The 72,089-nt window shown below is 40.7% G+C and overlaps 1 protein-coding gene across 1 annotated transcript; it reads right to left on the reverse strand.

Annotated features, from left to right (window-relative positions):
* Nucleotides 1–842: 842 nt before the first annotated feature.
* epha2b (eph receptor A2 b) lies at nucleotides 843–50,543 on the reverse strand. Its single transcript, XM_030137743.1, is given in 18 exon segments — nucleotides 843–1,430; nucleotides 1,433–1,491; nucleotides 3,904–4,059; nucleotides 8,045–8,238; nucleotides 8,325–8,474; nucleotides 9,163–9,372; nucleotides 10,819–10,880; nucleotides 10,962–11,147; nucleotides 11,847–11,972; nucleotides 12,058–12,113; nucleotides 13,592–13,694; nucleotides 13,785–13,941; nucleotides 15,433–15,566; nucleotides 18,099–18,455; nucleotides 25,041–25,196; nucleotides 44,351–44,999; nucleotides 48,594–48,673; nucleotides 50,408–50,543. Coding segments are annotated over 18 exon segments (2,967 nt in total). The 5' UTR covers nucleotides 50,493–50,543; the 3' UTR covers nucleotides 843–1,383.
* Nucleotides 50,544–72,089: the final 21,546 nt, after the last annotated feature.

Below are 72,089 nucleotides of genomic sequence, written 5' to 3' on the forward strand. Positions count from 1 at the left end.
CAGTATGCATGAAAGGGTTAAACTGGTCTTGTCCATCATCCTAACAGCAGAATGTTAGTCTGGCTCCTTTTGGTGCTGAACAAATTTGCTTTGCCAAAGGAAACTTCATAAAGTATATGAGGCTCCCCTGGATGTTCTACTGTCTTTCTTATGAGTTTTGTTGAACCACATTTTGATGCCGGACCTGACATGGGGGGGGGGGGGTTTGATTTGACTTGCTGTCATTCTATGACTTGGTTAGCCATCTTGAACAGTGATCCTGTCTGATCTGGACCTGATCTGGAACCTGAACTCATGTGTTTCAATCCTATTCTGATAAAATACACACAATACATTTTATGTACGACTGAACTCATTCAAGCGTTTACAAATATTAAGTTTTTGCACAACTACAGACTCATATGCACACAAATCTGTCTTCTGCACATGAATATTTGGACAGTTTCCTAACCCCATCATTTTGCCAGTTTCTCGCCTTTTCTTCGTTAACAGCTACAGATGTACTGCACTCAAATAAAAACATTCCACTTTGATTACAATTGTTTTAGTTCCACTTTTTTTTTTCTTCTATAATTCTGAGACAAACCAACCCCTGTGTGATTGTTGATCTAAGTGCTACATTAAAATGTTTTTTTGGTAACTGTCCAAACAGAAACAAAAACAAAAAAGTGAATATACACACACATACACACACACACACACACAGAGTACCTCATACATGTCCTCTCCGTTTTCATATAACATCAATTATATGATTATAGCTTAATTTCTGTGGAAGCCCAGCCAGTAACAACACCGAGTCCGTCTGTGTTTACACACCGAAGCAACGCTGGGTCTCTAACTTGGTTTTTTTTTTGGCCAGCTCAAGCTCATTTCAGCCTTCTCATCTGGTTGTGGCACTCTGTCTTCATTCAGTCCAACAGGAAATGGACCAAAGTGCCAATTAAAAGAGAGAGAGACGCCACTGTGACATCCACTGTGCAACCCGCTCGGGGTGCACTTTCAGAAAGCCATGACCCAGAACTGGCCTGAAGGTTGATTTGATGAAGCAGGAATGTGAAATAAAAGGTCAAACAAAGCAGTGATTGGTAACTGTACAGAAGATGTGGATAATAAAACGTAGATATCTAAGTATACAGAGGCTACATCTATTGACTCTATTGCTGTATATTGGTTCCATTCCCCTGTGGATACGATGAACAGATCCTAAATGTACAGTGAAGTCAGTCGGATTTCAGTCGGCTCTTCTTGTGGGGGGGCGCAGTGCTCCTGGTTGGGCCCGTTGGAAGCCGCCCCTGCAGTTCAGCTCCAAGCTCCGCTCAGAGTTCAAAGGGGCTTCTTCCTGCTTCAGTGCCTGGTTTTGGTTCCCCTCCGTGGACCGGATCACACTGCAAACACACTCAGGGTGCTGGTCTGGTCCTTTAGACCAGGATGCTGTAGGCGATTCTTTTCAAATGGCCGGGCAGCCTCACTCCGATGTTCTTGATGTCTCTGTGAAAGATAGGAACGACAGCGTATGAGAAGACCAGCAGCCTATGGGTGTGCACGTCTGGATCTGCCCCAAACCTTAGAACGTCCACAGGACTTTTTGAATGCTTTTTTATTCTTGTTTTACTGAGTCGGTTTTAAGCTTTTCTTTTATCTGCTGGTTTGGTTTACTCCACATCAAAAACAAAAACGGACTCCAGGGTCTGGTCAAGGTGTGACCGTAAACGACCTGACACACCTGCATAAGGTCAGAACTCAGGTCGGTCCTGAATGACCCCGCCCACCCTCTATGGTCTGAGTCCACGCTGCTTCAGTCACATCTAAGAGAAAAATGTCTCTGTTTGGAATGTCTGGGGTCGCCAGAAATTTGTGATATTAAAATGGGGTCATGAGCCACAAAAGGTTGTGAACCACTGCTTCAGGGTCTTTCACCGTTCCATAAATGTTCTCATGGATACAGTCCTCCGCCCCAGTGCCAACAGCTGGTGGATGTGGGCGTGTCCCCAGTTCCACATCTGTCTGCTGGTGTTGATATGTTTGTTTACTGTACACGGCCCACCCTCATTTTTAAATCTCCCCGGTGTGGGGGTCGAACACTCAATATGTCATCCAAACGCCCCACCTTGGTTGGAACCAGAGGTGTTCCTTTTCCACAGCGTTCCAGATCCTGGTTCCACCTTTATCAGAGCTCTGTTTCTACCTCCAGAGGAGTTCCAGAGGTGGAACCACATGATCCACCATTTCATTTCCACAGACGACGGAACAGAACAAAGGTGGAATATTCCAGAACAGAAGTGGAAAAGGGGCTGCTGAGTCATGTGATGCGATGCCAGCCTCCAGCTGACTCCGTTCACGTTGATTCAGCGGTGAAGGTTTCACCGTCCGCCAAAGGTTCCATTTAACTTCAACATTAAAGGATAATACTGGAGGGTTCTCTCTTCACAAGTGTTTTTTAAAGGCCCTGAAACCCAGCAGTCCAAAGTCAATGCCTTAATTACACAGCCTTAATTACTTAACGAGGATTCTCCCAGTTGACCATGAATCATTTGTCTGGCGAGCAGAGGGTGGGTTGTAAATAACTGCTGGTTTCTAAGAGTGCTACCAGATGGAAACATGAGGCCATGAAATCACACCATTTTCTATGAAAACTACTTCAAAAGGGTTCGTCCTGTTCCGTACAATCTGCTCATCTTCTAAAATCACAACCAGGATCCAAAGGGATCCACATTCAATGGTACGGGGGCTGGTCTTGTGGTTTGGAAAAGCTCCACCCCCTCGTTACTGCCCCTAACTGTACATTGACCACTTCTTTTCCCCAAAGGTTGGATTCTGCTATCTCACTAAATTGCCCCCCCCCCCCCCCCCCCCCCATTACCGACACACACAACACACACTTGGGTTTTGTTGGGGGGGGGGGGGGTGTGGTGGACGTTCAGGGGGTGCGTTGTGAACCCACCTCCTCCATCTGACTACAGTACAAACACACCACTCCAGACTTCAACTGTCCATGAACTTCAGCTGTAGAGTTGGATCCACTGGACGGACTGAGACTGAAGAGAAGAATGGAAGAGAAGACGCTGTGAGAGACAAAGGACTGCACTGAACCCGGAGGAAGAAAGAATAGAACAAAGAAAGAGGCGAAAGATGAAGACAAGAACTGAAAGAAGCCAAAGAAAGACGAAAGAAGAAAAGAAACGGAAGACAAGAAAGCAAAAGATAAAGAAAAAGACAAAAGAAATAAAGAAAAGATAAGAAAAGAAGAAAAGAACAGCCAGGTCCAGTCCCTGCACAGACCCCACTGTCTCCCACACATTCATCCACTCCTTCTCCTTCTTCTGTCCTCTGTGGACTTTTTCCTTCTCAGACATGTCTCAGGTTGGAGCTGACCTGCCTTGGTGGAGGTCTGCGCTCTGAGTGCTTTTCTAGTTTATGGTGTTTGAATGTGAACGACATCTGAAAGTGTTTTATGCAATGTTTAATAAAATATATAATTAAAATAAATTATACATTTTAAAAATAAATTATATTTATTTACAGGGGCACCGCTACCAATTATGGGCCCGATGAAAGCCTAACTGTTGTGGACCCTACAGACACTGACTATCTTCTCAATCTGTCGGACCTGGGGGTGGGGGGGTGGGGGAGGGTAGGAATGTATGTACGTGGGGTGACGATACTGTAAAAACAAAAACACCTCTCTAATCCAGCAGATCTTGTAACACAGTTTTCACTACTGCTTTATCCACTGGGCCCCCTCCACTGCTCTGTGGACCCCCACAAATACTGGGCCCCATGAATTTGTCCTGTTTACCCCCCCTTATTGGCGCCCCAGTTTATTTACCCTGTGTGTCATTTATTCATCCACTTATTTCCTTTCACGCTGACAGTAGGAGTGGTACTAAGTCGAACACTTACTCGTTCTTCATCTGCAGGACCTGGTCCATGGTGACCACACCGGCGTGGCTGAAGTTCTCGCTGTACTGGCTCATCTTGATGGACTCGAGCCACTCTGACACCGACCTGAAGGGAGACCCATCTGAGCCGCTGGTGCTGGGCAGGCGGATGGATACGCTACAGGGAACAAAAGTAGATCCAAATGACAATAATCAACAGACTTTCCCACAACAAAGGCAGAAGACTGAAGACTGTAATTACAGAGCAGGAAACTGGTTGGTAATAAAAACCAGTTGGTGCAGTCCGGGCTACAGACGATTAAGACACAAGCAGCACAGCCTTTTGTCCTTTCTCACCGGTTCGAGCTTTAATGCTCCTTCACAAAAGAAAAGGTACGCATTCATGTGCACAATCACACACAGCACAACGCTCGTGTTCCGGTGCCAAGAGTCTACACACTTTTCTGTCATTATCCTCCCAGGCAAGGTGTCAGTATGTCCCTCTAATGGCTTCAGCAGAACATCTTAAAGTTATTTACCCCCCCCCCCCCCCCCCCAATTACCTCTGCTCTTCTTTATTTTAAGGCGATAGAAAGGAGGCTGGCTCTGTTTAGACATTTTCTGAGGTTCAAGTCAGGGGCGTCAAACATGCAGTCAAATCCAGCGATGAAAGTGTAAAAATTACACTGAAGACATTAACAGTCAAGGGTGTAAATATAATTTTGGTTCAGGGTCACACATACAGACCAATGTGAGCTCAAGTAAAATAATAACAGAATAACCCATAAATAAGGATTACTACAGATTTTCTTCTTAAAAAATTAAGTGAAAAAATAACATTATATTATGAAAATATTTACATTTACAAAACAATCCTTTCACAACAAAATGCAAATAAATACATAAATAAACACAAATATGATCACCCTGAAATGTGCAATTGTACCAACATTCTGTCAGTTACTAAATGTTTTGTGTATTTGTTCCACTGTGATCTGTAAATTGTGTTAATAATAAACTGAGATGTAATTTTGTAGAAATTGTTCTTATTTTTGTTCCAAACTCCAAAATTCTAACAACATTCTTCCTGTTACCACATGTTTGTGTAACATTTTGTCCAATGTACATGTATAAATAATAAGTTGCGGCAGAATATCGTTAAAATTGCACAAATTTCTCTAATGAAATTTCATTTTTTCAGGTTATTCACATCAGTGGCGATTTCTCATAGACTGCAAGGGAAGCTCAGCTTCCCCTACAATTACGAAAATTAAATGGCTAAATATGTTCGGGTGTGTTGACATTTCATTGACTCCAAATGTGTTAGAACACGTTCATCTCACAGACGAGTTGGTTCAGAATCAGTTTTATCCCAAATCAGTGGACTGGATGTGTCACTTCTCCTCCCATTCCCGTGTCTCTGTTTTCTCATCCATCTCTGCTCAGTGCATTTGTCTGTAGACGCTCAGCGTCCATGCACTTCAATGGGACTGAGTGGAACTGGTTTTTTCATTGCCTCAAAACTGGATGGTAATTGGATAAATGCCACCATGTTGTCCCGCCCCCAGACACTCAGCGTCTCTGGGGATGAATGGAGCTGTGGGCGGAGCTCGGCCAGGCCAGATGCTGGGCTTCCACATGCTGATTGGAGGATCAGTCCAAAGGCTGAATGCCCTTTGATTGACAGCTGTTTTCAGATCTACTCCTTCACTGACACAGTTCAGTTTAATACCGTCACACATTCTGCTGTGAAATCAGAGAAACCACTACCATATTACTTGTTCATTTCTTGCACTGTAAATAAAACACACTCATTGTACTTCCTTGTTTCAATTTTACATAATTTCAACGTTTTCTTGTTTACTTGGTACGATAAGGTCACTGACCAATTCTGATGTCATTTGAATGTGCGTCATGTTAAGACCTCCAGCAGTGGCGAAATAACTTATTGGACAAAACTTTTATATGAAAAACTTGGTCACATGGGTGATTTATCATTTGTTGTATTTTGTAAAATATTCAATAAAATGTTACGCACGCTGACAACATAAAAAGATAAAAAGGGGTGGATATGACACGTGCACGGACGCTTGGAGGAGTGGGACGTCACATGCCGGGTTGGAAGTGATGCCAGAGCTGGAGACCCTGTAGAACTAAACTGGTGGATTTAACTCCTTTTTTGGATTAAAGTTTTTCCCCTTTCCACATGGATTACTGACTTCTGGGGAGCTGCTGGAGCCAGCGTGGGCTGAATCTGTGGTGGTGTTGTGCGGTGCTGTGAGTAGAGCCTGCGCCTACGCTGCTACTGCTCAGCTTTGACTGTTTGTGTGCGTGGACCTTAGGAACTGAGGGGGAGGAAAGGTGTTTGGGGGTTTGAGCTGTTTTATGTTAAATACCTTATGATAAATGTTTTGTGTTAAATGAGGTGTGTTGTAGAAACTTTATGTCGTTGTGGTGTATTCGTGGCATTTCGGGGTTAATTGTGGATGCGCTCAAGCGTGGGGTGTGTGTGGGAATTTCACTTGTGGAAATTAAAAGGCCAGTTCAGTGCCGAACGCAAACTTTTTCTGGTCTTTATCTCATTTTCCCCTGCTGATGGTTAATCCACCCGTGTCCTTAAAATGTGTTGGGTCACTTTAGAAAATAAGTGAACTGTTACACAGTGTGTAGTTCATGAGCTTCTGTGCTGCTTAGTTACTTTGTTGACTTTATTGATCCTCTAAGACAGGGGTGTCAAACTCATTTTAGTTCATTTCCACATACAGCCTATTATGATCTAAAGTGGGCCGGACCAGTAAAATTATATAAATAGCAGGATAGTAACTTTCAGGTGAAAAAAGTAAAATTCCGTAATGAAAATGTTTACATCTATGAATTGTACTTGAACATAACATGAAGAAATATGAACAACCCAAAAATTCATAAGTAATATAAGTGTAATGTTAACAATATTACGTCTTAGTTTATCATTTATACATGTGAATCACAACTTAGAGATCACAGTGGATCTACAAATTCACAAAACATTAAATAACAGGCAGAATATTATTAAAATTCCACATACTTCTCTTACGAGATTTCAGGTTATTCACTTTTTTTTTTTTAATAAAAGACTAGTCTGTAAATGTAAACATTTTTATGTAATTCAACTTTTTTTTACACTAAAACAATAAGAAAAAATTACAGTTTATTTCTAGGTTAATATGATAGTATTTTACTGGTCTAATCCACTTTAGATTGAATTGACCTAAAATTATTGTTAATATCTTCAGTGTCATTTTTGCTTTTCACAAATTCATCCCAAGGGCCAGACTGGACCCTTTGGGGGGGCAGATTTGGGCCCCGGGCCACATGTTTGACACCTGTGCTCTAAGGGGTCGCAGATTGGATGTGTGGATATGCTCTTATACATTCATGTTGAATTAGGGATGTAACGATATGAAAATTTCATATCACGGTTATTGTGACCAAAATTATCACTGTTATCATTATTATCGTGGTATTGTTGAAACGTGCTCAAAATGTTCAAAAAGTACGAATACACACACTGAAATAATTTAACCAAGTTGTATTTTGTAAAAAATAAATACAAAAATAAAATAATCGGCACAATGTACTTTCTGTTGCAGAAACATTCAAATATTAACATGTAAACATCAAACATACAAATGTGCATTAAAGATGGAATCATATAAACACTGTTTGACCATTTTACAGATAGTTTGAGTTGTTTTAGTTTCTTTTTCAGAGACAGAGACAGACAGACAGACAGACAGACAGATAGATAGATAGATAGTCTCTCTCTCTCTCTCTCTCTCTCTCTCTCTCTTTCAAAGTGCAGTAATCAAACACAGTTATCATGATAATTAGAATTTAAACGATAATACTAACCGTCGGGAATTTTACCGCGGTTTATCATTATACTGGTAATCGTTACATCCCTATGTTGAATATATATTCAGGAGACTGACATGAATTCAGAGCTTCATTTCTAATATGACGTTAAATAGTGAAACTGATTGAGTTTGACCATAGACTTTATATTGGCTGTGATGGAGGAGTGTGGGTTACAGCACTGCTTGTGTGAACTGCTTGCTGATAGTGGCAGAAACTGGAAAAATATGCATTTCAGGCCCTTAGTCTGGTAAGTAAATAAATCTTACCGTGGGTCGAAGTCTGCGATGGTCTTCAGGGAGTCTGGGCTCCGCAGCAGCTTGTCCAGAAGGCTGACGATGTCTCCGAAGCGTGGCCTCTTGGAGCGATCCTGGAGCCAGCACTGCAGCATCAGCTGGTAGACGGCCGAGGGACAGTCCATGGGGGCGGGCAGACGGAAGGCCTCGTTGATCGCCTTCATCACCTGAAATCAGCAAATCCCCTTCATAAGCACGTTCTCAATCGTCCACTGTTCTTTCCTGACGGTCTGCTGTTGCTCCCTCCTCTTACCTCATGGTTACTCATGTCCCAGTACGGTCTCTCACCAAAGGCCATGACTTCCCACATGACTATCCCAAAACTCCACACATCACTGGCTGAAGTGAACTTCCTGTACGCGATTGCTTCTGGAGCAGTCCAGCGAATGGGGATTTTACCCCCCTGTAGGAAGAAAAGGCTTCACGTTAGAGACACAAAAACAAACACAACTTGAGAGGATTTACGACTAGGGCTGCGTATTGGCAAGAATGAGGTGATACGATACAAATCACAATACTAGGATCATGATATGTCAGGATACTGTTAAAAAGGCAATTTTTTATTGGTTTTGTTTCTTTTTTAAAATGATTATTTCCTTGAAGAACTGAATTACACCAGAAATCTGCACAAATACTAAACACATTTTTATTGGATCCCAACAGGATCTAATGCTATATCACAAACTGTTCCTGTGTTCAAACTGAAATTCTGTTTATAGACATTATAGTTTAAGATCCGGTTTAAATGTTCATATTCTATTAGTTCAGAACTAACATCAGAACAGTATTTGAGTTCAATCCCAACAAAGAAACGAACATTATTTAATACAAGAGTGTTAAATAAGAATAAATAAAATATAAACAAAGAAGAAAAACAAAAAAACTAAAATGAACCTCCACCATATCTGCATCTGAATAAATACCTACAAATATCCATACAGTACTTTTTAATATTGATACAGTATTGTGAAATGAAATATCATGATATATTGCAGAACCAATATTTTCTTACAGCCCCCATGTCCCAAACTGTTTTTTGCAGTAACTGAAAATATTTGTTTAGCTTTCATCTAACAGGAACATGTACTCACACTAGTGGTGTACGTCCCCTCAGGATCGTCCTCAAGTACTCTGGACAGCCCGAAGTCGGACACTTTACACTCCAGGGTGTTGTTGACCAGGATGTTACGTGCGGCCAGATCACGATGGACGTAACTCATGTCAGAGAGATACTTCATACCTGCAGCGATACCACGGAGCATGCCCACCAGCTGGAAGGAGGAAAACTCTCCATCATGGTCCTGAAAGAGAAAACAGACACAGCTTAGTAAATCAGATCTGCCATTCGGAGTTTATCATGGGAGTTGTACTTTCACCACCACTGCTGATACGAAAAATCCATCTGATGTGACTGTTTCAGGGTTAAGTTTAAATCTGTGGCGCACCGATCCTGAAACTCAGGGCTGATACCAATATCAGTCCTTAAAATATTTACTACCCCGCCCCCAAAGGCGAGGCAAGGGGTACGGTTTTTGGTTTGGTCTGTTTCTTTGTATACTAATTGGGTTTGTAGACTGCTAGAGACCCAGAATAGATGTCATTAGATTGTGGGAAAGGTAGGTCAAAGTTCACATTTTTTTAGATTTTTTTTTAAATCTTCCCATTTTCTTATAATGGGTGAAATATGTGCAAGGGGCGGGGCTCGTTGTGTCTGGCACCACTTGTTTATGATGGGTTTTTTTTTATCTGTTTTCATGTTGTCATGTTAAGTAACAGTTTACATCACAGGGGTCAAACATGCGGCCCGGGGGCCAAATCCAGCCCCCCAAGGGGTTCAATTCGAAAAGCAAAAATGACACTGAAGATAGTAACAATAATTTTAGGTCAGTTCAATCTAAAGTGGCTCAGACCAGTAAAATACTATCATAATAACCTATGAATAATGAAAACTGTAAATTTTTCTCATTGTTTTAGTGTAAAAAAAAAAGTTAAATTACATAAAAATGCTAACATTTACAGACTAGCCTTTTATTTAAAAAAAATGTGAATAACCTGAAATTTCTTAAGAGAAGTATATGGAATTTTAATAATATTCTGCCTGTTATTAAATGTTTTGTGTATTTGTAGATCCACTGTGATCTGTAAGTTGTGATTCACATGTATAAATGATAAACTACAGCATAATATTGTTAACATTACACTTATTTTACTTACGAATTTTCAGGTTGTTCATATTTCTTCATGTTATGTTTGAGTAAAATTCACATTCATTTTCATTACGGAATTTTACTTTTTTTCACTCAAAAGTTATTATCCTACTATTTATATTATTTTACTGGTCTGGCCCTCTTTATATCATAAAAGGCTGTATGTGGAACTGAACTAAAATGAGTTTGACACCCCTGCTTTACATCACTGAATATGACTTAAATTACTGTTGATGATCAAAAAGGTGATTATTGGGCAATAATGATGTTCGACCAATGGAAAACCACATTTTTTAATGACATTATAGTGTTTCCATTTGATGAAATAGATGCAATTAATGTTCACGATCCAAATACTACATGTGTTTGTAAAGGAGGAAACAGAACAAAACAGGACTGAACTGGATTATTGAGCATAATGCAAGTACAGAAACACAAAAATGCTTTAAAAAAAAAAAAATGAAAAAAATAAAAACCTTAATTGCAGCCTTGAGTGACAGGAAAGTAATTTCTATGAGAATAAACCTGTACTGAACTTACCCTGAGGTACCGGTCCAGGGCACCGTTCTCCATGTATTCAGTGACAATCATGACGTGTTTGACTGCACACAAAAAGCAACAATTTGTACGTCATTCATTGCTAAACCCAGTGAGACAAACAGCAGCCAACAGAAGGTTCCTACATTTGGTGACCACGCCCTCCAGGCGGATGATGTTCTGATGGGTGAACTGGCCCATGATGGACGCCTCGCTCAGGAAGTCCTGCCTCTGTTTCTCAGTGTAGCCCGGCTTCAACGTCTTGATTGCCACCGCCAACTCCTTCCTTCCAGGCGCCTTCAGAATTCCCCGGTACACTTCACCGAACTCCCCTGAAAGACACATCAATGGCAAAGAGGAATTAGAAAACAGATATCAGATAGGTGTGCTTTTCATATGTCGGCTTGAGTTTCACGCCGCGAGGGGTTTGTTGTGCAGCCAAGCGAAAATAAGGAAGTATCTGCGGCTGTTTTGCCTCAGGCTCTACACAGAGGTGTGCTCAGGCTGCATATTGAGAAAGCCTGGGCTGTTTAATTGGTGGATGGCCTGTGGTGTGGGAGCATGGGAATCAGCTGTCACATGAGCACAAGCCTTGGGGGCACAGTCGTGGGAAATGGGCAGAGGGTGCACATTAAAAAAAAAAAAAAAACCTCCATGGGTTCAAAGAGTAAAGGTGGTCGCACTTGAATAAACGTATGTTGTGTGAAAGAGCTGTGTGTCTGTGAGTAGGTGCTCTGATATCCGTCCAAAATACTGCTTCTGCAACACTTTCTTTTGTGTAGTTGTTCATGTCAACTTAAGCCAAAACACATCTATCCTTCAGCCAAGAGTTGCCACATAATGAAATGTCTCAACTTGTTGTGTGAGAACTCAGCCAGATAGATGTCTAATCTCACTAAAGTAAGCACTGTCAATCAACCTGTAAAGCTGAAAATACACAATATAAACAGGGAATTTAAGGGATTGGAAAATCTTTCAACATGTCCGAGTTAAGCCGTGCAGAAGATCATTTCAGCAGCGCTGTCACTCACCGGCTCCAATGACTTTCTGTTTGGTTACGTGGCTGGGGTGGATTTCAGTGGCAAACTTGAGGACGGCTGTGTTGGGGTCTTCATACGTGTGAGGGTCCACGTAGGTCTTCAGAGGCTTCAATTGTTCTGCAAGAAACAGGGGAATGTGCTGTGTGTCAGCGCCAAACGAAAGAAAATTAAATAAAGTGGAGAGATGAAAGATGTTTGGTACCTGAGCTAGAGAAGTAGGTGTCCTCTGGTCCCTGTCTGCTGTGAGAGCCTCTTTTCCTGGAATGAAAGATAAAATTAGGGATGAACGATAAGTGTTTTTTTTTACAACCACTAACTTCCTGCTTCTCATAACCGATCCCAAACCCCAGTAGTTCCAATTCTTCCAGTTCTTTTCTTCTTCTTTCCAGTCAGTGTTAAACTCTGTTAATAGTCCAATAAACGCTTCTTCAGAAGCTAAAGCCTCTGTCTGCTTCAAATGGACAATAGACCGAGGGTTTTCAGTTCAGAATATTTATGTCAGACTGAATTTGGTGATGATCGACTGTCGCTGTTTTCACACATTCAGCTCTGTTCTGCTTTTTCTCTAGAATGTGTCCATAAGGAGAGGACGAGGCTGAACGAGGACAACAGCCATTCAACTGGGGTTAGGATTTTAGCAGAGGTGAAAGTGGGTGTGGCTACAGATGGCCACACCTACTTTGGTGCTGATTGGTCACTGTTCTGGGGCATTAAGCTACGATCAGCTGTTTGGACATTCAGCGTTTTCGAATGTCCCTGTTCTTCTGCTGCTGTCGGAACGAAACACATAAAACAACCATTGGATCTGGATCTTCCTCAGGGTCTTACAGCTGTACCCGAGTAAGGAACTGAAAAACAATGAATGTCTTCTTCTTCTTCTTCTTCTTCTTCTTCATGGTGGTTGCCATGGCAACAATGTGCACTGTGTACTGATGAAATACACCAAATCTAAGCAATTTATATTTAACAATATGGGCTGTATTTATCAGTGAAAACTTTAATTATCAGAATTATCTGGATGACGTCATTTTTTACAATATCGGACCGATAATTATCAGTGCTGACAGTTATTGTGCATCCCTACATTTAATATCCCACTTCCAAAGAACCCTCTGGCGTTTGTTTCTCTATTGTATCATTTGCTTGTACAAATATCAGCGGCACATAGAACCCTTTGTGAGTCGAGGCTTCAAGGCTTTCAAAAGGATGCCGGCGCTTCTGCAATGCATTTATTTAAAGAAAGCGGCCCTTTGATAAAAGCCGCCGATAGGCTGCGTTTTCCGAGCTGATTTAAAGAATGAAAACAGTCAAGCTGGCGGGTGGGCTAGTAAGGGGGGGGGGGTCAGACAGGCTAGAGTCTGCTACAGTACCGGCCTGGGTCACCTTAACAAAGGGCCTGTGGTCTGGAACAGAAACAGCCAAGCGCCTCTTATCACCAACAATGTCCCACTCTGGACCAATTTCCTTTCAAAGGCCCCAACACTCACTAGAACACGACCATTGAGTAATGACAAGGCGCATTCAACGCAAATTCTTCCCCTGTGAGTGCTGGCACACACATCCAGATAAAGAGAAAGTGAGAGTTGGCTAAAAGGAAAAGAGACAGAGAGAGGTGAGAAGAGAATGAATGCAAAGAGCATTTGGAGACCCACAAAGGAAACGCAGAAGAATGAGAGAGGAAGCCGGTGATGGAGGGTGGATTAACAGGACACAGACGCAGAGTGGGTGGGACTGACCGTCTGCGCAGGAACAGGACCACCACCACGATGAACAACATGGCCGCTCCTCCAACCGCCGCGCTGAAGATGACTGCGGTGTTACTGGAGGACAGACGATCTGCTGCAGACAAGACACGTTTAAAACAGTCAGACGTGGACGGACTGGACCTGTCAGAAATATTCATGCTTTCATTTCTGCTTTTCCAAGTACCATCAGCCGACGTTTCAAACTGTTCCTCTAGGCTGGAGCTCCCCCCCTGGGCCTGCACCCTGAACACGTAGGCAGTAGCTGGAGCCAGGTCCACGATCTGAACCGAGTTCTTCTCCAGGATGAGGACTGTGTAGGTTTTCATGTTTGGGTTATCGTCCTGAGAGGAAATTCAGTAACAGAATAAAGGTCACTGCATCTTCTTGGACATTTCAGTGGACTCCTGTATAGGGCTGTAAGAAAATATCGGTTCTACAACATATCGCAATATTTCATTTCACAATACTGTACTGATATTAAAAAGTACTGTATCGATATTTTTAGGTATTTATTCAAATGCGGATATTGTGGAGGTTCATTTTAGTTTTTTATTCATTATTATTTAACATTCTTTTATTAAATACTGTTAGTTCCTTTGTTGGGATCGAACTAAAATACTGTTCTGATGTTAGTTCTGAACTAATAGAATATGAACATTTGAACAGGATCTGAAACTGTAATGTCTGTAAAACAGAATTTCAGTTTGAACACAGGAGCATTTTGTGATATAGCATTAGATCCTGTTGTGATCAAATAAAAATATGTTTAGTATTTGTACATATTTCTGGTGTAATTCAATTCTTCCACGAAATAATCTTTAAAAAAAAGAAACAAAACCAATAAAAAATTGCCTTTGTAACAGTATTGTGATACATCGTGAAAATTATATCGTGGTCTTAGTATTGTGATTTGTATCGTATTGCCAGATTCTTGCCAATACGCAGCCTTACTCCTGTAGCTGTCATGTGGACTGGGGTGGGGGGTGGGGGTGTAAAAACCTACCCAGATGGAACTGCTGATTACTAACATTTAACTTAGACTGCGGTCAGACAACAGGTCTTAATGCACAAGTCAGATTTTTTGGTGAAATCTGATTTTTTTGTGTGTTGGTTCATATTCCACATTGAATGCAACTTCTATCAGTTTTGAGTCTAAACTGAATGTGACCCTGAAGTGACCTACATGCACAAAAGAGGTCCTGATGGAATACGTGACCACGCAGACACACACTGTGTTCACAGAAGTAACACTCCTGGGATGCAGAATTCTGACGTTTGTCGCATTTCAATGACGTAAAGGTCGGATAAATGCGACCTGGCCATTCAGACTGAAGTCACATTGAAAAATATCAGATTTAGGACCACATATGAAAGTGGTCTGGGTCAGATTTAGGACCACATATGAAAGTGGTCTGGGTCAGATTTAGGACCACATATGAAAGTGGTCCGGGTCAGATTTAAGACCACATATGAAAGTGGTCCGGGTCAGATTTAGGACCACATATGAAAGTGGTCCGGGTCAGATTTAGGACCACATATGAAAGTGGTCCGGGTCAGATTTAGGACCACATATGAAAGTGGTCCGGGTCAGATTTAGGACCACATATGAAAGTGGTCCGGGTCAGATTTAGGACCACATATGAAAGTGGTCTGGGTCAGATTAGTGCTGTTCAAACCGTCTTTAACAGATCAGATTCAGGTCACATATGGACACAAAAATCTGATTTGGGCCACATTTGCCTTCAATCTGAATGTAGTCTAACTCTTTTAAATCATATCAGTTTTTTTAAAATGAAAACCTCTTAACAGAGAATGAAATGGGTGTTCCTCACCTTCTTGCGGTACATGAGCTCGTAGCGGATCGGCGCGGGCTGGAACGGACGTGGTTTCGGGGACACGGCCCAGGAGATGGACAGACTGGTGGGGGTCCTCTCAACCAGCTGCATTGTTGTAATCTTAGGGGGATCTAAGGACAGACAGAACAAAGACTGTGAGAACAACATGGAAACATTTACTTCCCTTCAGAACGCACACTGTAAAAAGTGATTTTCAAGAAAGGGAAATGTACTTATTTTGGGGATATTTATTTGTGGGTTTTTTTTCTAGTTTTAAGTGCTGATAGAAGAAATATCTTGGCAGAGAAAGAATGTCACCCTTGTTTTTTGAACATATATCTTCCCTTTTCTAGGTCAGAATTTGCAGCTTATTTTGTGTCCAAATGATCTAGAAATGAGTTCAAATAATGTGCAACACCAGCAGCCAATGCTTTACCACATATGCAACCAATGTTTTCTCCTTATTTTAAGCAATAATCTGTCTTAGTTGAGCTGATCAATAAAGATGTTTGTTTGACATTGCTTTGTTTCTACAGACACTTTTACACAGAGATCCCAGAAAAAAGGTCAGATGTTGATCCCACTTTTTTTTTTTCCACCATTGACTGATTTCCACAGATAAGTCAAAGGAGGAACAGAGGTGAGACAGGCTGGACTTTTACACAGCGGACCTGCGTTCACCAATCAAAGGGGCGGGGATGAAACACAGCAAATAATGCAGGGGTGTCAAACCCATTTTAGTTCAGTTCCACATACAGCCTAATGTGATATAAAGTGGGCCGGACCAGTAAAATAATATCAATAATAGACTTCAATAATCAATAATAAACTTCTAAATAATGTCAATTCCAAAGTATTTTTTCTGTTTTTGAGCGAAAAAACTCAAATTCCGTAATAAAAATGTTTACATCTACAAACCATGCTTGAACAAAACATGAACAAATATGAAACTGAAAATTCTTAAGAAAAATAAGAGCAATTTTAACAATATTACACCTTAGTTTATCATTTATACATATGCATCACAACTTACAGATCACAGTGGGTCTACAAATACACAAAACATTTAATAACAGGCAGAATATTGTTAAAATTCCACATACTTCTTTTCAGAAATTTCAGGTTATTCACATTTTTTGCAAAAGGCTAGTCTGTAAGTGTAAACATTTTTGTGTAATTTTCCTTTTTTTTTACACTACAACATATAGAAAAATTTGTAGTTTTCATTATTTATAGGTTATTATGATAATATTTTACTGGTCTGATCCACTTGAGATTGAATTGACCTAAAATGATTCTAACATCCTTGATTGTTAATATCATCAGTATAAATTTTGCATTTCACAAATTCATCCCAGGGGCCAGACTGGACCCTTTGGAGGGCCGGATTTGGCCCCCGGGCCGCATCTTTGACACCTGTGGAATAGTGGGACGTATAACTTGCACGTCGAAAATACCCCGAGCATAGCGGTGTTGGCCCGTCTTTCACCGTTCCACAAATGTTCTCATGGACAGAGTCCTCCACCTGAAGAGCCAACAGCTGGTGGATGTGGGCGTGTCCCTGGTTCCACATCTGTCTGGTGGCGTTGATATGTTTGTTTACTGTGCACGGCCCACCCTCATTTTTAAATCCCCCCAGTGCAGGGGTCGCACACGCATCATCATCACCATCATCCAAACGTCCCACCTTGGTTGGAACCAGAGGTGTTCCTTTTCCACAGCGTTCCTGAATCCTGACTCCACCTTCATCAGGGCTCTGTTCTACCTCCAGAGGAGTTCCAGAGGTGGAACCACATGATCCACCATTTCATTTACACAGACGACGGAACAGAATAAAGGTGGAATATAAGAATTAATGACATTCTTGTGGTTCAAACATGTTCTATACATGAAATCATCTGGTATTACAAAAATGTTGTCATTAAAATTAAGTTACAATTAAATTGACACTTTGGCAATATTGTCATAGAACTGGCACCACTAGCTAACTAGCACTGTAAATAAGAATCTGCTCTTAATTGTTTGTCTGGGTAAATAAAGATTAAATAAAAATTTAAAAAAATATTCCTGGAACAGAAGCGCTGTGGAAAAGGGGCTCGTGTCTTTGACAGTAGACAAATGCATTGCCGTTGAATTCAGACAGATTATTGCCTAAAATAAGGATAGAACATTGGTTGCATATGTGGTAAAGCACTGGTTGCTGGTGTTGCACATTATTCAAGCTCATTTCTAGATCATTTGGACTCAAAATAAGCTGCAAATTCTGACCTAGAAAAGGGAAAATATATGTTTGAAAAACAAGGTTGACATTGTTGCACTGCCAAGATATTTTTTCTAAACTAGAAAAATAAACAGATTAGTATCCCCAAAATAAGTACATTTCCCTTTCTTGAAAATCCCTTTTTGCAGTGTTGTAAAAAAAAGAACTGTCAAACAAACATCTTTATTGATCAGCATCATAAACGTTTGTGTGGTTCCAACACAGATCATGATATATGACAGTAAATGTGTCTGTGCTGTCTCCTGCACCGATTAAATCTGAACTCATTCCCACTCCTGCTGCACAACTGGACCTGCAGAGCGGTCAGTGAGTCTCAGATACCATCTGTCATCACTGCAGCGCAGATAAAACCACCGCAGCGCCTCCTATCAGCCACGCTCACCTGTGTACTGCAGAGACGTAGTCAGAGCGCTGGTGGACGGCCTGTTGTCCCTGGGCAAGGCATGACTGGCCAGCACCGACACTCCGCTATGAGCCTCCACGGTGAAGGTGTAGTTGAGGTCCGTGTCCAGGTCGCTCACCGTCACCTTGGTGTCGCTCAGGCCAGCGCTGGACGGGTCGTAGCGGATTTTCTCCCCGCAGGCCTGGCACACGGAGCCCTCGCAGCGCTGACATTCCACACTGTAGGTGATGTCAGAGCGTCCGCCGGTGTCCTCAGGTGGGCTCCAGGTGAGGAGGAGTTTACCTGAAGACAGCTGAGTGGTGGTGGCCACAAGGTCCCGGGGGGCCGAGGGGAGACCTGGACCCAGAAAGAAAAAAGAGCAGAATACAGGACGTTACAAACCAGTATGAACAGCACAGAAGGATGGGCCAACTCTGACCACAATACAGACTGTAGATGTAGGATCCTTTCTGATCCTGTTCCTCTGTAATCCTCCCACAGATCCCACTGATCAACAGTCAGAATCATCTGAATATCAGAATCAGAATACTTTATTAACCCCACGGGGAAACTGTTGTCTGTTACAGTCACTCCATTCAAGTAAAATAAAAAAGTAGCAGGAAAGAAATTATCAATGCAACAAAAAAGAAAACCAGAAGCACTCGAAGAGCGCAGAACTCCACCAAGGCAGATCAGTGGGCCCCTGTGGCCCCCCACCCCCGATCACCACCAAAATTTAATCATTTGTTCCTTGTGCCAGTATCAACATTTCCTGAAATTTTCATCCAAATCCGTCCATAACTTTTTGAGTTATCTTGCACACACACACACACACACACACACACACACAGACAGACAGACAAACCAACGCCGACAACAACATAACCTCCTTGGTGGAGGTAAAAATCTATATTTACATAGAAATAAAGCTCTAGTTGAAGTTGAAACACATGCAAGGGAAAGAGCAAATTTCTGTTCTATATGCAGTACTTATCTCGCATGACAAGGAATCTAGTCATGATAGAAGGAGGGCATGGAGTTCAGTTTATATATTATGGAAGATATTGGAGAAGATGAGTGGGCAACAGCTTGTTTAAAAGCTCAGTCACAAACTATTTATACTGGAATGAAACTACTGCAACATAAGTGGCTAATGAGGACGTACATAAGCCCTGAGAAACTCAGTAAATGGTCCCCCAACATTCCAGATACATGTGTCGAATGTTTGACAGAGAAAGGTACTTTAATTCTTTGTGTATGGGAATGTCCTAAGCAGGTGGATTTTTGGAAAATGGTTGTCTACACTCTAAGTAAAATCACTAGTATCCAGGTACCCTGCTTAAGCAGGGATCTGTCCTCCTCTCCCAGGCCCTCACTGTCCACCTGTCAACTAACCACCTCAGTGAATTCCTCTTCTCCTTCCCCATCTCCAGCAGCCTACACCTCTGCCTTGCTCTTCCCCATTCCTGTCATATCCAGGTCTCGTATGGGGTTCCACTCTGCTAAAGGCATCGTAGGTGGTTGACACAAATCCCATTACACACAGCGGACACGAACACCATGATGTCACCACCACCTAGCCGGTTTGGATTACTAAATGCACGTTCCATTGCCAATAAATCCTTCTCCCTAAATGAGCTTTTTACCAACAGGAACTTGGATGCATTATTCCTGACGGAGACGTGGCAGAGGGATGGGGAGTTCATTCATTTAAATGAACTGTGCCCTCCTGGCTGCTCTGCTGTTGGTCAGCCCCGCCCCTGTCGCCGGGGCGGTGGCCTTGCTGTAGTGCACCAAGACAAATACATATGCAGAGGGATGAGCACCGATGACTTTCCCTCATCTGAGTCACAAATGATCCAGATTGGCTCGTCCAGTGTGTTCTACTGTTTCTTAATCTACCGTCCCCCTGGCCCTGCTGGTGCCTTCTTAAGCGATTTCAGTGATTTCCTAACATCAATAATAAAACTGGAGAAGGTTTTAATTCTTGGGGATTTCAATCTGCACATCGATAACAATTCATCCAGCCCAGCAATGGAACTTTTAGCCATGACTGACACTTTTAACCTCAAACAACATGTATGTGGCCCCACCCACAGAAAGGACATACCCTGGACCTGGTTTTCTCATTGGGCTTACACGTCACAAATGTGTGTGTTGAGGATGTCCACTTGAGTGATCATTGTGGTGTGTTTTTTGACTTATGTGTGCCTCTTGAGCCCAAGCCTGCACCTAGAAGGGCCAAGAGGAGATTATCACAGAGTCCACAGCCCAGGATTTCCGTGCCCTGTTTAACCCTAGTCTTCTTAATGAGTGTCCCGATGTTGATGAGTTTATCCAGTGCTTCTCCACACACTGCAGCTCTATTCTGGACCAGGTGGCTCCCGTGAAAACTAATGTCACTCGTAAGTGGTCTTGTCCCTGGATAAATGAAAACATCTTAAACCTAAGGAGAACTTGTCGCAAAACTGAGCGTCTTTGGAAATCAACCCAGTTGGAAGTACACAGGTTACATCTTAAAGATCTCATAACCTCATTAAATAAAATGATTAAGGAGGCAAGATCCAGCTACTTCCACAAACTTATAGCCACAAACAAGAAAAACCCCAAAGTAATCTTTGACACAATCCAGTCCATTGTGTCCCCTGCTGTCCCTGCTGCCCCTGTGCTCTGTAAAGCTGACAGCAGTGACTTCCTAAACTTCTTCACAGACAAGATCAGGGATATTAAACACAATATCCCACCACCCTCTGGCCGTCTGACCCTAGCTGATCCCCCTCTGCAAACCTGGTCCTCTTTCGACCCTGTGACACTGGATGACATCTCAGCACTTTTATCCAAAACGAAACCCTTCTCCAACTCTGCAGACATCCTCCCCCATAAGCTCCTTGTCAGTGTCTTTGACACTATTGGACCATGGGTCACAAAGTTTTTTAACCTGTCGCTCTCAACTGGTTTGTTTCCCAGCTCCTTCAAACAGGCCATCATAGAACCTAAACTAAAGAAAACCACACTGGACCCCACAGACTTCAAAAGCTACAGGCCCATTTCAAAGCTCCCCCTATTGGCCAAAATCCTTGAGAAGGCAGTGTCTAAACAACTGACAGCTTTTCTGGAGACACACCAGATCTATGACACTTTTCAGTCTGGGTTTAGACAACGCCGCTCAACAGAAACCGCACTATTAAAAGTGTCTAGTGACATCCTGATGGCGGCTGACTCCGGGAAATCCACGGTCTTGGTCCTGCTAGATCTGTCCTCGGCCTTTGACACAGTGGACCATCCCATAATGATTGAGAGACTGAGGGACCTGGTAGGGATGTCAGGTCCTGTGCTAGACTGGTTCTCCTCTTACCTGACCGGCAGAAGCTTCACTGTGTCAATAAACAACTTCCAATCTGACTCAGCGGATCTACTGTGTGGTGTGCCCCAAGGCTCTGTCCTGGGACCAGTGCTATTCTTACTCTATGTCCTCCCACTTGGCCACATTATCCAACAGTACAGTGATGTCTCCTATCATCTATTCGCGGATGACATCCAGATATACTGCTCCTTTAACTCCTCTGAGCCCCACAAACTGAGTTCCTTAATCAACTGCTTGTCAGAGCTGAAGCAGTGGCTAAATGATAACAGCCTCCAGCTGAACTCCAGCAAAACTGAGACCCTCATCATTGCCCCGGATAGTGCAATCCCAGGGATCAAACATCACCTTGGAGACCTGAGTTCCTTGGTAAAGACAAAACTGAGGAATCTGGGTGTCATCTTTGACCAGGACATGTCTTTAGAATTCTACTCCAAACACCTAGTCAAAAACTGTTTCTTCCACCTACGCAACATCTCCAAACTCAGATCTATGGTGTCCACAAATGAGCTCGAGATGATCGTTCACGCTTTTGTATCTTCTCGCTTAGACTACTGCAACAGCCTGTTTACATGCTTAAACAAGAAGGAGCTGGCCCGTCTACAGTTTGTCCAGAACTCTGCTGCCAGGCTCCTGACCCGCACAAACAGGAGAACCCACATCACTCCCATCCTTAAATCTCTCCACTGGCTCCTGTTCTATATCGTCTTCATTTCAAAATTCTTGTGCTAACTTTCCGGGCCCTACATGGCCAGGCCCCTGCATACATTGCTTCCCTGATCCAGCCCTACAGCTCGACTCGTAGCTTGAGGTCTTCAGGACAGCACCTGCTGATGGTTCCACGCACCTGTTTTAGCACACGTGGTGACAGGTCTTTTAAAGCTGTGGCACCACGTCTATGGAATGACCTGCCTCTACACCTACGGTCCATGGACTCTGTAGAGAGCTTTAAGAAACACCTCAAAACCCTCCTGTTCAAAAAGGCTTTTTAGTCTCCTACCTGACCCAGGACCACCACAGACTGATTACACTCTATGTATTCATCATAACGTACTCCATGTGTCATCCCCCCCCCCAGTCTCTCTATATCTCTATCGCTCTCTCTTTTCTCCTCCTTTACTCTCTCTCTCTCTCTTTAACCCCAACTGGTCAAGGCAGACGTCCATCCTTCAGGAGTCTGGGTCTGCTCCAGGTTTCTGCTGTTAAAGGGAAGTTTTTCCTTCCACTGTCACCAATCACAAGTGTTTGCTCCTGAAGGATTCTGTTGGGTCTCTGTAAACTTAATTTGATTCTGATTTGAATTGATAAAGCACTTTGTGACTCTGTCTGTGAAAAGTGCTCTATAAATAAAATTTACTTAACTTACTTTACTTTAAGCAAAACTTTGTATTTTAGGGATATATCCAGATAACTTTTCTGTCAACTCTATGTATAAGACTGATCAACTTTAGTGATTTACTGATTTATTCCACACATGCAAAGACATTTAACATATATGCACTAGCAAAAAATACATAATAAAACAAATATCAAGAATCATAACAATCTTAGACAGAAGAAAAGCACAATAGTTCCATTTACATTTACCCAAAAAGGGGTGGGAAGAAGTGCAATTTACTTAATCCCACCTCCTCTCCCTACAATATTATTAATAATATATGTCCCTCTTCCTTTTACATTACTCCTCTATATTTATATATCTATTCACACACACAAACACACACACACACACACATTCATCCATATACACATATATATGTTTATACATATACACAACATACAAATACACTTATAATCTTTTATCGATGTCTTTCTGAGTCGTGCTGGTGAATAAATAAACAAATAATAACTAACTGAAGGAAGTAAATATATACATAAAGAACAGTGAACATATGGTGACAATTAATAACCCTCATCCCTATGTTCCATCCCATGTTCTTAAAAGTGTTTTTGAGTCGTCTTCTGTTTGAACATTCCTTGTGCTCCTCCCTCAGTCTATTCTTAACTAACTTTGGCCTCCTGCAGGCCAGGAGGATGGTTGTTTTATCTTGGAGAGAGACTCGAGTATCCTCTACACAGTCCTGGATTAGAGAGATGGGTGTTGTGTGTCACATTAGAAAAGTGAACCTATGTAATCAGGGGTAAAGCGCAAGAATTTGAAGAGGTGTGGATACCCTTAATGGACTTTCTCAACCAACAATAGATTATTGTCATCAATAAAGCTATTGAGTGACAGCTTCCCTTTTTTTTCTTCTTCTTTGTGTGCGCTATCATATTATTATATTATATTATTATTATATTATTATATATTATTATATTATTTTTTATAATTATTCTTATTTTATTTTTCTCTTACACAGTTTTGTGTGTGTGTGTGTGTGTGTGTGTGTGTGCGCACGCAGTGAGGTTAGTTTGAATTTTATTGTGCAATTAGCGTGGTATGTGTTGATGTGTTATGTATGTTTGTCTATTGGAAATCAATAATAAGCAAAAAAAAAAATGTTGTGGTTATAATGAGGAACTCAACAGTCTGATGGACACGGGTTCAGTGGAATCCACCTGAGACTGAGCAGCACGACATGAAGAGTCCAGACCTGAACCACAGAGTCCAGACCTGAACCACAGACTCCAGACCTGAACCACAGACTCCAGACCTGAACCACAGACTCCAGACCTGAACCACAGACTCCAGACCTGAACCCCATTGAGAATCTCTGGGATGTGATGGACTAGACCTTACACAGTGGTCTGACTCCCCATCATTAAGACAGGATCTTTGTCAAAAGCTAATGCTACTATGGATGGAAATAAATGTTGTGGCATTGATTGTGACTTTGCATAAATATTGTGTGGCAGAACCAAAGCCATGGGGAATGTGTGCTGTAGTTAAAGCTAAACTGTATGGAGGAGTTTTGAGTCCAGGCTGTGTTTAATGTATTAATAAAAAGGGTAATGGTTCCAGCTGACCCACACCCAGTCTGTATGTGATCTGGACTTCTGTTCAGGGGTTGATGCAGTAAAAACTGGCCAATAAACTGGATTTCCATTGTCACTGCAATATCAGCACCCAGAAAAAACAAATTGGCTGGAATGTCATGAATAGAAATCGGAAATGATGGAAAATAATCACACTAACAAACAATAAATGGGAAAACATAGTTATCATTCAAATAGAAAACATGTGAAATAACTTGTGTCATTCTTCATGCAGCGGTCATAGAATATTCAGTGTTTGGGGTCTATATTAGCAGCAGACCAATGAAAAGCTAACAGCTACAGCTAATGCACACAATATGTTTTTGTTTATTTGTTAAAGTCATATTGTTTTTGCATTGGTGCATAAATTCGTCACATCTTCATCATACGGAACCATTCTACAGCTGCAGGAGTAAACCTTTAGATTTTTAACAGGCTTTTCATTTATTTAGAGTTTTTCTGTAAAAATCATTATGAGAATCAAATATAGTGACATAATTAACAGTTCATTTGTGTCTTGGCTTCTGGGTTTATTTTATTTTATTTTATTTATTCATTCATTTATTTTTTCCTGGGTTTATTTGAATGCTTAAGGTCTTCCTCACCTGAGCAGGATCCAGTTGGAGGGTCATTGGGGGCCCGGTAGAAGCCGTCCATGCAGGGACAAATGGACGCCCCAGACCCTGCCGTCTGGGTGTTAGAAGGACAGCGCTCACACTGGTCTACAGACGCTTCAGCTTTGAAGAAACCAGCTGGACATTCTGCAAACACAACAACAGATTTGCATGAGCAGCTGAACGAAGACGGCAACCATTTCAGGAAACATCTGACAAGAAACAACACACATGGTGTTCAAGTGTCTGAAAGTAGGGACGTCCCGATCCGATCTAAAGATCAATATCGGCTGCAGATCTGGCATTTTTTAGAAGATCAGATTGGATGTAGTCACACAATCAAGCCGATCCACTTTGACATGTGTTTTCAGTGTGGTTACGCTGCCGGAGATAAAAAGAAAACATCATGCACCATGTCCGCTGTGTGGGAATACTTTTGTCTGGAAAGCAACGAAAGTCAAGCAACAACTTACAAGATGTGGAAACTGGAGGAGGAGAAGGAGGAGGAGCATCAGGGCTCACTTTAATACAACAAATTTGATTTGTCACTATCAAAAATATCACAGGACCAAGTATGAGAACTCCAAAGCTGCAGCAAAGCTGAATGTAGAGAACAGAGAAGAAAAGGAGGAGTCTTCCCTGATTTTTTATGTGTAAAATCTAAGTTACCCGATTGCTTGATTATTTATTTTTTTATATTTAAAATCTTATTTTAAAAGTTTTTTATAAGTTTTTATAAGTTATAAAGTTTTTGTTTTATATAATTTTTTATAAGAGGTATAATATACCACAGACACTGGATTGGATTGGACTTTGTTCTTTATATGACCTGACTTAGTGAAGGTTTGTTAAAAAATGAATAAATAAATAAAAATGTTGTTGGTTATCTTATGAAACATAATAAAAACCTTTGGTCATACTTTGGTTGTATTTCATTTTAATGGTGGGAAGAGCTATTTTGATGTTAACCATACACCACAAATTCAAACAACAAACAGTTTGTTATAAAATCAAAATTTAATAGTAAAAAGTATCAGTATCAGATCAGTATCGGCAAAACTAATTGTAATCGGATTGGAAGCAAAAAATTCCAGATTGTGACATCAGTATGTGAAAGGCTATAAGTTAATTGTATGAACTCTTCACCCTCAGTGCATCAGACCAAGGCTGAGTGGGTGCATTATTAAATAAGGGCTAAAGGTCAGATTTGGACAAGTGAGACGTAGGACAGAGACAACACAGGCAGGGCTCTGCACACTGTTGACTCTGCTCATTAAAACACTGGCCGGTCCTTCCAAGGCGCTGATCACATGAGCCCAGGCCTGAAACTCAAAGACTGCCTGCCTCGTCGACACTCCTCTTCACTCTTCAACCCTCTCTCTGCTGCTGCTGCTTTCTTAGCGTCTCTCAACAAACACAACCAGTCATCCCACATTCCATGACAGTAAGTCAGTCTCAAAGCAGCAGAAAAACAGGCAAACAAAAACAACAAAGTGCACAAGCCTTACCGCTCTGTTTGTTTTTTTCCATTCTGAGACCCACATGCCGACTTTTGAAACTGTATCACTTAGATAAGATGACAGTTAATTTCACACATTCATCTGAGAATAAAGACAGGCAGGTAGAGCGTCCAGCTGTGCGGAGCACTGCTGAAATATGAACTTAATACAGTGTGAAATTTCTGAGGGCGCGCACCATAAAGGAGAGTGAAAATGAGACGGCCCCCCTTTAACACTGTGAGAGCATTCCAACGACTGCTGCTCATGTCCTCACACCATCACACACTCACACACACACGATCATGTATGCACCGCACACATGGTCCGCACACCCGAATATATACACAAAATACACATACATGTATGTGAAGCACAGAAGGGTAAAGCTGACATCAGAAGAAGGATTAGGTCTGCTGCCCGTCACCTGTTCACGTCCCTCTGCACAGTCCATTCAGCCACAAACACACACGTATGGACACACGTATGGACACACATATGGACACACATATGGACACACATGTGGACACATGCTCACACATTTCCTTCCTTCCTACTCAGTTGTTTGACCACAGAGTTTAAATAGCTCATCACTAATGTCATAAGATGTTGACAGTGTAAATGAGAGCCACCGTGGTCCTTGGTCTAAGCCTTCACACCCTCAGTCTAAACCAAGGTCCATATGTACAATACATACATACATACATACATACATACATATATATATATATATATATATATATATATATATATATATATATATATATATATATATATATTAATAAAGTCCTGTCAAACGATTACAGTTTTTAAATTAGATGAATCACTGGGTTGCTGTGGATTAATTTCAATTAATCATGATTAAATATCATTCATTTTTAATCTATATTAATGGTGTTTCATTTTGCATGAACAAACAGACTCATTAAAGAAGTGAATACATCTGCACTTAAGGGGTTTATTCAACACCTTCAACAGTTCCAACTGTCCCCAACTGTTCCATCTTTGTTTTGTGTGTCCTCATATTTCCATCCAGAGGCCAACGTGCTGGTTCTGCTCTTCCATCTTTATGGGTTGGTTCTGCTGGTTCTGCTCTTCCATCTTTAATGGGTTGGTTCTGCTGGTTCTGCTCTTCCATCTTTATGGGTTGGTTCTGCTGGTTCTGCTCTTCCATCTTTATGGGTCGGTTCTGCTGGTTCTGCTCTTCCATCTTTATGGGTCGGTTCTGCTGGTTCTGCTCTTCCATCTTTATGGGTCGGTTCTGCTGCCTGTCACTACTGGATCAGCTGACCATTTGGTCATGCGCGTTAACTCTAACTCTACTGGGACAAACTGACCCAAATATGTCAGAGCAGACGTTCACAATTATTCTGCTGTAGATGGTTCATGGAGTTCACATTTATAATCACATTCATTAGGAGGATGGATTAATCTGAGTTACTGTGTTAATTTTGACAGCCCTAATATATATATTATACACATGTGATCTGGTTAAACTGCACAAACAGGCCTTGTAGAAGCCAATATTCCATAAAAATAAGACCAGATTGCCTTGTATTATACAAAAGGTGCCAGTGGTCGAAATGCATTTTGATTGGCTGGATTTCTTAACGCTAACAGTCCAACAACTAAAAGAACATAATAGGTAATAAAACAATATTATTAAATAGAGAAGTCATGCAAGTGTCTCACTCTTACAATACGGAACATAATCTTATTCCTCTGCTGAGATATTATGCAATCCATTTGTTTAGAGCTTGTTACTGGTTAAATCTAACTCAATATTAGATGGAATTTCTTAATAAGACAACCATTTCTTATTAGATATGTTTTCTTACAATGAGATTATTTATCTGGTAAAAAACATGCTTGGCAAGATTATTTTCCAGGAATCAAGACTTTTTCTTTCTCCAAGGTCCTTTTTTGTTTCACAGGGCCTTTGTGGACCACTCTATAGAAACACACGGTTCCATTTCAATGGGTTGATGATTGGAATGAAGCACACTGTTTCTATAAGTTAAAGAAGCATTAATCTCCCATACTTTCATGTAGAGCTGAAACGATTAATTGATTAGGTGCTTGAAGCGAATGCAAAAATTGACGATTCGATTAATCGACTCGAATTGATTGAAGGGAAATATTCTATTGCAGTTTTCCTGAATTGAAGCCTTTTTGTGCATCACAATAAGGGTCCATGTGAAACACAGCAGTGGAACCAATGTTTAACAGCAGAGAAATGAAGGAAACAAAGCTTTGATTCCGGAGAATTGTGGTTGAATGCTTTTTTTTTTGGATCACTTTGAGTCGATTAATCGTTTCAGCTCTACTTTCATGTGCTCATCATCATCATCAGCTCAGGAAATATGTACACAGATCATTACAAAAACTAAATCTCTCCCTCTCTTCATTTGCTATCATTAATTCATTTTTCCAGTTCACCTATAACTGGTCCGTCTGAAGTCTGAAGCTCCTGCTGGACTTTTCACTCCAGAAAGCAAGAGATTTTTGCTTGTGACCAAACTGCAAGTCCAGACTAAACAAGCTCAGTGAGAAAGAACCCTAAACACGAGAGAGTAAAATACATGAGAAGGAAAAAATACAGAGTATAAATGAAGATGATTATGGTAAAGGACAGATCAGACAGAGTAGAAAGGCCAAATGAGAGCCAAAGGAACTGAAGCGTATACAGTGAGATACTGAAGATCAGGCCAGTGACCGAGGAGAGGCAATGAAATATTAAGTTAAAGGTAAACACACATTCTCAATGTCAGATTCCAACAGAGGCGGGTTGAAGAGGAGAGCCAAGGACAAAGACAATATCAGATTCAGGCACAGATACTGTCTCCGCTCCACGGCTGCCGTTCACTGTGGCTCAACTCAATGAAGTTCACTTGGAAGCCACAAGTGACCACACACAAGACGGAAAGCACATGGCTCCCGCTCCATTTAAGTCATATCAAGGGGATTTACTCGATTGACCATGAGGTTCTCTTCGACTCCACTCAGCTTGTGGTTCGCCGAGTTGCGGCGGACCTGTGGTAAGGAGGTGTGCATGAACTGAGAAGCACGACAACAATGGCGGAAAGAAAAGCACTCAGCATGAGAAGAATCTGGAAGACTTTGCAGTTACTCAGTCCTCATCAAGACACCTTCTCCTCTCTATGTTGGCCAGATGTTTCACTAACAGCCAAAGCTACTCATTAACGCAAATGAGGTAGAAGACGGCCGAGGCAAACACAAGAAGTGGGATGGAGGAACAGAAGGTTGAAGAAAGAAAGAGAGGTATACTGTATCCTGCTGAGGACTGAAGAAAAGAGAGGGAGAAAGAAAAGACACAGGCCAGGCCAACGTTTCTATTGAGAAGGGGGAACAGCTGCTGCCTCAAACCCGGATTCATACCCCTACCTCTCCTCCTCGTAATCCTCAAATTCCTTCCCCCCCTCCCTTCTCTCCTCCCATTCCTCACTAAAAGGGCTCCCAGCTAACCCATTAGCATTGCTATTCACCACTGACCAGCAGGCAAGGAAAATGCCATGCCACTCAAATGTTGAGAGAAAAAAAAAAGCACACACACAAGCACTGCAGATGGGAATAGACGAAATGCCACATGGCAACTGAAAAGAGGAGGACTAGCCTCTTTTTGGCGCTACAATAACGACTGCAATGTATCGTGGTCATGCCTGCGGAGATGATGGCCTTACACAGTGAGCCACCTCTATAATCAAGATGCATTCCAGTGCACACCACCCAACAGAAGACTAGTAGCAGAGCGCCTTCACTGCAACTTCAGTTTCAACCCAGTTCACAGTTGCAGAGATGGCAGAGTTTGTGTTCCTCACACACGAGCCTCAGTGACAGTAAATGAAAGTAGATGACTCTCAGCTGACATTTTTAACAATGGGATTCCTCGATAAAAGAGCAAAGTGCAGTGAAAGGAAACTTCCTGGTTCCATGAAGAAGGGGAGGGTTGGTGGACGGAGGGGGATTTAGATTGTTGCTGGACACAACAGGAAGCAGGAAGTGTGAGGCTGACGCAGCGCTTCCTTCCTAAAGCAGCCAATCAAAGCGCGGAAACACAAGGGAGTGTGACCAAGAGAAGAGACTAGAGCACTGAGACAGAATAAAAGCACAGAAGGAGACCGACATGTACCAACACTGGTGCAAAACCTGAGTCCAAGCTCAAGTCTCTCAACCTCAACTGAGTTTAACCATCTGACAAACTTTTTCCTCCCCTGTTTCTGCAAAGACGGCCACTGTTTGTCATTTGAGAGGCCCCATGCGTCTTGAGTGGCTCTGTGTTTGTTTATTGAGTCAGTGCAAGGGCCGGCTACATTCTGGGAGCCCGAGTGGCTCTGGAGTGGGAACCCCCCCGCAAGCCAAGGGCCTCTGGGTTCTGTCGGCTGAAGTTAAGATGGATGAGATGGTGACAGTGATGAATGCATGCTCGGATAGATGGATGAATGGGTAACATGGTGGCTTGACAACAGAAATCGCCCTCAGGACCAGAGGACTAAGTGGTATAGAGGCCCCCCTCAATCGAGTCCAGCGCTTGGCTTTTAAAGGCAGAAAGGTCACGTCTGCCTCGGGGTAGTTGTAAGTTAAACTGTGCATGGCTTACAGGGAGTCGGTGGCCAAGTAAAACAAACACATGCACGAAGAAAGAGGAGGAGGAGAAGGAGGAGGAGGAGGAAAAGGGAAGAAAAAGTTGCAGCAGCGTCTCATGGGGAGGGATGTTAAATTCAGAAGTACAGACAGTTTAGCCATAACATTTAGGCAAAATAAATCTGCACAAAATAAATACAATATATGGATTCATAGCAGTACAACTCCCCAAAGACATCTGAGACAAGAGTCCCTGCTTTGTCTGCGCTGCCCTCAGTTAGCGCTCTCCTCCCCACTCCCTTTATTTTCATTCCTGAGTTGGTCAGAGCCGTAATTGCAATATGTCATGTCATTTTGTTTGTATGGAGGGTGACAACATGTCATTAGCATTTTGGTGGAGTAAGTTTGCGGTGGAACAATGGGGGTCTCTGATGGGGGAGGTGAGCCAGTAACATGAGCCAGGGGTCACTGAGGTAGAGGAGGAGGGGAGGGGCGGGGGGGTAGAGAGCAGTAAAGGTGTAGCGGCTGTTGGAAGTGTGTGAGGAGGTGGAGGTGGGGGGAACATTAGTCAAAAGGATTAGCTGACCAATGGAGCAGCTGTAAGGGCATTACATCTGTTTTACAATTGCACTCAGGCTTTCATCTAGGGTTGTTAACAAACACAATAAATTCCCCGATCCCCTTTCTCCTCTCATTCCCTCTGTCCACTCATGGAGACAGGGGGAGGGATAAGTGAAAAGTGGAGTCAGGATACATAAAACATGTCCTGAAATGAAATGAAGCAGATACTTTAGAGCACAGGTGTCAAACATGTGGCCCGGGGGCCAAATCTGGCCCACCAAAGGGTCCAGCTCGGCCATTGGGATGAATCTGTGAAATGCAAAAATTACACTGAAGATATTAACAATCCTTTTAATTCAGGTTCCACATTCAGACTAATGCTGCATTTCCACTACGTGGAACCGGCTCGGCTCGACTCGACTCTGGTACCAGGTCCTATTCTTGGAGATCGTTTCCATTACAGGATACTACCCACTTTACAGTCCCTGGACATCATACCGATGCGGCACGTTACCTCCGTGTCATCTGCTCAGAGAGTTGCTGATAAACTCGCTCATTGCGTGTTGTCTTGTCAAGCTCATACTGTATTTTTACGTCTGAACCTCCTCGACAAACCATGGTGTAGTTTGACAGGCCGTCATCATGTGCATTAACCTACCGCTATTTTTACTGTAAACTTCCACATCTGTTTTTGTAAAATGGCGGGTCACAGAGACAACTCTGACCAATCAGTGGTCTGCAGTGTTTACATGTCACGTTTTAGTATCTGGTCCCCAGTCCTGGAACCTCAGCGGAGGTGATACCAAAAAACTAGTACCGGGTACCAGAGTCCAGGCCCGTTTTCGTAATGGAAACGCAAAAAGGTAGAGTCGAGTCGAGTCGAGCCGATACCACGTAGTGGAAACTCGGCATAATTCAATCTCAAGTGCGTCAGACCAGTAAAATACAATCATAATAACATTAACATAATGACAACTCCAAATGTTTCTCTTTGTAAATGTAAATATTTTCATGTATTTACACTAAAAGTACAATTTTGCAAAAATGTGAATAACCTGAATGTCTTGAGAGAAGCAAGTGCAATTTTAACAATATTCTGCCTGTTACTCAATGTCTTGTGTGTTTGTAGATCCACTGTGATCTGTAAGTTTTAATGTACACGTGTAAATGATAAATTGAGGCAGAATATTGTTAAAATTACACTTATTTTTTCAGTTTGTTCATGTTATTCACATCTTCTGAAAGAACAGTTTTCAAATGTAAACCTGTTCATAATGTACATTTCCTTTTTTTCTTCTAAAACATGGAGAAAAGTTTGAATTTGATATTATTTATATATTATTATGTTATTATTTTACTGGTCCGGTCCACTGCAGATCAAATTTAGCTGAATCTGGCCCCTGAACTAGAATTCAATTCAATTCAACTTTATTTGTATAGCCCAATATCACAACAAGGTTATCTCAAAGGGCTTTACAGAGGCAGTTGGAGTAAACAACAGTCAAATAAACAGCAAGAAAATGAGTAGTGTCCAGGGCATCCCCCGTCCTTAGACCCTCCTTCTCAGCAAGGAAAAACTCAAACCCAGTGGGAAAAGGGAGAAACCTCGGGGAGAACCACAGTGAAGGAGAGATCCACTCCCATGGACGGACAGGCTATAGATGCACCAGGACTGATGGACGTCCATTTGCAGATGTAGTTCTAGTCTGCAATGAGAATGAGTTTGACACCCCTGATTTAGAGAAATCCATCCTGGTTGACCTGACGTGGAAGTCACAGGCAGTTTCCAGAGGCTACGACCACAGTCACATGACCATGTTTCCCCTTGTTGCTGGTCCCGTCCAGACACCCAGGTGGTAAACACAACGCCGTCACACCTCAACACGTCCAGCCAACAGGTCACAAACATCCGTCTGCTTCCTGGTTAGGGGGAAGTGGCCAAAATGGGACCAAATGCACCAATAAACAAAATGACTTATCAGGCAGGACAACAAAATGGAAAGTGGCTGAGTGAAGCTGCTGAGCGCAGGTCGACAATGGAAAGGCCTGAGCCAACGGGTCAGGGAGTCACAGAGGGATTAGGTGACCTCCGGTTTCCGCTCTGGGCTCGTCCTGTTACCAGTGAAGGGGGAGGGGGGCTGTGTGGTGGAGGGGGGGTGACTGACATGAGGGAAGGAAAGTGCTGACCTCATACACCAGTACAATACAATGCACTTCACATTGCTCTGGACCCCCCCCCCTTTAAAAACACACACTGACACACACAGATACACAGCCTGTACACGCAGGAATGTCACCAAGAGGAAATATGTCGCAACGTCCCCATCACAACTACCACACAAAATAAAAAATCCAAGAGTTGTTGAGACTCCGCTATTCGAGTTATGGCATTCTGGACACTTAAAAAGATGAATGAGTGGAATACAATTAAACACAACAAAGTGGTCAACAAAAAACTAGAGAAAGGCATTCATACTTTGCCTGGAATGTCAGTGATATTATGAATCCACAAGCAAAACTTGTGAGGATACCGTGGTAGCTAAAAGTCATGATTTCAACATTAAATTCAATAGTTGGTTGTTCATCAACATTAGCAACGAGCTACTGAAGCACACTGGACGAAGCTCCAAAACTCCCAAACACTTTCAGATATGACTGAAACCTCAAAAGTACCTCAAAAACATTGACAATTCGACTGCATTGCAATTTCAACTGTATTGTAAGCAGAAATGAACCGCATTTATTCAGCTCATACAGGCTCTGACTAATCTGACTGCAGTTTTTCTACATCAGTGTTGGCAGAAAGTTAACATGTGACACAAGTTCAACAGTGAGCTAAAGATCCAGAAATGTGCCTGAGGGAAAAGAAGAGTGAAAACTCATTTAAATTCACCAGACCTGTAATACATCTTAGAACTGACGCTAATTTGCTGCATATTAAATGTAAAAGGCTGTTACCCTAAAACTAAACAAATGAAAACAGGTTTTATTCAACTAATAAACTCCTGGAAATTTTTATTGATAAGCAGAAATTTTTCGGTTGTTCCTGATGTGCGTCAAATTTTCATCTTAAAATGTGAACATGTAAAAATAAAATGTGGGTTCAAAGTGACATGCAGGTATGCTGAAAACCCAAAAAAGAAATATTTGCATAAATGAAAAATGCAGCTACAGGTAGCGGATTAACTGAATGTTCCTTAACACTGCTTTAGCAGGGGTGTCAAACTCATTTTAGTTCAGGGGCCACATACAGCCTAATAGATATAAAGTGGGCTGGACCAGTAGAATAATGTAAATAATAGGATAAGAACTTATAAATAATATCAACTCCAAAGTCTTTATGTTTTTGAGGGAAAAAAGTAAAATTCCGTAATGAAAATGTTTACTTCTATGAACCGTACTTGAACATAACATGAACAAATATGAACAACCTGAAAATTCTTAAGAAAAATAAGTGTAATTTTAACAATATTACACCTCAGTTTATCATTTATACATGTGCATCACAACTTATAGATCACAGTGGATCTACAAATACACAGAACATGTAGTAACAGGCAGAATATTGTTAAAATACTACATACTTCTCTTAAGACAGTTTAGGTTGTTCATATTTTTTGTGAAAGGCTAGTCTGTAAATGTGAACATTTTTGTGTAATTTTACTTTTTTGATACTAAAACAAAAAGAAAAATTAGCTTCTTTTCATTATTCATAGGTTATTATGATAGTATTTTACTGGTCTGACCCACTTTAGATTGAACATCCTTGATTGATAATTTCTTCAGTGTAATTTTTACATTTCACAAATTCATCCCACAGGCCGGATTGGACCCTTTGGTGGGCTGGATTTGGCCCCCGGGCCGCATGTTTGACACCTGTGCATTAAAGCCTTAACTATTGGTGACATCTTCCAAATCACAACAGTAAAACATACTCTAATCCACATTAAAGAGTAATATAGGCCATGCCATCTCAGCTTTGCAACATTTCCTGTCATCTTCTTCAGAGTAATTGTCTGCACTTTGCTGAATCCAAACATGGCTCAACATGATGGTGCATGACACCACTTAAAAGTGTCTTACACGTCCCCCCATTATTTAACCAGCTCCCTCAAGTTCAGCCCGCGAGGCAGACGTTACCTTGGCACGAGATCTGAGCAATCTACAAAGTCAAAGTAATCACAGAGGCTGAGGAAGGAGAAGAGAAGTGGTAGCAGAATGTGCATCTAAATGAGCAGCGATGTCCAATAAGGCTAAGACGTACTTTTACAGAGATAATCTGCAAGGATCAAGAGCCAAGGGAAATCAGTAGAGCAGAAAATTTCAGTGTGGGGATTATCCTGCAGGAGTGAGATGATTCCATTATGTGAAATCCACCATCAGTCAACTAAATCAAATCCCTGAGATCCAGAGGTGGGGTCTTGTGTTCACTTGTCTTTGTATAATACCCCATTAGATAAGATGAAACTGCACCAGACTTTGGTCTTAAAGCTGCGGGAGACTTTTGTGACCAATATTTCATCAGATCTGTCAAACCTCAGTCATATCTTCAGTATCACAAATCTGTTCGTCTGTCTGTCATTACTCACCTGAGTCTCTTTCCTCACAGTGAACAGTTTCTTAGTTCCATCCACCAGAAACAAACCATGTGTTTACAAACAGAGCCGGGAAGGAACTCGGGCATCCGACGTGCATTGTGGGAAAGGGAGGTTTGCAGGCAGCGCAACCATATGATATTATATGGATGAAACAAACATGACGCGGAAATGACTGAAACGCGGAAACGGCTGGAGGAATATGCATGGAGGGAAGAGAGCTCCTGCCGTTTCTGCGTCGTGTCTGTTCCAGCTGCTGCTGTCAGACAGCGGCACGAACCGACATTTCCCGCAATGCACAAAATTCCGAACATGCCCGAGTTCCCTTCCGGCTCTGTTTGTAAACTCATGGTTTGTTTCTGGTGGATGGCACTAAGAAACTGTTCACTGTGATGCAAGAGATTCAGGTGAGTAATGGCAGAAAGACTAACAGATTTGTGATACTGAGGATACGACTGAGGTTTGACAGATTTGATGAAAAATTGGTCACGAAAGTCTCCTGTACCTTTAAAAGGCTTGGGTTGTTCATAATGAACAGGTTGGCTCCAGATCTGAGCAGAGTTCCATGAAGCACACATCTCTGACCTTCTATAATGTTCCTTTCCCTTTGAATAACAGAACGACTCTAACCTCAATAAGACAATCCAACACTTAAGAGACTCATTCAGAGCAACAAGACACAAACGGACTGCTCACATTTACACTGGACCTTCACTAAATGTCTGTTCCACAACCACTTTGTGAACACCGCCAGCTGGTTTCTGGTCTTCGCCTCTCCGCTCGAGACAGATTGGCAGCATTGTTCATATTTAGCCTCTATTTATCTTTACGAGTCAGTTGGGGAGAAATGTATTTACCAGGGAGCGAGCGCAGAGCTGTACACAGCCCAAATAGTCCCATCAGGGCCGTGTGAAACGGGATGTTTAAACTCTATTGGTGTCGTATTCATGACCCGCACACCAGCCAAAAATAACAGTGGCTCTATGATTTACCAGACAACAAGAAACCAACACAAGGAGGAAAAAAGGGTTTGTTTGCCTGTAAGTTTGTTGAACTTAGGACAGATTGTGCATCAGTGTACCTCTCTGGAGTAAACTGCATTAAGGACTGAAAAAGGGGGATGGAAATGATGTTTTCAGACAGCAAACTATCAAATAAATAGAAGACAAGAGGTGGAAAACTGTGGCCAAAATAGAAGGGCTCCTCATGGACAGGCAGGATGTGGACGGACGAGTGGAGAACGGGAAAAGAGATGCACAAAGGCGAAGAGCGCAGAAGTGGTAGTTAAAAAGCACAAACACACCCAAGTCAATTACTACCCATACAAATCATTCACCACAGCACACAGTCACAACTACAACTTAGTCACCAACTGTTTGTTACATCATCTGAGGATGAGTTTGGAGACAGAGATGCAGAAGGAAAGAGGGGGAGAAAAGGAGAAAATAAGGGATTTATGGGAACCTTTTTGGCAAGAGGAATAATGACTTTACTGGAACTTAGTGGACTGTTGTTCCACCAAGACGCCATATTCTCCAAAACACCAAAACTAAAAAACTCAGCCAGGCAAATACTGGACATTGTATGCTTTTTTCTTCTTTTTTTTTGGAGGCTTGTAGAAACCATAATGAGGGATTAAAGCCCTATTTGTTTGCCGTCCGCAGTGTGCACAGGGCTTAAGTGCAGCTGATGAGGTGTGGACTTGGACAGTCGAACACAATTCCGAGGAAAGGCCGGGACAGCTCACGGTCTTTTGTGGGGTGACATACGGTGTGCCTTTTCTATTGTGCCAGGGAGGATTATGGGTAAGGAAGGGCGTGATACGCAGGGGAGGAAAACTTTGTCAGTGTCAACAGTGAGTCACGAGTGGAAACCCACGACTCCTGCTCTCACGTTATAAACCAACCACTTAACTGTGAAAAACAGTTACGATTTTTTTGCCTGGAATTTAAATGAAGAATGTTAATTTTCACATGGAGGGCATTAAAAGCACGACATCCTGGTCGGTCTGAGGCAGGGGCCAAATGGAACAACAAAGAGGGAAAACTGTTTCCACCATGCTGTATTTATGTATATAACCATATGTTTTCCTTCACTACTGGATAGCAACATAAAATTAACCCTGCAATTTGAGACACTTACATTTTATTTGGGTATTCTTAAGTCATGTTGATTCTATTACACTACACTGGAAAACACCACACTTTTCGACTGGGACTTAATTAGCCTGCATGTTAGCTATTTTAAAGTGCTTCTATCTAGGACAGTGGTTCGCAACCTTTTTTGGCCCGTGACCCCATTTTAAAATCACAAACTTCAGGCGACCCCAGACATTCAAAACTAGGCAAGAATCTGACGATACGATACAAATCACAATACTAGGATCATGATACGATATATCATGATACTGTTAAAAAGGCAATTTTTTGTTTGTTTCTTTTTTTTAAATGATTATTTCCTTGAAGAACTGAATTACACCAGAAATCTGCCCAAATACTAAACACATTTGTATTTGATCCTAACAGGATCTAATGTTATATCACAAAATGTTCCTGAGTTCAAACTGAAATTCTGTTTTACAGACATTACAGTTTCAGATCCTGTTCAAATGTTCATATTCTATTAGTTCAGAACTAACATCAGAACAGGATTTTTGTGCAATCCCAACAAAGGAACTAACACTAACTTCTTACCACTTGTTTTATTTCTAAGGACAAAGTAAGATTACTTTGTCTTGTTGTATATTCGAAATAATCTTACAAAAAACATTATTTAATAAAAGAGTGTTAAATAATCATAAATAAAATATAAACAAAAAAAACATGAACCTCCACAATATCTGCATTTGAATAAATACCTTAAAATATCAATACAGTACTTTTTTAATATCGATACAGTATTGTGAAATGAAATATTGTGATATATTGCAGCACCGATACTTTCTTACACCCCTATTCAAAACAGAGACATTTTTCTCTTAGATGTCTTATCGGGGCCAGACGGGTGTAGAAATCTTTCCATTCTCTGTTGGGTCCAGTTTCAACTGTGTCCGGTCAGGTTGAAGTGCAGTAATACATGCGGTCACATGATCAGGTCAATCAACCTATGCCCTCTCAGATATAATATCCTGCATTTTATTTGAACTGGATTTTTATTAGGAAAAATGTATGGTGTTTTAATTGAATTTAATTAAATGAAATATATATTGAATCATTAAAAAATATTCTTTATTAGTAATTTATTTACATTTTTTTTTATCAATTACTAGAAATTTCAGGCAACCCCTTATGAATTCCATGCAACCCCAAGGTTGAAAACACTGATCTAGGACGTAAAAATTATCAACCAAAATTGTAGTGCAACAACATGGTAACACTTTTATATTTTGACCTGATAAAGTAGAAATGCAGATTATTGATGAAGTCATTTGGAACTACAACGCCTCAACGTTTCCTCCATAAACAGTTCAATCTTATGTCCAGGTCTGCAGATATCATGGTCATAACACAACGTTGTAGTGCAGGATAGGAGGGTAAATACATGTGATGAGGAAGGAAAATATAAATAGGTGAAAAATGGCGCTTCCGCCGAAACTCATGCCTCCATTTCAAAAGTACTTTTTTATTGCACTTACATCATTTGCATTCCATTTGATAACTACCAGTCATATACTGTGGAAGCCAAAATAGGCTGCTTTAATAGCAGTGTGTAATGCTTTTCTAGAAAACAAAAGCCTGTGTTCTGTCTCTCTGCCACTGATATAATTTACTACCAGTTTATAAAGGCTTTCATATTTGCTTCTCTAAACACTTTGGTAGGTCCGTGTGGTGCAGGAGCTGATGGGTTTCGTCTTTGAAGTTGGTTTTGTGCAAAAAAGGGACTCTGTACTTATAGCATGACCAACGACGGCCACGATGTGAAGAACGTCACACACCACCTACGGAAACCTCAGCTTAAAATGTAAAGAAAAAAAAAAGATTCTAAAAAAAAATACATCCTGATGGAAATGCGGTCTGCCAAAAATACCACAGCAGTGTAGTGCTGATAAAGACATGGAGACAAAAAGCAGATAAAGTCACAAATTTCCCCTTTTAACAACTTCCAAGGAAGCCCAGGAGCCATAAAACTCATGGACTTGATCAGTGAACATGTAAACGTTGAACCGTGGTAAGAAAAAGGAAACACCACAACTGGAGTTTTGTGGTCTTTCACCGAACTGCCCAGAATACGGGAAAGACGAAGGGAGAATGATTAACAGTGTGTCTGTATGAGATTCCACTTAAAGCCCTTCCAACCATTCATCTGGGCCCTGCGCCGCAGCCCTGTGATTCATTTCCACCTTCATCCACAACTGCCCTCGTACGTCTGCGACTTCTCATTTGACTTCATCTCAGTAGTTTTTGGGGTTTTTTTTCTTTGTTAGTCGTTTTTATGCGAGGGCTTGACCCGGACCTGCTCTCCCCCCTGGGAATTCCACAGGTCTGGAGTAATGTTGGGAGGCTCCTGCTCGGCAAACTGATCAGGAATGTACCAACCAAGGGGGAAGAGGAGGCGGAGGTGGGCTTCTCCAAACTCACTCAGGGAAACACAGCGCTTCATTGTTCTCTTACCTTTACATTCCATTCCTCACCTCTTTCTGTTTTAAAATCACACCCCTCCACTAAACACAGCCTCTGTGTTGCTTTGTATGACTTTTCTCTCATTCCTTCCTGTCCCTCCTCCTCCTCCTCCTTCTGCTGCTGCTGTTTTCTTCTCCTCCCTAATCATCTTACCTGGCTCTTTCCCACAGCTAGAAATGATGTAGTGACAGAAAACTTCATCACATTTATCTGCCTGTTACCAATGAGAGGGGTGAAAGTGAGTGGGAACGACAATCTGTAATGAATCTTGCAGATTTACAGTTCTGCTTCGAGGTGTGTGTTCCAATCAAGGTTCTAATAGTTTTGAATTTTTCATTATAGTTCAGTTTTATTTAGTTTTGACTTTTTTTTTCTCTAATTCAGTTCACTTTAATTCGTTTTTAGAGCAGGTTTGCTAGTTTTTATTAGTTTTCGTTATTTTCTAAATGCTTAGTTTTAGTTTAAGTTTAGTTTTGTCATCTCTTTTCTCTTCTTCTCTGTCGTCATATTCCAATAAATCCCAGACAGGACTCTGCTGCTGCTTTCTCCCAACTTTAGTCTCCATGTTTCCAGGTAGAGTGGGGACCAGAGGACGACTGGAAACCACAAGTGAAAGACCATGAAGTGTCGTATGGGTCCGCTGGCTTAAATTGCTCGAGTGAAATAAATTAATTTCATATCAATCCAACACTGACAAAGACAAAAACTAAAGGAATTTTATCCATAATTTTTATCTGTTTTAGTTAGTTTTATAAGCACACAATACAGTTTCAGTTAGTTATCATTTTTTTCTTTTAATTATAGTTTTTATTTATTTCAGTTAACGAAAATGTTTTTTCAATTCTAGTTTTCGTCATTTCATTAGTTTTCGTTAACGATAATAACCTTGGTTCGTAGGTGTTATTTGGGGTATTTGTGGATGACTAAGTGTGCTTTCTGTGCCAGATTAAGCAGCAGTGGAATCATAAGACATTTTGTCATTGAACAGATCCCAACAGGTCCCTGCATGTCGGTCTGTGTTGTATATTCACATATGCTACTGGAGTCACACAATATGCCCCAAAGCCGAGGCTCAGAGCGCTCACGAAAACACAACACGAGGTGATGAGGAGGCAGACGGGTGATCATGCAGTCTGCAGGCCCGCTAACAAGACCAGGGCCTCCGCTAAATTTGCTACGATGCTTAAGATCAACAAAGTGAAGAGCGCTCAGAAACCCCCACCCCCCCAGCCCACCCCTACCCCCACCCCCCCAAGCAGCCTTGAAGATGCTAATCCATCACAGTACAGTAGCCTCCCAGCCTCTTTGATCACTTTCAGTAACTCTGACGGCCTATCCCACAACAATAAAGGCCTTCTATTCAGGACTTACAACACAACTGGGCCATGATTACAAAGGCGAAAGGCCTGAATTATGGCTGCACAAGATAGTAAACTCATACAGAGATAAGAGAACAGATGATCATAATGAGACACAAGGAAGTCACCTGATGCAACAGGCTGTAAGTTCTAAAGTTGTGAGAGGTGGAGGGTTGGAGCATAACTTCAACACTGATTAACCTTTGAACATTCACCCTTCTCATGAAATCCAAACCAAAAATTCACAGATTTTTTTCTCTGGTTTAGGCTTATACCAGACGACCAGAATGCAAGCCTTAGACTGCCTTTGAAAAGGAATGTCCTCTAGTTTGTACTCAGCATGTTACTAAAACTGAACCCAAATGACATGACTTCAAACGTGGCCCAAATGCAATCCTAAACCAAAAACCTGGTGGACGTTCAGAGGTTACTTTCTGAATATGTGGTTTCAAAGTCAGATCTTGAAGCTTCCCTTCGCGGCTTTTTTAGTTAAAGTTAGCATAAAAAGCCACAAAACCAAGTGCTGAAATGAACTGATGATTCAGCTTGACGGAGACACAGACACTTCCCAGAAAGAGGACTTTGACCACTGCCCATCTAGAGGCTTTAAGCACAAACAAACACAAGGCCTGTACAAACGTTTCTACAGCTCTTTACAGCAGCGTAAGACTGTCATGACAATTTTTTTTCAAATGTGTCCAACCCCAGTCATATTCTAATTATCACTAATCCATTAGTCTTTCCGTGCTTATGCACCTGAATCACTTCCCTCAGGGGGAACAACTTTGAAGATGACTCCATCATGAACACAGTCCGTTTGTTTACAGAACAAACCGAATCATCACTTAGACCTTTTTGGAAATTTTGTTGCGAAGTGCATTGTGGGAATGGTGACCAAGCGAAAGTGGTTTCTCACAGATACGGCAAAAAAACGAGCCAGAACGCTACAATGGAAACTTCTCCAGTCCACCAGGGTTGTTCAACAGAATGGATCTAGTCAGTGGAAGGGAAGTGATTCAGGTGAGAAGCAAGGAAAGACTAATGAATTAATGATAATTAGGATATGACTGGGGTTGGACACCAAGGTTATTATTGTTAACGAAAACTAACAAGATGACGAAAACTAGAACTGTAAAAACATTTCCGTTAACTGAAGTAAATAAAAACTATAATTAAAACAAAAAACGGTAACTAACTGAAACTGTATTGTGTGCTTACAAAACTAATTAAAACATATAAAAATTACGGATAAAATTCCCTTCATTTTTGTCTTTGTCAGTGTCGGACTAATATGAAATCGATTTATTTACCACAAGCAATTTTAGCTAGCGGCACTGTACAACACTTAACGGTCCGTCACTTGTGGTTTCCAGTCGTCTTCTGGTCCCCACTCTACCTGGAAACACGGAGACTAAAGCTGGGAGAAAGCAGCAGAGTCCTGTACGAGATTTATGTGAATATGATGGCGAAAAAAATTAAAGATATGAGAAAACTAAAACTAAACTAAAACTAAGCATTTCGAAAATAACGAAAATGAATAAAAATTAGCAAACCTGCTCTAAAAACTAATTAAAACGAACTGAAGTAGAGAAAAAAAAGTCAAAACTAAATAAAACTAAACTATAATGAAAAATCCAAAACCATTAGAACCTTGTTGGACACATTTGAACCAAAAATCTGTAATGAAAGTCATACGCTGCTCTAAGTTAAAATCCTAGTTTGAAAGTATAGGAACATTTTAGAACTTTTACAGGTATCGATTCAAGGTCAGGGACGATGCTGGGACACGTCGACCTGAACATTCCTTCCATTGCAGAGGAGCTGTGTTCGCCACAGGGAGAATTCCACTGAACAATGATAATAACACCTATGATAAAAATGTGCAATCTTCCACAGGCTTGTTTTACAACACATGGTAATTATAAACAGGTTAATGGTGACTAATTCTCAATGGTCGCTGTAGAAACAAACTGTCATGGGAACTCTGTCCTTGGTTTACACCCAGACAGGATCAAACGCCTGTGGGAAAAAGACCTTATCATGTACGTAAGACTGGAGCCCAGCCCTTACCTTGACACTCATTTCCGACGGCTTCATACCCTGGTTCACACTGGCACTGTCCCACTGGTACCACCCACTCCCCGTCCACGGTGCAGTAGATCCGGGGCAGATCGTCGCTGATGGCATTTTTCACACACACGCCATTGACTTCCCTCAGTGCTTGGTTCTCACCTCCCGCCACAGTTTCTGGGAACGACGCAAGGCTCTTCACTGTGGATGGGCAGGTTTTATAGTAGACCCTGACGGACAGCAGAGCCACACAGGCCCCGATGTCCTGAAAGGCTAAATAGAAACCTTTTCGAGAGAGGTTCTCCACCACCCGTGTCTCAGTGTTGATCCGTAGTTCGTTTTTGCTGGTGATTTCATCTGGTGCTATCGTGGCCACTTTCTTAAACTGACCCTTACGGAAGGTGGTGCCAACATCTGCGTCTGATTCTGACGTGAACAGGTTGAAGGTTTCCTTACAGGTCAGGGAGGCGCCATCAAAAGAGTTGCAGTCACGCACAACAAACTGGAGTTCCACGAAGACCCGTGAAGCCGATGGACGCCGTTGGATAAAAGTGGTGCGGAGCCAGTTGTCCTGTTCTCGTTCCCCAACGTTGCAGACGGAGTAGGTGTAGAACTGAGAACCATTCAGGGTTCTCTGGACGACCTCCCACTGAAACAAATCCACACAAACCCACAAGGTTAGAGGTGGAGCTGGCCAAACGCTAACGGGTGGACCGCCAAACTACATTTGTGTTTGCCCTTTCACAGCTATTTATGGTAGAAGAAAGATGAATGCTACCTCATTTTGCAGGGAATCATGAGCACTTTTAGATGTGTCATTGAAAACATGTTTAACCTAATTTTCTGGCTTAAAAATAGTCAAAACCCCTCGGTAACATGGACAGAAAATGAACATCTGTTTTTAACCACTTTATAAAACTGCCTTAAAGTGTGGTTCCAATTTTCATAAAACTGTCAAATCTTTACTGTTGGTCCTCTAGGCCATCTATTTACCAAAACAATGAACACTTTGTATTTTTTTCAAAATATAAGGGCATAAAATAGTAGACTTTTGCTAAGTGTTTGGGCAACAGATGGACAAGGGAGAAGAATTACAGGTTTCAATTGAAATTCAGCATACTTATTAGTATATACATTATATATATATATATAATATCTACAAAATCACATACATTAATAAAATAATTTAATATGAGGGGCGACTGAAAAGTTTTGAGCCTAACATCGAAAGGATTAAGATACGAAGACCAAATTTGGTCCATGAAATCTTTCACATATCTTAAGCCCTTCAACTAAATTTCTTTGTCATAGCAGTCTTTTCCCCTGTTTTCCAGGTCCCTGAACTTTCTGTATCAAGTGTTTCCTGAAAAATGGACAAACTTGAGTATGGGGCTGTCATCAAGTACGTGTACGACCTTTGCCTTCTTTGGGGTTGGTGACATGGGATGTTTCTAGAGTTTGGACTGCTCCGTGGTCTCAGGCTGACAGTGACGGACCCCAGTCTCATCCATAGTCACAAATCAGCCCCATACTCAAGTTTGTGCTGGACACTAGAAGTAATGTACTTTCCAAATATAGAAGTATTCCAAAGGTGATTTTAAATGTATTTTTGGATCTAGACGTTCCCCTGCCCTTGGCCAGACCCAGGTAAGTAAACGGACCTGTGGGGAACCCCTGGACGTAATGAGCTGAACCACGGCTGTGAGCACGGCAAAAATAAAAGAGATCCCACTGCACATCAACCACTGTAATCTGAATCTGGAAACAAAAATAACCTGTATGTGGGCGAATTTACGTGTCTACAGATTACTAATTATTCCCCTCGGTATTTTAACTACCCTTCCAATAACACATTTCTGCTACAGCTCTACTTAATGGCTCTGAACACCATAACAATAAAGTTAACTTCAAGGACTTTGGTTGAATGCATTTCTGAATTTGTGAAAATACCAAACTATTTCTAGCTTAGTCTTTCTCCTCTGTTGGTATGTAACCCGGACAGTGCAGCTCAGATACTCAATGCCACCACAAATATCTCTGAAAAAAGTGGCCTATATCTGCCTTAACATAAAATTGGCTCTTGAGGTATAAGTGGCCCCCAGAAGGGCAGAGGCTGTGGTTTACTCTGCATGGAGCCACTGTGCTATTAATTAAAGGAATGTGCATTGTTGGCTGAGTGTGTGGTGCGCCATATAAACCTGAAGTACAACAGGCCCAACACCTCTGTTAACCAGCTGCTGAGCATTCTTTTTGAAAGAGGGGGTTTAAAACTTAAAATAATCGTTATCCTAAGTGATGGTGGGTAAATTTTAACCCGTAAAGACCCAAACAGCCACTGGTGACCAAATTCATCTACTGATGTAAAATGTTTAATACCTGTTCATCCACTAAACTTCATAATAAATATAAATAATTGGTGTAAAATACAGTTCTTCATCTTTTCATGGTCATCAGATATGACCTATTTGGACGTTCAGAGGCTCCGTAGTTACCATGGAAACACCATCATCTTCTACAACATTGATTCACCAGTAAAACCCAAGGATCAATGACAGTGGATGGACACACTTGTTTTTATGTGCAGTTGTTGATATCTTGGCTGAAAAAGTCCCTTTTTCTTCAGTTTTCTCCGTTTCTGATTTAATAACCCTCAGTTTCAATCTGAGCTTTTATGAACATCTGTATGGTCAGTGAATTAGATACAAGAAAATACATGATCTTCACTGAAAAACCACAGAATACAGAGGATAATATTAGACTAAATGGTGATAAACAGAGGTGGGTAATCCCAGCTTCAAAGAGTAAAAGTCCTGCCATGTATTGGTTCGACCCGTGAACTAAACACAGGTGATTCCACTACTTACACTGCAAAAATCTAACTCTTACCAAGTGTATTTTTCTCATTTCTAGTCCAAATATCTCATCACACTTAAAATAAGACAGTATCACCTAAAGAGGAACTTTCAGTGAGATATAAGAACTGATTTTAAGACAATAAATCTGGAAAATCTGATTTCAAGAAATATTACCAAGATAATTTTCACTTGTTCCATTGGCAGATGTTTTTTGCTTAATTCAAGATTTTTTTTTTTGCTTAATTCAAGCAGTACTGGTTCAGTGAATGGTTGGAACAAATCTGTGGGTGGGACTTCTACTTTCTGGAGCAGAGTTACCCACCTCTGTTGAATCCCTCTCCAGAGTCCTGCCCACGCATTTGCCCATTCTGATGAGCACAGCTCCTCATCCAGGTACATGAATAACTAGTGGAATCCCCAGTGTTCAGAGAACAGGTAGAACCCATACATGGCAGAACTTTTACTGGATGGAGCTGGGATTACCCTCCTCTGGTGATAAATCACTTAAAGGTTAAATCTAGAGAAAACTTCATTTGGGAACTGCCACAAAAGTAGCTCTGGGTCTTCATGGGTACATATTTTTCTGCATGCTGAATCGAATGCTTGTTACTATTAAAAGTGAAACAAAAGTGATTACTTAAGTTTTGTTTGAGAAAGTCAGAGGAGTCGCTGCAGCCGCACGCCCACACATGCCTTTGACTCATCAGCACATGAAATGAGGCCCATCTACAGTGAATTTGCATGAGTCTGACTGGTCAATTACTTTGAAACCGCAATCCAGAAGAAGGCGCACATGCCTGCTGTATACTGGAGAAGAGATAACCGCAGCATCGGGGTGGAATAATGGAGCCATTTTCTAGAGACATCCCTCTGCACAGACATTTACCCCCGATTTAAGGAAAGGTAACTGACTGATTGGCCACTTCTAAAACCCCTCCCATCTCAAAGAGGTACCACATGCTGCAAACTTTAAAAGTTAATTGCTCTCTAACATACAATTCTGGAGCTGAAGCCTTGAAACCGCAAGAAGCCACAAGTATTCCCAGTTCAGAGCTAGCAGCTATTCTGTCTGTCTAAGCTTCGGTGCAGCCCGGACATGCTCTGCAGGCAACCTCTAGATAGGAGCCTACAAGCCCTGCACATATCTACACTCAGGCAGCCATTAGGTTCTTACTGCCAGATTTTGTACAGACCTGACAAGTATCCACAAAGCCCCGCTCGACAGCTAACCGCACAAGTTAAATGGTCAACGTTTTGCATGGCAGAAGCCCTAGGGGCCTCCGTTAGATCGGCCACGTCGTCCTCCTGCTGCAGCGTCTCCACTGCACATTTGAACCTGAAGGCAAATTCCAAGCGGGAGCTGGAGGAGAAGCTGGAGCGGTACTCACCCCGGACTTTTCCCCCTGATCCAAAGGCCATGTCAACCAGCCAAGTTCACCTCCAGTGGCCCTCATATCCAAAAGTACCTCTGTGGAAACAGGACAACGCTGTCAGTACAGCTGGGAAAGAAACTTCTGAAAACACAGTTTAGTTTTAGAAAAAGTTGACTACTACTGGTTTAAACTGGTTTGAATACAACAAAGATGTTTGTTCAACTGTACTGCACTGCAAAAAAGGAATATCTGACATAGATAAACTGAAAACTGAAACTTAAAAAGTCATTACTGAGATTTATTTACTTATTTAGACTTAATTTTGTTCAGATTTGACTTATTCAAAGAATTTTCATCTTGTTGTACTCCACTGAGATATTATAAATTATATATTACAACACATTTTAATCAATATTTATAACAAAACCGGCTCCAGTGTTGGAGGATGAGTATGGAGGACACAGGAAGTGTTGACCTTCAAAAAATTTTTACATGTTTTATGCAGTTTGGCCTGTAAATACATATCTACTGAGTCATTACATCTTCATATGACCATATACATATACACTGTAGATATAAAAATCTTACTATGAAGACTTCAAACAAGTATATTCTGCTTAAAATATGAATTTTAGAATCCTTAGATAATATGTTTTTATTTTAACCCTTAAAGACCCAAACGTCCACCTTTAACCTAAACCATCTACTGATCTAAACTGTTTAATTCCTGTTGATCCTCTAATCCTATCAGTACATGTAAATAACTGGTGTAAAATACAGTTCTTCATTTTTTCACAGTCATCAGATGTGACCCATTTGGACATTCAGAGGCTCCATAGTTACCGTGGAAACACCGTCATCTTCTACAACATTGATTCACCAGTAAAACCTACGGAGTTGGATCAGTGACAGTGGATGGACACACTGGGTTTATGTTCAGTTAATGAGAGATTTTCTTTAAAAGGTGACTGTTTCTTCACTTTTCTCTGTTTTGATATAATAATAATAATAATAACAATAACAATAATAATAATAATAATAATAATAATAATAATAATAATAATACTTTTAATCTGAGTTTTTTATGAACATCTACATGATCAGTAAATTCAATATGAGGTAATTAATGATTTTCACTGAAAAAATGCAAAATAAAGAGGATAATATTATAATAAATGTTGATAATTAACTTAATAAAGGTTAAATAAAGAGAAAAAATTCACTTGAGAACTGACACTAAAGTAGCACTGGGTCTTTATGGGTGAAGAAAACTTGTGAAGTGTAATTTTCTTCCTGCACTGGCAGATAATTTTACTTGAAATAAGCCATTTTAACCTGATAAGTACTTTACTTTTCTTCCTTGTGTACAGGCCTTTTTACAGTGTTTCACTGGGTTCTTTTAACTCATGTCTGTCTGAACAGTTCCGTTCACTGACAACTGCATCTGGAAATAAAACCATCTACTGGAAACATTAACTCTTAATACCAAAACGCACTGACATATGAGGACTTTCAGAAAACAAGGCTGTATTTGTACAACTTTTTTCACGAATTCACCTGCTGCTGTTAAAGTTTAAGGAGCGCACATGCTCTGGACTGTCAAAAAAAACAAAACATCAAATACACAACCATGGAGGTAAAAGTTCATATTGAAGAGTGGTCTGTAAATAAGACATGAAACACAACTGTCATTAGGGAAAGCACGTTTCCTTGTGTTAAAAAGTTTCTCACAGGAGGATCCACGCATGACACGCGTGCTTCAGCCGCACCGCTGGAGCACAAACCCTGAGAGAAACTGTTTCTGGACGAACATCTACAAAGTGACTCACCTTCTTTGGTTTGTAAAGTAATGAATATGCCGTTAATGAGGACGTATGTGAATAATAAGGGTCTGAGTCCTCCGAAGGAATCCATTTGTCCAACTTTTCGTCCGTCCGTGCGTCCGTGCGTGCGCGCTCCTGGGCTTGGCTGGGACTGTGAGGGGAGCGCACATCTCTGCAGCTCATTCACAAACGGCCCGGGCACGTCACGGACAGACTCCGCCTGCTGGAATGCATGCGTGTGTGGGGGGGGGGTTGGGGGGGGTGTGTGGGTGTGTGGGGGGGTGCTGTGCGTGGGGCGGTGGTGCAAAGGAAACGGTGGCACATGAGAAACTTTAGAGGCCTTCAGGATCCATGGGAAATATCACAATCACATCAGCAGCGAACACGGCGCAAACAGGCCCGAAGTGGGGCGTGTTGGTGGAACCAGGTCTGTATGGGGTTAGGTGGTCCAGAGGTGCAACAGCTGAAAAATGATCCATATAAGAAAAAAAAGAGAGAGAGAGAGAGAACAGCCTGAAAAATGATCCACTGTAAGAAAAAAAAGAGAACAGCCCAAAAAATTATCCACAATAATAAAAAAAGAGAACAGCCCAAAAAATTATCCACTGTAAGAAAAAAAGAGAACAGCCCAAAAAAGTATCCACTGTAAGAAAAAAAGAGAACAGCCCAAAAAAGTATCCACTATAAAAAAGAGAACAGCCTGAAAAATTATCCACTGTAAGAAAAAAAAGAGAGCAGCCCAAAAAAGTATCCACTGTAAGAAAAAAAGAGAACAGCTCAAAAAAGTATCCACTATAAAAAAGAGAACAGCCTGAAAAATTATCCACTGTAAGAAAAAAAAGAGAACAGCCCAAAAAAGTATCCACTGTAAGAAAAAAAGAGAACAGCCCAAAAAAGTATCCACTATAAAAAAGAGAACAGCCTGAAAAATTATCCACTGTAAGAAAAAAAAGAGAACAGCCCAAAAAATTATCCACTGTAAGAAAAAAAGAGAACAGCCCAAAAAAGTATCCACTGTAAGAAAAAAAGAGAACAGCCCAAAAAAGTATCCACTATAAAAAAGAGAACAGCCTGAAAAATTATCCACTATAAGAAAAAAAGAGAACTGCCTGAAAAATTATCCACTACAAGAAAAAAAGAGAACAGCCCAAAAAAATGATCCACTAGCCCCCAAAAATTATCCACTATAAAAAAATAGAACAGCTCAAAAAATGATCCACTTTAAGAAAAAAAAGAGAAGAGCCTGAAAAATAAAAAAAGAAAAAAACAAACAAACAAAAAAAAACATCATCCACTTTTTCAATTAGGGGGTGCTGTTTAAAGGTCTCTTGTTTTGGGTTGTTATCTTTTTTTTCTTATAGTGGATAATTTTTTTGGCTGTTCTCTTTTTTTTCTTATAGTGGATAATTTTTTGGGCTGTTCTCTTTTTTTCTTATAGTGGAAAATTTTTTTGGGCTGTTTTCTGTTTTTCTTATAGTGGATAATTGTTTTGGGCTGTTCTCTTTTTTTCTTATAGTGGATAATTTTTCTGGCTATTCTCTTTTTTATAGTGGATAATTTTTTGGGCTAGTGGATAATTTTTTAGGCTGTTCTCTTTTTTCTTATAGTGGATAATTTTTTGGCTTTTCTCTTTTTTTCTTATAGTGGATAATTTTTTGGGCTGTCCTCTTTTTTTTCTTATAGTGGATAATTTTTTGGGCTAGTGTATAATTGTTTGGGATGTTCTCTTTTTTTTTTTCTTATAGCGGCTAATTTTTTGGGCCTTTCTCTTTTTTCATATAGTGGATAATTTTTTGGGCTGTTCATTTTTTTTTCTTATAGTGGATAATTTTTGGGCTACTGTATAATTGTTTGGGCTGTTCTCTTTCTTTCTTATAGTGGAGAATTTTTTGGGCTGTTGTCTTTTTTTCTTACAGTGGATAATTTTTTGGGCTGTTCTCTTTTTTTCTTATAGTGGGTAATTTTTTGGGGGCTGTTCTCTTTTTTTCTTATAATGGATAATTTTTGGGCTGTTCTCTTTTTTTCTTCCAGTGGATAATTTTTTGGGCTGTTCCCCTTTTTTCTTATAGTGGATAATTTTTGGGCTGTTGCACCTCTGGGCCACCGTAGTATGGGGTTGGGACTGTGTCCAAATATTCATGTGCATCACATAGAAATGTGTGCATATTAGTCTATAAATGTATTTTATCAGAATATGAATGAATAAGTTTGGACAGGAATTACAAACACAATATGCAACTTTACAATTGTGCTTTCTCATCAAAAATGTGATTTTTTTTTTTTTTTTTCTTCAGTTTTCTCTGTTTTTGATTCAATTAACTTCAACTTTACTCTGAGTTTTTATGACATCTTCATGATCAGTTTATTAGTTTATTAGTTTGATCCCCATCAGCTGCTGCACACCACAGCAGCTCCTCTTCCTGGGGTCATTAACAACATAAAAACAAAGCACCACAATTTCCCACAACTTGTTCCACAAACAAGATGTACACACACACACGACACAACACAAAAACCAAAATTCAACAGCAAGCATACAATGTGAAACAATTACAATAACAGTAACAGTACCAACAACAACAAAAAAGAATTACTAAATAAAATGAAACCCAAGAAACAAAAATAAAAACAAAAACAGCTCCACAACAAACAATGAAGAACAGACATCACTGTAGTGAATGAAATATAAGAAAATTCATGATTTTTGCTGTTAAAATGCAAAAATACAGAAGATAATATTATAATAAATGGTGATAAATCACTTAAGAAAGGTTAAATATAGAGAAAACTCCATTCCAAATTTTGCACAGAAGTAACACTGGGTCTCTATGGGATAAAACAGTTATTTCAAAACTTCTCCACTGATGGCCTGAGTTTATCTGTCCTAAACTCTTGGCTGATATATAAGAGTATATATAACTCTGATATATAAGAGTCATTGTAACATTTTTAGATAGATCTGATGTGTTCTACTGCTTGTCAAGTTTTTGCCACTACACAGACTATGGTTAAAGCATCAAACACAACCCACCCAGGCCAAAAACCAGCCTTTAAACTGGAAGTAAACAATGATTTGGCATTTATCCTGAAAATTATCAGTATTAACTGATTCATAAGAACATTTTTGGCCACATCATCCAGGCCTAACCACACATCAAAGTGGATTTAATACTACTTTGGGAGCGCTTGATCATATCACATTAAAATCATGAACCATATAATTAGGAAAATATTGCAAACAGATGCAGACGTCCTTCTAACTCTATACATTTACTTCAAACTGTCTGGGTTATTTCTACAAAAAGTTATATATAGGCTAGCTGACAACAAATCACACAATTTACAGCAACACATGGCATGCAATTCTGATAATTAAGACGTTTAACAAGCAAATATGTGATCCATGCTCTAAAAACCTGTGATAAATCAATTAACTGAAACAACAACCACATTAACCCTTCAAGACTCAAACGTCCACCTTTAACCTAAACCATCTACTGATCTAAACTGTTTAATATCTGCTCATCTATTAATCCTATCAATACATGTAAAGAATTGGTGTAAAATACAGTGTAAACTCAATGATTTCATAGGATAAAATGTACAAAAACTTGTAAAATGAGAATAAAATGCTCAAAATACTTAAGAAATCAGGAAAAAATGAAGCAAAAAACTTGAAATATGGCAAAAAGTAAACAAATCCTTCTAAAGTGAGAAGAAAATTAGCAAAATACTTGAAAAAATTAAGTGAATTACTCATTTCATAGTGTCCAGAACCCTGTATTTAGTCTGTTAAGCCTCAAAAATCAAAACCATCTACTGATCTAAACTGTTTAATTCCTGTTGATCCACTAATCCTACCAGTACATGTCAGTAATTACTGTAAAATACAGTTCTTCATCTTTTCATGGTCATCAGATATGACCCATTTGGATGTTCAGAGGCTCCGTAGTTACCGTGGAAACACTGTCATCTTCTACAGCATTGATTCACCAGTACAACCCATGGAGTTGGATCAACGACAGTGGATAAAATGAACAAAAATAAAGAAAAAAAAACCTACAAAATGATAAATATTGTGAAAAAGTAAGCAAAATAATGAGTAAAATAAAATATAAAATAAGACAATAAAAAACAAAACGAACAAAAACAGCCTAAGCAATGAATCAAAGGAATAAAAATTAACAAATCAACAAAATAATAAGTAATATTAACACTATAAGCCTCAAACTGAATAAAATTGAAGAAAAAAAATAATGAAATAAGCAAGAAAATGTTGAAAAATAAACAAAAAAAACTTAACAAAAACGAAGGAAAATTCATTAAATAGCCAACAAAATGAACCAGAACGGCCAAAGTGATCAATAAAATGAACAAAATGAATAAAAAAATATGAAAAAATAAGCAGCAACAAGAACATAATAATAAGCTGCAAACTGAACAAAATTTTTTCCGTAGTTACCATGGAAACACCATCATCTTCTCCAACATTGATTCACCAGTCAAACCCATGGAGTTGGATCAGTGACAGTGGATGGACACACTGGGGTTATGTTCAGTTAATGACAGACTGGACTGAAAAAGACACTTTTTCTTCAGTTTCCTCTGTTTCTGATAGAAAAACCTCTGAGTTTTAAAGTTAAATATAGGAAAATGCATGACCTACAGTGGAAAAATGCTAAATACAGTAATAATACAATAATACAGTAAATACAATAATATTATAATAAATGGTGATAAATCACTTAAAAAAGGTGAAATACAGAGAAAAAAAATCATCTTTGAATTGCCACCAAAGTAACAGTGGGTCTTTATGGGTTAAAGGATGAAGAAGTTAACTGTAACTGTAGCTCATCCTTTTTGAATAGAAAAGTGCTGGCGTTTCCAGTGGGTCCATGAAGGCACCGTAGAGCTGGGCCCAGTGTTTCCTACCTGGCTATCACACAGCCTGCAGGGCCACACCATCATTTGCATAAAGATATTGATTTAGAATTGTTTGCTGTGTTGAATGGCCTGAGGAGGGTAAAAGGAGCAGGAGCTGCTTTACTTGACGTCTCTTTGTTCTGAGCGTCTGCACGTACAGAGGTGGAATCGATGTGACAAGCGCACAGAAATGTATTCATATCAGCAGAATAGAAACTGTGAACGGCACAGCCCAACAGTACAGCTGGCCCACTGATAGGCCGTCAGAATTTATGGGAAATATCCCAAAAATGTAGCACCCTGCCAGCACTTTAGATACACAGTGGTCAAGTTATGAACAAAAAAAAGTTTAATCTAGTTCTCAGTGCTGGGAGGGTGTGTGGGAGTGGGAGCGGGGGGGTCCAGTATTAATATGTGGAATTAGCAGAAGCCCTTTACCTAGCAACTGATGCAGAAAGGAATTCAACCAAATGCTTCATCTCACATTGTTTGTTGTGTGGTGTTACCAGGCACAACGGTTATGGGGGTGATAAGGGGGTGCTGAGCTGTACATCTTGCTTTACCACCCCCCCACCCCCACCCCTCCTTCTGCTGTATGTTACTGAACACAACACAAGCGATGGCAACATATCCACAGATTTAAACTACTGTATCCTCCTGACACCCTGGAAGGGAAAGTTTTTTACACTCAACAGTGGTCCTGATTGGAAACTGCATAATACAAGTTTTTTTTAGATACTTTTGTTTTTTTAATTATTTATTTATTTGATAATAAAATGTCCTTTGCAATGGACGACATTTTTTAAGTAAAACTGTCAAACTTTCGTCTCCTACAGAGGACACAAATGCATTGCTGGGTCTCAGGAGGATTTAAACATATGGTCCGGTCCCAGTATAAAGACAGAGGGTCTAAGTGTTTTTCAACCTTGGGGTCGGAACCACACGTACAGTCACCTGAAATTTCTAGTACTTGATAAAAATAAAAACGTGCTCATAAAAAAATCTCAAAACAATCCCAATCCATAGCAGACAAACTGTGAGTGTGAAACTGCAGCACTGTGGTTCTGTTTATCTGTGGTTCTGTTCATCTGTGGTTCTGTTTGTCTGTGGTTCTGTTTATCTGTGGTTCTGTTTATCTGTGGTTCTGTTTATCTGTGGTTCTGTTCATCTGTGGTTCTGTTTGTCTGTGGTTCTGTTTATCTGTGGTTCTGTTTTTCTGTGGTTCTGTTTGTCTGTGGTTCTGTTTATCTGTGGTTCTGTTTGTCTGTGGTTCTGTTTATCTGTGGTTCTGTTTGTCTGTGGTTCTGTTTGTCTGTGGTTCTGTTTATCTGTGGTTCTGTTTATCTGTGGTTCTGTTTCTGTGTCAAATGTTCATTGTGGTCGGTTTCAGATGCGACCGGAACGAAAACCGTGTTGTTCCTCCTGGATCCGAGGTTCGACAATCGGTCGGATCCTCCTCTCCAGTACCCTGGAATAGACTTTCCCCAGGAGGCTGAGGAGTGTGATCCCCCTGTAGTTGGAGCACATCCTCCGGTCCCCCTTCTTAAAAAGGGGGACCACCACCCCGGTCTGCCAATCCAGAGGTACTGTCCCCACCTGCCACGCGATGTTACAGAGACATGTCAGCCAGGACAGTCCCTGCACATCCAGAGACTTAAGGTACTCAGGGCAAACCTCAAGTACCTCAAGTAATATTAAATATGGTAATTTTCCATAATTAAAATACAGTTTTTTTGCCCTAACTTTACAAGAGATTTTACATATTTTTTTGACTTTTTAATGTTTAATAAAGAATATTTACATGTATTAAAAGAATCAAATTACCTATAAATATATATATATATATAAATACTTTTCAGTGAGACTCAGTTGTCCAATCCACTGATAAAAACTGTATTTGGACAGTTTATCAGTGCTTATACATGTTAAACATTCACAAAAATACATTTATTCAACATTTTTGTTGTGAAACCTCCTGTAATTACACAAGATATTTGTCAATGAACAAACAAGTCTGGTTCAACTGACAGAACTAATACTTCTGTTACCATTAATTGTCAGTAATTTTATCTTGTTTTATTTATTTATTTATTTTTTTACAGTATTAAACTTTTAATTAACAGTTTAATCTCATAAGTAGAAAATAAATATTTGTGAAATCACGATACATTTGCACATGTATTTTAACTGTATTTTTCTGTGAAAAAAAGCTTTTTAAAAAATTGAAATTTTTGGTTATTCACAGTTACAGTTTTTTCATGTTATTTTACATTTGACGTGTAAAATCACAGTCTATTTTTGTCATTTCATTAATATTTTCCTGTATCTTAAAAATACAGGAAATATCTGTAAAATAAACAGAAAAAATTCTGTTAAATTACAGATTTTTTTTACAGTGCATGTAATTATTATTATAATGGAACTTAATGGTTACCTGTTACCATAGTAATACCACCATAAATATACATTGTTCCTATATTTCCACACATATTTTGGTTAAATAAAGTAAATACTGTCTAATGAGTTTATCATAATCAGGTACAGGTCTGTCTGTTCATTGTTCTGTTTTGAAGTTTAAAGACAGGAGTAAGTGTTTGAAACTTCATTATGTTCAGTTATTGATCAGGAATGGGGGGTGGGATGTAATCAGTTTTCTTCTTTCATTCCTTTTTGAGCATAAATGAATGATTTAACATATTGAATTCATATGTATCCTGCTGAATGTATTTGTATGATCACATGCTGTTGTATCAGGTCATTTGGGTTGGAAAAGGTTTACTCACTGGAAATAAATGAAATAAACAAAATAAATGAACTAAATGAACTGACTGAGTGCGTGTGCGTCTCCATGCAGGCTCATGCGTCTGTACCTGTTCCTCTGTGTGTGTTTACCTTTGAGCACCAGCCGTGTCCTAACAATACATGATTACAATCCAGTGTGATTGATTAGACATGGGTGTCACACACCTGTGACGCTGACACTGCGGGAAAAGAGGACGCCTTCTGCTGCGTGGGACACAGACCCTAACCCGGACACCCCCCCCCCCCCCCGTCCATGGCTCTCTGGGGGCTCCAGTTTCACAAAGGCCCCCACAGACCGCCAAAGACCGCCAAGAACATTTGAACCCTAAAACTCCAGTGGCCCCCCCACGCCTCCACAGGCACCTCCCCCACAGACCTTTGTGTTGAACGGCATAAAAGAGGTGGACGTACCCTCTGAACACACAGGCAGTGCTTTAGACTCCAGGTCCATGACGGTAAAGTCCTGCCATGTGTTTGTTCCAACCGTTTACTGACCCAGCCCACAACTCCTCCTCCAGGTACATGGATGATTAGTGGACTCACCTGTGTGAAGTGAACAGGTAGAACCGATACAGGGCAGAACTTTGACTGTACGGAGCTGGGATGACCCACCACTGCACACAGGGGTCCAACATACGGCCCATGGACCAAAACCGGCCCACCAAGGGGTCCAATCATGGCCCAAGTGGGATAAGTTTATGAAATCTAAAAATTATACTGAAGACATTAACAACTAGAAAAACACTCGGAGAGCGCAGACCTCCACCAAGGCAGACCAGTGCCCCCCCCATCACCACCAAAATTTATTCATTTGTTCCTTGTGCCAGTATCAACATTTCCTGAAATTTTCATCCAAATCCATCCATAACTTTTTGAGTTATCTTGCACATACACACACACAGACAGACAGACAAACCAACGCTGACAACAACATAACCTCCTTGGCAGAGGTAACTAGTGCGTTGACCTGTGGGGATCCAAGGGTTCTAGATGTGGTAGTTTTTATGCTTTTGTGTATTCATCTATGCTGTACTGTATTTGTCCAGCTGTCATAGCGTGACCATAGCAACGTGATTGTAAGGATATTGTATTAAAAATTATGAATATCTCCCAAAATATTGGTCTTATTATCTTACTGTTTCCACTAGTTTGTTCATTGACCAAAAATACAAAAGTATGAAAAACTGCAGCAGTCAGCTGTGTACGGACACACACACACACACACACACACACACACACACACACACACACAGAGGCCACTTGGCTTTCATAATATAGATGAAGGGTGTTCAAGACCTTTTAGTTCAGGTTCCACATTCAGACCAATATGATCTAAAGTGGATCAGAACCAGTAAAATACCATTAAAATAACCTATAAATGATGACAACTCTACATTTTTGTCTTTGTTCTTGTGAAAAAAAGTTAAATTGTGTGAAAATGTTCACATTTGCAAACTATCCTTTCACAATAAATTTGAACAACCTGAAGAAATATGAACCTGAAACATCTTAAGAGAAGTAAACACAGTTTTATAATATTCTTTGTTTAGTTTAGATTAGTTTATTTTGAATATGCAACAAAACAAAGTAATCCTACTTAGTCCTTACAAATAAAAACAGATTATAAGAAAACAAACCAACAAAAACCTGTACATATACATGAAAACAAAGTATGACTTCATTTGCACATTCGAAAAGGAGTGGTAGGAAGTAGAATTTATTTAATCCCACCCCTTCTCCACACAACAGTCTATCATTTAGCTTCTTATCGGCAGAATATGACAAATCAAGTCCCCTGGATCAGTTAACTTCACTTATTATCTTCACATACACATACACATACATACAGAACTACATTCTGTCACCTGTTACTAGATGCTTTGTGCATTTATAGATCCACTGTGATCTGTATGTTAATGATTATAACATACATGTGTGAATGATGAGCTGAAGCAGATCATTGTTAAAATTGCACTTATTTTTCTTAAGAAATTTCAGGTTGTTCATGTTATTCACATTTTGAAGGAAACTTTGTAGATGTAAACATTTTCATAATGTAATCGTGCTTTTTTTCCCTGTTATTATTGTACTGGTCTGGTCCACTTCAGCTCATATTTGGTTAAATGTGGAACCTGAACTAAAATAACTTTGACAGTTCTGTCTTAACGTTACTCACTGGTTCGTGGGCTGGTGTGTTGAGGCACCAGTATTTATGGTCATCAGCATTTTGGGGTTTTAGAGCCAGAACAGACCATATTTGGGGGTGAAACTGACCAAGCTAAGGCTAAACCAGAACCATGGACCTGACTGTTTACAAAGACAGACCCTGGTGTGTGTCCCCTCCACTCTGTAAACATTAAGTCCAAATCCAGAGGCTGACGTTACCTCAGTGTTGGACGTGTTGTATTTTTTAATATGGGACCCTCTGAGTTCATGGAGGATTCGCTTCATTTTTTAATGTTTGTAGTTGAGATAAGGACATGATTTACCTGAATTAAACTAAAAATGTATTTTCTTCTGTTGTATATTTAGCAATGATTACACTGAAAGATTTTGTTTGTTTGTTTGTTTGTTTGTTTTCATGTGGAAACTCTGTGTTAATTGTAAATAGGGTTCAGGAAAATAAGTCTGTACTTCAGCCTAAACCACTGGTTTCCAACCTTTTTTGTCTCGTGACCCCATTTTTACGTCAAAAAATTTTGTGGCAACCCCAGACATTCAAAATGGAGACTATTTGTTTTGTTGCTAACATTAATTAGTTTTTGGTCATGTAATAGTTTGCTATACTATGTTGCAAATGAACGTTAATTTTAGACAACATTTAGGCTATATAATGTATATTATTGTGGACGGAGGCAGTAAACCCAGGTGTAGATTAAGACAGTTGGATTTTCCTTGGTCAGGATCTGTCCAGTCAGTCCAGCTGTGATTTACAAGGAGGACAATTAATACTGAACAAACAAGAACTGAAACTATGAATTATGAAAGAGCTGCAGCATCTGAAACCGACCACAATGAACATTTGACAGATAAACAGAACCACAGTGCTGCAGTTTCACACTCACAGTTTGTCATGTCTGTTATGGATCATAATCGTCTCTGTCAACTCACCATATTTTTTTTTTTGGTAATTTAAAAAAAAAAAATGTTTAATTTTCATCAGTTACTAGAAATTTCAGGTGACCCCATTTGAATTGCAGGCGACCCCACATGGGGTCCCGACCCCAAGGTTGAAAAACACTGGCCTAAACCCTTTTGGTCGCATTGTATATGGAACAATGGATATGTTTTTATTTTGTTTGTTGTTTGAAGTGATTGGCGACCGAATAAACTACTACTACTGCTAATAATAGAGGGATTTAACCAAATTTAGGCCATGACAAAGTAAAAGATAAAATATATGGATAGTTAGCACAGCTTTGAGCAAGACCTGCACCATTTTTTTGGCCGTGCTTTTGGAAAATTAACCGTACAAATCACAGGTGCACAGCTCCCTGCCTAATACACTATAATACATAAATAAATGAAAAATAAATACTTGTGTAAAACAATATGGAGCAAGGCTCTAATAGTTTTGGATTTTTCATTGTAGTTTAGTTTTATTTAGTTTTGACTTTTTTCTCTAATTCAGTTAGTTTTAATTAGTTTTCAGAGCAGGCTTGTTAGTTTTTATTTTCATTTTTTTCTAAATGCTTAGTTTTAGTTTCTTCATATCTTTTCTCTTCTTCTCTGTCGTCGTATTCAGATAAATCCCAGACAGGACTCTGCTGCTTTAGTCTCCATGTTTCCAGGTAGAGTGGGGACCAGAAGACGACTGGAAACCACAAGTGACGGACCGTCAAGTGCCGTATGGTGACAGCAGAGAAAACAGCTCTAGCAAATTAAATTGATTTCGTATCAATCTGACATTTACAAAGATGGAAACGAAGGGAATTTTATCCATAATTTTTATGTGTTTTAGTTAGTTTTGTAAACACACAATACAGTTTCAGTTAGTTATCGTTTTTTTGTTTAATTATAGTTTTTATTTATTTCAGTTAATGAAAATGTTTTTTTCAATTCTAGTTTTCGTCATTTCGTTAGTTTTCGTTAATGATAATAACCTTGATATGGAGCCAGATTTGGCACAGTGGAGACACATTTCATCAGTTTGATGATGCCCAGTCGTCTACCTGTTCGGTTCGAGTGCATTTGATTGATATTTGAAGGTGATTAATGATTACATCTGTAATTGGTAGTGTGACCTGTCAATCACCCAGTGTTCATGTTTAGGCCCTGGAGGGTACCACTTAGCCTACCCACAACACGTTGTCTTCATTATGAGCAGAGGTGGGGGGCCTTGTTCACAGTAATGGGATAATGTTAATGATGAGATGAGTAGAAGTGTGTGTGTGTGTGTGTGTGGGGGGGGGGGTGGGGGGTGGGGGGTGGGGGGGAGTCAGGCCAAGGAGGAAAGCTTCAATCCAGGCTCTTTTCCATGTTGATATGAAACGATAAGATGTGCCTCAGGGGGTGCATGTGTTTTATCCACCTGGTAAGCCTGTTGAATATGCATTGTTCTTTGTAGTGCTGCACTAAAAGCTAATGCAGTGAAAACTGAGAACTGAAGTGGGTCTGGGTGTGCGGTTCAGGGCTTGGACAGGACTAGACTGGGGGTGTGGGTGTTCAGGAATGGGGGGGGGGTGATAGAAGGGCAGCCAAGCACAGGTGTAGGGCAAGTACAGCAGCAGTGGTGGAACAGCAGGGCCATTGTTTCTGCACACACACACACACACACGCACACACACACACACACACACACACACACACACAGCGTAACAAGTGTGTCCCAGGCCAGCATGTGTGAGAACAGGATATAGCTCATCTGTTGGTCTGATTAGCCTCGTAGCCTGGTGCTTCCATCTCCTGCAGATACCCCCCCCCTCTCCAAAAACACCTGATCCTGTTGATCCAGCTCCGTCTAAGACCTGGTATGAGAAAGTATTTCCATGGGCCTTGTCAGATTTACTGCTACCTGATAAGGGGGATGGTGTGGGGGACTGGAGGAGCAGGATCAGGGGCTGTTTGTGAGGATGAACTGTAAAACATGTGGAGCAGTGACACCTACGAGCACACCTGGATCCAATGGTACGAAAAGACAAGGACCAGCGCACGTTTTCAAAACGTTCCCTTCAAACAACCTCCATCTAATGCAGCTGAAGCAACACTATGGAGTTTTTGGTCCTTCGAACTCTATTTTCCAGCTCATGTTGGTTTTATACCAACTCCAGTAGCTTCAGTTCCACTGTGGTCATGGCTCCAGAGCTCCAGAGCATCTGGATCTCCTGGACTGACACTAGGACACTTCAGGTTTTGGGGTTGGAACCCCGACACAAAAAGAACTACAAAACTGGACTGGTTTAGGACATACATCACATCCCCCCTCCACCTTCAGAAGATGAGGCAGGTCAACAGAGTTAGGAGTGAAGGAAAACTACAAATAGACTAAAGGTCACATGACTGAAGGAGGAAGAAAAGCACAGAGGGTAAGGAGACCTGGACCTGGTACTGGTGGACTAGAAAGGAGACCTCGACCGGGTACTGGTGGACTAGGAAGAAGACCTGGACCTGATACTGTTGGACTAGGAAGAAGACCTGGACCTGGTACTGTTGGACTAGGAGGAAGACCTGGACCTGGTACTGTTGGACTAGGAAGTAGACCTGGACCTGGTACTGATGGACTAGGAAGGAGACCTGGACCTGGTACTCTTGGACTAGGAAGGAGACCTGGACCTGGTACTGGTGGACTAGGAAGAAGACCTGGACCTGGTACTGGTGGACTAGGAAGGACACCTGGACCTGGTACTGGTGGACTAGAAAGGAGACCTCGACCGGGTACTGGTGGACTAGGAAGAAGACCTGGACCTGGTACTGTTGGACTAGGAAGGACACCTGGACCTGGTACTGGTGGACTAGAAAGGAGACCTCGACCGGGTACTGGTGGACTAGGAAGAAGACCTGGACCTGATACTGTTGGACTAGGAAGAAGACCTGGACCTGGTACTGTTGGACTAGGAGGAAGACCTGGACCTGGTACTGTTGGACTAGGAAGGAGACCTGGACCTGGTACTGATGGACTAGGAAGGAGACCTGGACCTGGTACTGTTGGACTAGGAGGAAGACCTGGACCTGGTACTGTTGGACTAGGAAGGAGACCTGGACCTGGTACTGATGGACTAGGAAGGAGACCTGGACCTGGTACTCTTGGACTAGGAAGGAGACCTGGACCTGGTACTGGTGGACTAGGAAGAAGACCTGGACCTGGTACTGGTGGACTAGGAAGGACACCTGGACCTGGTACTGGTGGACTAGAAAGGAGACCTCGACCGGGTACTGGTGGACTAGGAAGAAGACCTGGACCTGGTACTGTTGGACTAGGAAGGACACCTGGACCTGGTACTGGTGGACTAGAAAGGAGACCTCGACCGGGTACTGGTGGACTAGGAAGAAGACCTGGACCTGATACTGTTGGACTAGGAAGAAGACCTGGACCTGGTACTGTTGGACTAGGAGGAAGACCTGGACCTGGTACTGTTGGACTAGGAAGGAGACCTGGACCTGGTACTGATGGACTAGGAAGGAGACCTGGACCTGGTACTGTTGGACTAGGAGGAAGACCTGGACCTGGTACTGTTGGACTAGGAAGGAGACCTGGACCTGGTACTGATGGACTAGGAAGGAGACCTGGACCTGGTACTGATGGACTAGGAAGGAGACCTGGACCAGGTACTGATGGACTGAGAAGGAGACCTGGACCTGGTACTGTTGGATCTGGTACTGTTCGACTGGGAAGGAGACCATGACCTGGTACTGTTGGACTAGGAAGGAGACCTGGACCTGGTACTCTTGGACTGAGAAGGAGACCTGGACCTGGTACTGTTGGACTAGGAAGGACACCTGGACCTGGTACTGTTGGATCTGGTACTGTTGGACGTGGTACTGTTGGACTAGGAAGGAGACCTGGACCTGGTACTGTTGGACTGAGAAGGAGACCTGGACCTGGTACTGTTGGACCTGGCACTGTTGGACCTGGTTCTGGTGGACCTGGTTCTGGTGGACCTGGTTCTGGTGGACCTGGTTCTGGTGGACTGTTGGATGCATTCTAATCTAAACTCTTCTGTGTTTAATCTGTTTCAGTTCGTGTTATTAAATCATATCCTTCTTTTTATATCCATGCATCATATTATTCCAGCAGTATCCTTCCACAGTTTTATCGAAGCCTGTAGCTAACATGCTAAACATTTTTCCATTTCTGATATTTTCAAAACTAAAACACTAATGTTTGTATAAATGCTGTCATTCCACTTGACTTGGTCTGAACACATGAATCGTTTTACCTCAGAAAGTTTACCGACATCAATGGTTTGTCAACAAATGTGTGAGTTTTATGAGATACAGATTTTACGACAGTTGTTACAGACAATACTGTTTGTGAACTTTAGGGGTACCCATGAGCAAAACTTCCATGGTGTTGGTTTTAAAAGCACAGAGCACTAATAGTTGTCATCAGTCACTGCAGAAACTCCAGACATGGGAAAAAATCCACATACAACAGACATGTGTACGCAGTGTATGTAAATACAAATGTGTGTATGTGGTCCTGAACAAATGTTGGTGGTACTGTGAGGTGTGTGTGTGTGTGTGTGTGTGTGTGTGTGTGTGTGTGTGTGTGTGTGTGTGTGTGTGTGTAGGTGAGGGGCTGGGGGGGGGCTCCAGGGTGTGTGTGACCTGTGTGTTGAGTTGTAATGTAAACCAACCATGTGTGGCTGCGTGGCTGTGGTCATTTGTATTTCAAACAGTTAAAGAGGCCAGAGCAGAAGGAAACATCCAGAACAGCTGACGCTCACGTTCATGTCCCACAGCGACACAACACTTCAGCAGAAAAGTCCATTAAAGGTCCGCTTCACTGTCCTGGATATGTTTTCAGTCACTTTAGTACTGGAGCGGTTTTCAGAAGGAAATGTTCTTTAGTGTTCTGTCTTCATTCAATGAGCAAAAAAGACAAAGATAAACTGACTGGAATTTGGAATATTTATCTAGAAAGATCTTTTTTTTTTTTTTTAGATTTATTTACTTATTGAAACTTTATCTTGCTAAGATTATTGACTTCTTCCAAGAGTTTTCATCTTGAACTACCACACTGAGGCTCCGTTCACACAGCAGGTCTAAATGAACAATTTGGATTTTCTGGTGAAATCTGATTTTTTTATCTGTTGGTTCATATTCCACATTAAATGCGACTTCTATCAGTTTTGAGTCTGAACTGAATGTGACTCTGAAGTGACCCACATGCACTAAAGAGGTCCTGAAGTGACCCACATGCACTAAAGAGGTCCTGATGGAATACGTGACCACGCAGACACACACTGTGTTTACAGAAGGAAATATGGTTTTCCTCCGCTCATACCAACAACAGGGACGTTTGTTGCATTTCAATGATGTAAAGGTCGGATAAATGCGACCTGGACATTCAGACTGAAGTGGCATTGGAAATATCAGATTTAGGACCACATATGAAAGTAGTCTGGGTCAGATTTAGGACCACATATGAAAGTGGTCTGGGTCAGATTTAGGACCACACATGAAAGTGGTCCGGGTCAGATTTAGGACCACATATGAAAGTGGTCCGGGTCAGATTTAGGACCACACATGAAAGTGGGCCGGGTCAGATTTAGGACCACATATGAAAGTAGTCTGGGTCAGATTTAGGACCACATATGAAAGTGGTCTGGGTCAGATTTAGGACCACACATGAAAGTGGTCCGGGTCAGATTTAGGACCACATATGAAAGTGGTCCGGGTCAGATTTAGGACCACACATGAAAGTGGGCCGGGTCAGATTTAGGACCACATATGAAAGTAGTCTGGGTCAGATTTAGGACCACATATGAAAGTGGTCTGGGTCAGATTTAGGACCACATATGAAAGTGGTCCGGGTCAGATTTAGGACCACACATGAAAGTGTTCTGGGTCAGATTTAGGACCACACATGAAAGTGGTCCGGGTCAGATTTAGGACCACATATGAAAGTGGTCTGGGTCAGATTTAGGACCACATATGAAAGTGGTCCGGGTCAGATTTAGGACCACATATGAAAGTGGTCTGGGTCAGATTTAGGACCACACATGAAAGTGTTCTGGGTCAGATTTAGGACCACACATGAAAGTGGTCCGGGTCAGATTTAGGACCACATATGAAAGTGGTCTGGGTCAGATTTAGGACCACATATGAAAGTGGTCCGGGTCAGATTTAGGACCACATATGAAAGTGGTCTGGGTCAGATTTAGGACCACATATGAAAGTGGTCCAGGTCAGATTTAGGACCACATATGAAAGTGGTCCAGGTCAGATTTAGGACCACATATGAAAGTGGTCTGGGTCAGATTTAGGACCACATATGAAAGTGGTCCAGGTCAGATTTAGGACCACATATGAAAGTGGTCCAGGTCAGATTTAGGACCACATATGAAAGTGGTCTGGGTCAGATTAGTGCTGTTCAAACTGTCTGTAATAGATCAGATACAGGTCACATATGGACAAAAAAATCAAATTTGGGCCACATTTGGCTGCAGTCTGAACGTATTACAACTTATTTTAACCCATAAAGACCCAAACAGCAACTGGAGACCAAACCATCTACTGATCTAAACTGTTTAATACCTGTTGATCCATTAATCCTTGCAAAATGAGAATAAAATGTGCAAAATACATGAAAAATTAGGGGGAAATGAAGCAAAAAACCTTGAAATATGGCATAAAAGTAAACAAATACTTCTAAAGTGAGGAGAAAATGAGGAAAAAACTTGAAAAATGAGGGTAATTCATCATTTCATAACATTAAGAACCCTGTATTTATTCTGTTAACCCTAAAAAACCTAAACCATCTACTGATCTAAACTGTTTATTACCTGTTGATTCACTAATCCTATCAATCCATATCAATAATTGGTGTAAAATACAGTTCTTCATCTTTTTATGGTCATCAGATGTGACCCATTTGGACGTACAGAGGCTCCGTAGTTACCGTGGAAACACCGTCATCTTCTACAACATTGATTCCCAGTAAAACCCATGGAGTTGGATCAATGACAGTGGATGGACACACTGGGTTTAGGTTCAGTTAATGACAGATTGGACTGAAAAAGTCCAATTTTCTTCTTTTTTAATATAAATAACCTCTGGATTACCCCTGAGTTTTAAAATTAAATATAGGAAAATAAAAGATTTACAGTGAAAAATGCTAAATACAGAGGATAATATTAGAATAAATGGTAGATTTGTTGAAAAGGACTCTTTTTCTGCAATTTTTTCTGTTTTAACATAATAACCTTTAAAGTAACTGAGTGTTCCTAAATATCTGAATCAAATATAGAAAATGAAACATAGGAAAATGTATGATTTAAAAGGGAAAATGCTCGATGTAGGAGATAATATAATAAATGGTGATAAATCACTGAAGACAAATAGAGAGAAACCTTCATCTGGGAGCTGCCACACAGGTAGCCCTGGGTCTTTAAGGGTTAAAGGTCATCTTTTCTGTCATGTATATGCTTTCAGTCACTGTTGTTTAGCGTTCCCTCTTCACCGTTCGCTCAGTTACATTCATCTGAGGCCAGTGCTTTACTCTTGTACCAACTTGATTTTCAGGCTGGGACGTCTCTGCCAAAACAATCGTTTTGATGAACATCTAGTTTCGCAATAAGCAGCGTTGGGAGGGTACCTTTAAAAATGTCACCGCAGATACCTGAATACATGCCTTTACATGTAGTCTGTTAAATATTCGGTTAGATCACTCAGAGTGAGTCACATTATTCAAATACTTTGGATTACTTCAGTGTTGTCTTACATACAGTATTAATGCATCGAACAATGAAAATGAAAACGCACTGCAACAAATTAGAAAACCAGTAAATGAAGATGAGTATAAAGATGGGTACATTTATGAATTCAAATAGCATTTTCTTTTCACTTTTAGTTTTTTAAGGCTGTTTTGTTGCAACTTATGATCTTAACATAAAAATGAAGTAAATGAACAGCTGTATTTTCTCTGTTTCTCTCCAGCCTGAAAAAAACCTTTTACATAAAAAATAGGACCAAGGCTCCTGTAGTCCAATGGCATATCTAAAGACATCTAATGACATTCATTTGACCTTTCAAGGTCACTCAAGGTCAAAGGTCATGACACCAAATGAAAGCCCATATGTGACTTCCTATCCTTTCCCAATAGTATTTATATCAATATCTTCAACTGTTTTCAAGTTATAACACTTTGAAATGTGTCCCATTATAAACCAATGGGGATTTTAAACATTAAAATAAATTCATAAAAAATTCAAAAATCAATATATTCCCAATTCTTTGAACAAACTTCGAAGACCTTACCCCAAAGATGTTCCACAACAAATATCAAGTCATTCTGACTGAAGGTTTCAGAGAAGATTCAAGAAAAATTGTTTATGGACAGACAATGGACGGATAAGTCCATCAGACCCTACAGGTTGTTGGACTAAAAATGTAAATGTACTGTTCAATAGGTGTCTGCTAACTGTCCCAGTTCCAAAATAGTGGACCCTACATGAGTCAAATAACTGTATTTTTGTCAAATTCATACTTTTGTTTCTACTGGCAAAACTACAAACTACAGTAAAGTCTGAACAGCAGTAAAAACACAAGTTTCAGTGGAAAAAAAACAGCTTCTCTGAACGACAGTGTTCATATTTACTGTGACCTTCCTTCTACGCTGAACATGTCTTTAATCCTTTTGTTCACTTTCTGATTTTTTTATTCCAGGTTTCATCCAACACACGTCATGGGGTCAAGGGTCACACTAAATACTGACTTTAACCTTTAACCCATTTAGTTCAGTTTTTTGTGTGTCTTTTAAGGCTGTGAACTTGATTCCTGTATTTTCTTGTATCTGAAGAAAAGAGACTGAGAAATAAATACGTATGTACATTTAAACGCTGCAAAAACAACTAATCTAAAGGACGAACAAAACTTTGGCACTTTTATATACCCAATAACAATTTGTCCAACATGTACTAGACAATATATATTGATTATATATCGATAATCAAATATATAGGCATAATCAGTGTGCAAAAATAGAGCTGTGTGTAATAATAATAATAATAATAATAATAATAATAATAATAATAATAATAAGGTTATTAGACTGATCCCTCCCAATGTCTTTATTTGATCAATTTTATAAATACAAAGGAGCTGATCTCATCCAAATAGGATCCATCCTTACTCTTATTTCATTCCTCCTCCTCCTTCTCCTCCTCCTCCTCCTCTTCTGTCTCTCCTGCTGTTTGTATTAAATGTCTTGGATGTTCCCATTTGTTCACTCAAGTAGAATGAGCTGCTCTTTAAGGCGCCTCCTTCCCTCCTCCTTCCATATCCAGTGACTGTCAGCCTGAAGTCTACTGTGGGCTGCGGAGGGGTGGGGTGAGGGGGGTGGTGGCTGGATGCAGACCCAGGACCTGGATGCAGACCCAGGACCTGGATGCAGACCCCGGTGGGCTGATGAGAGCCTCAGTGAACCACCTGTTGGTTCAGTTCCAGATGACCCCACAGCGATGGTCAACGGGAGATGGACGAGGAGGAGGAGGAGGAGGAGGGAGGAGGAGGAGGGAGGAGGAGGAGCAGAGGTGTGTTTTCACTGTCGTATGGGAGGAAATGAGCTGCACCTCTGAGCTGTTTGTCTTTACATTCCTGGAAGCCTGTGGACGTCAGCCTGTTCTCTGCCATGTTTTATTGGGTGCATTTGAAGAAGAAAAAATTGCTCTAATGGAAAATCGATCAAACGGAAATTTTGCAACTCCAGGATTATTAGATATTAAATAAAAAAATATATATATGAACTAATGAACTAAGAACATCCCATTAATGTGAAGCGGTGGTAGCGTTTACTGTCTTTAATACGGTCCAATAAAAACACCAACACAGACCATCAGGGTAAACCACCAGACCCCTTTAATAAAACAAATGAACACAGAGAAACTAGAGACTAGGAGAAATCCAAAGGGTCATGTGTTCCAAAAGAAATGAGAAAAAAGATAATGTGACAAAAAAATGAGAAAACACTGGGCAGTAAATACAAGTCATGTGACTGTCTGCTCATCACTGCCTCATTATGAATCCAGATTAAATGCATTTATGCTCATATTTGTTTCCACATGATGTTTTTACTGGTGCAGCTAATCCAGTGTTTTCCAACCTTGGGGTCGGGACCCCATGTGGGGTCACCTGGAATTCAAATAAGGTCGCCTCTCATCAATACATGTCAATAATTAGTGTTAAATACAGTTTATGTCAGTGGTTTCCAACCTTTTTTGGCTTGTGTCCCCATTTTAACGTCACAAATTTCTGGCGACCCCAGATATTCAAAACAGAGACTTTTTTTATATATATATGTAAAATTAACTTGTTTTTGATCATGTAATAGTTTGCTATACAATGTTACAAATACAGGTTAATTTTAGAGGATATGTAGTCTATATAATGTAAATTATTGTGGACGGAGTCAGAAAAGCCAGGTGTAGATTACTGCACAAAGGGACAATTGGATTTTCCTTGGTCAGGATATGTACAGTCAGTCCATCTTGGATTTACAAGGAGGACAATTAATACTGAACAAACAAGAACTCAAACTATGAATTATGAAAGAGCTGCAGCATCTGAAACTGACCACAATGAACATTTGACAGATAAACAGAACCACAGTGCTTCAGTTTCACACTCTAAGCTTGTCATGTCTGCTATGGATTGGATTGTCAACTCAACAGAAATTTTTATTAGTAAGTTTTTTATTTTTTATCAATTACTAGAAATTTCAGGTGACCCCACATGGGGTCCTGACCCCATAGTTGTAAAACACTGATATAATAGTTTTATTGACAATTATCTTATTTAAGCT

The sequence above is a fragment of the Sphaeramia orbicularis genome, chromosome 7, assembly GCF_902148855.1.
Source record: "Sphaeramia orbicularis chromosome 7, fSphaOr1.1, whole genome shotgun sequence".
NCBI lineage: Eukaryota > Metazoa > Chordata > Actinopteri > Kurtiformes > Apogonidae > Sphaeramia > Sphaeramia orbicularis.